This window comes from Spea bombifrons, chromosome 2 (genome assembly GCF_027358695.1).
Source record: "Spea bombifrons isolate aSpeBom1 chromosome 2, aSpeBom1.2.pri, whole genome shotgun sequence".
Taxonomy (NCBI): Eukaryota; Metazoa; Chordata; class Amphibia; order Anura; family Pelobatidae; genus Spea; species Spea bombifrons.
Genome location: NC_071088.1, coordinates 141106782 through 141178712, shown reverse-complemented (window position 1 = coordinate 141178712; position 71931 = coordinate 141106782). Strand labels below are relative to the sequence as shown.

The window sequence follows — 71931 nt, the reverse complement described above, 5'->3', positions numbered from 1 at the left end:
GAAGATGAGACCTTAGGAGGAAGACAACCCCCCCCCAACGCGGTGAAATCGCGTCCTGCCGCGGGGGTCCGCACAGACCCCACGTTCACCCTCTCAGAATATAAAAACACCTTCTCTTCCTTCAACAGATCTGTAAGATTTGGGAAAAGTGGCCGATCTATACCCGAAATACAGAGCCCAAGCAGCCTCTCATTCTCGGGATCTGCGGGATTATTCCTCCCCACCAAGTTCTCTCTCCTCCTGCCACGTTTCCATCCATTATTCTCAAACCAGAGAGCGCGAGCCGGAGGCGCGTTAACCGAGACGGTCGCTCTCACAGCTGTGACCGCTCACCACAGCTCCCCGTTAGAGTCTCACCCACTCTCAGGATCATCTCGTCCTCGATGGGGTTCTCCTTCTTCTTGTTGGTGCTGTACATGCTGGAGGGCCGCCTCACTGCTTTCTGCCGGATGTGCCCCCCGCTGGGAGATTTCACCCTGCGTTTGACGTCTTCGGGGGAGGCCGGGACGTCCCCGGGCTTCACGGCTCGCACTTTGAACGGACTGCCGCGCAAGGGCTGCCCATACAGGCGCAGAGACAGATGATGCTCGCCTTCTTGGCGCGGGGTATACTGCACTTCATAAGTCCCATTCTTATTGTCCGTCACCTCTCCTTCTTGTGCCCCCCCATCAGGGCCGGTCAGGTGGGCTTGAAGGTTGGCATTGCCGCTTCGGACCAACTCCCCGTCCTTATCTTTAGTGGTGATGGTCACAGAAGTCTGGTGTCCCACCAGAGCCTGCCGTAGACCTTCCCCCGTGGCCACGGAGGCATGCGCGACGGCGCTGGTGGTCAGCAGGGCGCCCAGGTTCTGAAGGGAACGCCGCAGCCCCTCGGTCTCCGCTCGAAACTCCAGCTGAGGGTTCTGCTGTGGATACAGAGGGAAGTCCCGGGAGGCCAACTCGTTCAGCCGCTCGCTCATCTGCTTCCTCACCAGCAGGACCTCTGTCTCCGAGCCGTGGCCCAGGGCCTGCTCCGTGAAACGCACGCTGCTCTCCATGTTGTCCAGACCTTGGCGCAAAGAGGAAAGCTGAGCTTGTAGGACCTTTGGAAAGAAGAAGGAACATGGCAGCGTGTTACCAGCGGGAGGTCCCGGGGGGTCTGCGTGGGGCAAATGTATAACCCAAGAATAGCACTGCCGTCGGGTACTGCCGCTGTCTGACGGGGCCCTATACTCACAGGACCTGACACCACCAATAGTGCCGCAGCGTGAGGCCGCTGTCTGACGGGACCCTATACTCACAGGACCTCACACCACCAACAGTGCCGCAGCGTGAGGCCGCTGTCTGACGGGGCCCTATACTCACAGGACCTCACACCACCAACAGTGCCGCAGCGTGAGGCTGCTGTCTGACGGGGCCCTATACTCACAGGACCTCACACCACCAACAGTGCCGCAGCGTGAGGCTGCTGTCTGACGGGGCCCTATACTCACAGGACCTGACACCACCAATAGTGCCGCAGCGTGAGGCCGCTGTCTGACGGGGCCCTATACTCACAGGACTTCACACCACCAATAGTGCCCCAGCGTGAGGCCGCTGTCTGACGGGGCCCTATACTCACAGGACCTCACACCACCAATAGTGCCCCAGCGTGAGGCCGCTGTCTGACGGGGCCCTATACTCACAGGACTTCACACCACCAATAGTGCCGCAGGGTGAGGCCGCTGGCTGACGGGGCTCTATACTCACAGGACTTCACACCACCAATAGTGCCCCAGCGTGAGGCCGCTGTCTGACGGGGCCCTATACTCACAGGACCTCACACCACCAATACTGCCGCAGCGTGAGGCCGCTGTCTGACGGGGCCCTATCCTCACAGGACCTGACACCACCAATAGTGCCGCAGCGTGAGGCTGCTGTCTGACGGGGCTCTATACTCACAGGACTTCACACCACCAATAGTGCCCCAGCGTGAGGCCGCTGTCTGACGGGGCCCTATACTCACAGGACCTCACACCACCAATACTGCCGCAGCGTGAGGCCGCTGTCTGACGGGGCCCTATACTCACAGGACCTCACACCACCAATACTGCCGCAGCGTGAGGCCGCTGTCTGACGGGGCCCTATCCTCACAGGACCTGACACCACCAATAGTGCCCAACCCGAGGCTGCTGTCTGACGGGGCCCTATCCTCACAGGACCTGACACCACCAATAGTGCCCAACCCGAGGCCGCTGTCTGACGGGGCCCTATACTCACAGGACCTCACACCACCAATAGTGCTGCAGCATGAGGCAGCTGTCTGACGGGGCCCTATACTCACAGGACCTGACACCACCAATAGTGCCCAACCTGAGGCCGCTGTCTGACGGGGCTCTATACTCACAGGACCTGACACCACAAATAGTGCCGCAGGGTGAGGCCGCTGTCTGACGGGGCCCTATACTCACAGGACCTGACACCACCAATAGTGCCGCAGCGTGAGGCCGCTGTCTGACGGGGCTCTATACTCACAGGACTTCACACCACCAATAGTGCCGCAGCGTGAGGCCGCTGTCTGACGGGGCCCTATAATCAGAGCCGGCCTTAGGCGTTGTGGCGCCCTGTGCGGACTACTCTTCTGGCGCACCCCCTCACTAACCCCCTCTCTGCCCCTTCAAACTACCCGCCCTCTCTGCCCCTTTAAACTACCCCCCCTCAAACTACCCCCCCCCTCTGCCCCTTCAAACTACCCCCCCCTCTGCCCCTTCAAACTACCCCCCCCTCTGCCCCTTCAAACTACCCCCCCCTCTGCCCCTTCAAACTACCCCCCCCTCTGCCCCTTCAAACTACCCCCCCCTCTGCCCCTTCAAACTACCCCCCCCCCTCTGCCCCTTCAAACTACCCCCCCTCTGCCCCTTCAAACTACCCCCCCCCTCTGCCCCTTCAAACTACCCCCCCCTCTGCCCCTTCAAACTACCCCCCCCCTCTGCCCCTTCAAACTACCCCCCCCTCTGCCCCTTCAAACTACCCCCCCCTCTGCCCCTTCAAACTACCCCCCCCTCTGCCCCTTCAAACTACCCCCCCCTCTGCCCCTTCAAACTACCCCCCCCCCTCTGCCCCTTCAAACTACCCCCCCCCTCTGCCCCTTCAAACTACCCCCCCCCCCTGCCCCTTCAAACTACCCCCCCCCCTCTGCCCCTTCAAACTACCCCCCCCCCTCTGCCCCTTCAAACTACCCCCCCCCCTCTGCCCCTTCAAACTACCCCCCCCCTCTGCCCCTTCAAACTACCCCCCCCCCTCTGCCCCTTCAAACTAACCCCCCCCCCCCACTTACCTTGTTGCCGGAGTCCTGCGGTAAGAGCGGGAGGCATCCGTCTTCTCGCTCTGCCGGCATTTCATGTTGAGCGCCGGTATAGTCCGGCGCTCAACATGAGATGCTGGCACCGCGACGGAGTCACGGAGAGTAAGGGGCGCCGAGCGGTTGCCGAGAACTTCACGAGCAACCGCTCGGCACCCCTGACCGGGACTTAGATTAAAGCATCATTTTTTTTTTTAAACTTTATTTAACATCAATGATGTTAAATAAAGTTTAAAAAAAAAAACAAAAAAAAAAAAACGATGCTTTAATCTAAGTCCCGGTCAGGCGCCCCTGCAACCATGGCGCCCTGTGCGGTCGCACAGGTCGCACACCCCTAAGGCCGGCCCTGCCTATAATGACAGGACACGGAAGTGCCGGCCGCTTTCTTATTCAAACATTATTTGCGGGTCGCCCCGATTTAGTTGCCAGATTACAGGGCAGATCCGATGCCCCGTCACAGAAGTGCTTTGTCACCAGATAGGGGTATAAAGAAATAAATATGGGAATGGAGGAGGTTCCATCTGACTCTGATGGCAGCAAGGCCTGGGGGCAACTATGCGGACGGCAGCGGCGAGAGGACCCGCGGGGGGGCACCTGTGTGGGCGGCAAGGGCTCCCTTTTACCAATTGCCCCCCTGGTACTCGAGGACTACCTCCAGCCTCACCTTCTGCTTGCTGATGCAGATGGCCTCCAGATCCTGCAGTAACCAGCTCTTCCGGTGCTGCAGCGCTTGCTCCAACTCCTCGAAGGTGATGCAAATCTCGTTGACCGCCGCGCTCTTCCTCTCACTCAGCTGGCGGCTGATCTCACTCACAAGGTCAATCGCCGAGGTCAGCTGAGGGATCCTGGAGGGAAAGGAGGACATGTCACACTCCCTGGGGGAGGCAATCTGATGCACACTCACTACATTCGGAGAGGGGTAGATAAGTGGAACAGCCTCCCAGCAGAGGTGGTAGAGGGCAATACAGTGAGACCAACGACGGAATAAGGTCTGAGTCTCTACAGCAGACTACGTGGGGCAGATAAAGTTTCTATGTACATGGTAGATACCCCCTCAGCGCTGGCTCCGGAGAGGTTATCGGGGCTCCAGGACGCATACGCATGGGGGGCCACAGACTCCGCCCACACGCCCTCCCACGCTTACAATAACCCCCGGTTTACCTGCTCTTTATGCTCTCGAGCTGGCTCCGGAGCGACGCTTTGTGCTGCTCTAGAACATCCCCGAGGGGCACGGTGCGGTGCTCGCGGTGCTCCCCCTCCGTGCACTCCGCGCACATGGCCGTCTCGCACGAGCCGCAGTAATACTCCATGGTCTGCAAGAAACGCAAGACGGGAGGGGGTGAGTGCTGCAGGGACGCCAGGCAAGGGAAGCACTACTACTACTACTACTACTACTACTACTACTACTACTACTACTACTACTAGAGGGGCACCTCTCACCTTCCCCTGGTGGTTGGGGCAGGACAGGGGGGTTCCGCACGAGGGGCCATCGCTCTGCAGAACGCTCTGCTCCTGGCGGCCGCTCTCAGGACTCCGCTGCAGAACCTCCATGAGGTTTGTGATGAAGAAGTTGTTCTGCAGGGCAGAGACGCCCCGTTCGGGTAAGATGGAGGTCTGGCGGCACACGGGGCAGGACAGGGTCAGGCTCTGGGGGGGGATGTAGCTCTGGAGGCACCTGAAGGGGGGGCAAACACACCCGATGACACTTTGTGTCCCCTCCCCACCAGACTCTGCACGGCACCACGCCCCCCCAAGACCATTCCGCACCCAGCGCCCCCTGCACACAGCACCCCCCCCCCGCCGCCCAAGACCGTTCCGCACCCAGCGCCCCCCGCCCCACACACAACCCCCCGCCGCCCAAGACCATTCCGCACCCAGCGCCCCCCGCACACAGCACCCCCCAAGACCATTCCGCACCCAGCGCCCCACACACAACCCCCCCGCCGCCCAAGACCATTCCGCACCCAGCGCCCCCGCACACAGCACCCCCCACGCCGCCCAAGACCATTCTGCACCCAGCGCCCCCCGCCCCACACACACACACCCCCCTGCCGCCCAAGACCATTCCGCACCCAGCATCCCACACACAACCCCCCCAAGACCATTCCACACCCAGCGCCCCCCGTTCCACACACACAGTGCCGCCCCCCCGCCGCCCAAGACTATTCCGCACCCAGCGCCCCTGCCCCACACACAACCCCCCACCAAGACCATTCGACACACAAAGCGCCCCCCAAGCCCATTCTGCGCCCCCCCCTCACACGACCATTCTGCACCCCCCACACAGCACCCCCCAAGACCATTCTGCACCCAGTGCCCTCCTCACACACAACACACCCCCGCCCCCCCAAGACCATTCCGCACCCCCCACACACACAGCGCCCCCCCAAGACCATTCCACACCCAGCGCCCCCCCCCGCGCCCTTACCTCTCGCAGAAGGTGTGCAGACACGGCAGGACCTTGGGGACGTGGTATCTCTCCAGACAGATGCTGCACACCAGGAACTGCTTATCGATCTGACGCACCACGGGGCTCGCCATGACGACGGGGCCAAAACTCACCAATCGGCTTCACACTGGGAGACAGAAACACAGACGCCGTTTACGTGTCAGACTGCGAGAGAGCGCGGGGCCACAGAGAGAGAGAGAGCGAGCGAGCGCGGGGCGATAGAGAGAGAGAACGCGGGGCGATAGAGAGAGAGAACGCGGGGCGAAAGAGAGAGAGAGAGAGAGGGGCCACAGAGAGAGAGAGAGAGCGAGAGAGGAGAGAGCGCGGGGCCACAGAGAGAGAGAGCGCGCAGGGCCACAGAGACATAGCAGATCCAGCAGGGGCGGGCACCTCACCGGGCAGATCCGCAAGGGCGGGCACCTCACCGGGGCAGATCCAGCAGGGGCAAGTGGCTCACCGGGGCAGATCCGGCAGGGGCAATTGGCTCAACGGGGCAGATCCGGCAGGGGCAAGTGGCTCACGGGGACAGATCCGGCAGGGGCAAGTGGCTCACCGGGGTAGATCCGGCATGGGCAAGTGGCTCACCGGGGTAGATCCGGCAGGGGCAAGTGGCTCACCGGGGTAGATCCGGCAGGGGCAAGTGGCTCACCGGGGCCGATCCGGAAGGGGCAAGTGGCTCACCGGGGTAAATCAGGCGTTTTTCGCCTCAAAGGCCTCAGGCTGACGTTCTCCGGCTGCCATTGTACCAACAGCTGACAGCAGTGACGTCACATGGGCACCGCCCATTGTCATGCTACGCCCATCACTAGCGTTACCCAGCCGCAGCTCCTGCTATAGCCATTCGGACACCGCCCCTCGCCGTCGCAGCAGGCAGTCGCGAGCTCCGCCTCCGGTTTCCATGGTTAAGGGATCTTAGTAAACGGTGAAAGACACAGTGACAGAGCATGCGCAGTGTACCCCGGTCTGGGCGTGGCTTACACACAAAGCGAAGGTATTAACTAGCTACCGGTACATACACATTAACTGTATCACGTGGTACATAGCGCCCTCTTATCCCACGGTTAGCCTGGCCAGTCCTTCTCCCCAAATCCCTGTGCACCCCTTCACCATCGTGATGTTCCTCTTTCTTCCTCTGATCCCCTCCCCCTTTCCCTGGTGCCCCTCTCTCGTCTTCTTAACCCCCCTTCCTCCCCCAAAACCCACTGTCCTCCTTTGTACCCCAATGACCTCTCTCCTCCTTCGAACCCCCTCTTTCCTCCCCTGATGCCCCTCTTTTCTAGGAGGTCAGAGTGTTTGCTGGGTATGAGGGGATCGCAGGGTTCTACAGCCCTAAAAGCCCCGATAATGTGTATAGAAACAGCAGGAAACGTCTTTTAACGGGGTAAATAAACCCCATTATTCTAATAGCCCCACCCAGTTACTCTACCCCCCAGAAATGCCTTATAACCCAGATATGCCCCTCTGTGCCCCAGATATGCTTTATGCCCCCTAGATATGCCACTTTGACCCCCTTTATGCCCCCTAGAAATGCCCACCTGTCCCCCCAGATATGCTTTATGCCCCCTAGAAGTACCACTCTGCCCTCCCTGATATGCCACTCTTCTTCCTAGAAGTGCCCCCCCCCGACTTACCAATGCACCCCCAGACTCCCTGGTGTCTAGCGGGGCCGGCCGGTGGACGCCTGTGCGATGCACGCAGACAACCTCCGCTGCCGGTACTTCCGCCGGAGCTTCTATGGTGGAGCACCGGAAGGTTAAAGTGGGGGAGAAAGTGCGGCCTATATTCAGGCCAATACGGTGTATGAAATATGATGTGGATGGGTGTGATCAGGGGCAAGTCTGCACACATATACACAATATAACCCCTTATATACACATATACACAATATAACCCCTTATATACACAATATAACACCCTATACATACACATATACACAATATAACCCCTTATATACACATATACACAATATAACCCCTTATATACACATATACACAATATAACCCCTTATATACACAATATAACACCCTATACATACACATATACACAATATAACCCCTTATATACACATATACACAATATAACCCCTTATATACACAATATAACACCCTATACATACACATATACACAATATAACCCCTTATATACACATATACACAATATAACCCCTTATATACACATATACACAATATAACCCCTTATATACACAATATAACACCCTATACATACACATATACACAATATAACCCCTTATATACACATATACACAATATAACCCCTTATATATACAATATAACACCCTATACATACACATATACACAATATAACACCCTATACATACACATATACACAATATAACCCCTTATATACACATATACACAATATAACCCCTTATATACACATATACACAATATAACCCCTTATATACACAATATAACACCCTATACATACACATATACACAATATAACCCCTTATATACACATATACACAATATAACCCCTTATATACACAATATAACCCCTTATATACACATATATACAATATAACCCCTTATATACACATATACACAATATAACCCCTTATATACACAATATAACCCCTTATATACACATATACACAATATAACCCCTTATATACACAATATAACACCCTATACATACACATATACACAATATAACCCCTTATATACACATATAACACCCTATACATACACATATACACAATATAACCCCTTCTATACACGTATACACAATATAACCCCTTATATACACAATATAACCCCTTATATACACATATACACAATATAACCCCTTATATACACAATATAACCCCTTATATACACATATACACAATATAACCCCCTATATACATATATACACATATAACACCCTATACATACACATATACACAATATAACACCCTATATACACAATGTGTATATAGGGTGTTATGTGTATGTATAGGGTGTTATGTTGTGTATATGTGTATATAAGGGGTTATATTGTGTATATGTGTGTATATAAGGGGTTATATTGTGTATATGTGTATATAAGGGGTTATATTGTGTATATAAGGGGTTATATTGTGTATATGTGTGTATATAAGGGGTTATATTGTGTATATGTGTATATAAGGGGTTATATTGTGTATAGAAGGGGTTATATTGTGTATATGTGTATATATAAGCAGTTATATTGTGTATATAATGGGTTATATTGTGTATTTGTGTGTATATAAGGGGTTATATTGTGTATATAAGGGGTTATATTGTGTATATATGTGTATATAAGGGGTTATATTGTGTATATAAGGGGTTATATTGTGTATATGTGTATATAAGGGGTTATATTGTGTATATGTGTGTATATAAGGGGTTATATTGTGTATATGTGTATGTATAGGGTGTTATATTGTGTATATAAGGGGTTATATTGTGTATATGTGTATATAAGGGGTTATATTGTGTATATATGTGTATATAAGGGGTTATATTGTGTATATAAGGGGTTATATTGTGTATATGTGTATATAAGGGGTTATATTGTGTATATGTGTGTATATAAGGGGTTATATTGTGTATATAAGGGGTTATATTGTGTATATAGGGTGTTATATTGTATATATGTGTATGTATAGGGTGTTATATTGTGTATATGTATATATATACAGGGCCGGCCTTTGGGGTGTGCGACCTGTGCGACCGCACAGGCGCCACACTCCAGGGGCTCTGCCACAGTTCCGCTGCCACCCCCTCTGCACGTAAATTAAAACATCGGGGGGGTTTTTTTGTTTGTTTTTTTTTTTAACTTTATTTAACATCCTCCATGTAAAGCCCTTTTGTCTATACGCTCCGCTATTGGTCTCCAGCGCATCCCAGCCAAGACCCGACGGTTGCACCGAGAGAAGAGGTTACACAATTTGGGAACTACGATGCATTACAAGAAGGAAAAGAAGAGGAGACGTGTGTCCCGTTGCCACTAACAGGGCAGCAGGGGCTGGAGCCACTCTGCGTCAACTTGCGCATGTACATCGTGATCCGCACAAGTGTGCACGAGCCAGCGGGTGCACTCGGCTTGTCAGGGGGCCGTGTGGACTGGGCTGATAACCGTTATTTGCGCAGAAGTGAGAAATGCCGCCGGATTCATGCACCTGATTGCTGTAGGTAACCTCAGCCATGAGAAGCAGCTTTTCCAGTTGTCCCGTAGAGGCGAAGTCTCTTAGATATCGTTCCAATGTTTGATTCGCTCTCTCGGTTTGACCGTTTGAGAACGATAAGCGGAGGACAGACGTGATATTCGGAGACTACGACAAAAACGGGATGTGAACTGGGACACCATGGAGGCAGAACACCTCTTGTAGAAAGCGTGTAGCTGTTTGACTGGCTGAGGGTAGGCCTATAGAGGGTACAAAATGCGCCATCTTGGTAAACCTGTCAACCACTACCATGATAGGGTTAAGTTGCTGCGAGGGAGGTAAGCTGTGTAGGTATGTAAAACCCCGCTGGACGCATGCAGGCTATTCACATCGAGCATAAACAGCGCAAATAGGGCCTTAGAGAAGAAAAGAACCGCTGTAAGGCTGATAGGAACGTGACGAGGAACCCAGTATGCAGATGATCTTCCTGAAGCTGCAGGCAGGTTTAGAATATAAGGCAAAACCAGAAACAGTCCGAAGGTCAGGACAGGAGAAGGATTGGAGAAGACAGGAACAACAAAGGACAAGCCAGGGGTCAAAAACCAGGAATCAGAATCAAAATTAGGGAGCGCAAACTAAATAGCTCTGTATAGAACAATAACTGAGCACTGAGTCAATCTCAATGGCAGTTTTTATATCCTCCACTAGATGTCGCCCCACCTCTCTGCGTGATGCCGTTGACGTGAGTTCCCAGGCTACGTCCTGCAGGGAGCTAGAAAAGGCAGGAGGGGGCGCGCACGCGCGCCTAGACACATTTGCCGGAGCTGATTCCGGGAGGACGGAGGTTCTGGTGGAGCTACTACCCGCTATCGGCGGGTACTCAGGTGAGTCGCTACGGCGAGTAGTCTCCCTGCCTCGTTGCAGACCCTGACAACCGCACATCCCGTGTCACCAAAGGCCACCAGAAACGCTGTTGGACTGCATTCAGGGTTTTTCTAATGATTCCATTCCATGTTCAGTTTTTTAAGATGGCGTCTTCTTGCAACTCTGGTTGTGTTTCCTCGCTGTCATGCAAACGGTAAGTGATAAGCAAGTTGAATCTGGCAAAGAACAGGGCCCATCGGGCTCGGCGAGGATGCAGACACTTTGGTGAGCGAAGATACTCCAGGTATATCTGTAACACACAGTCACAGGGTGACGAGATCCCTCCTACAGATGTCTTCTCAGCATAGATTCCCAGGTTGGTGCCGAGAGAGAAATCCAGAAGGCAACCACTCCTGAGTGACCGGCTTTACCACAGTACAAGCACGGGTTTGGGTTGCATATTCGGGCTCGCTCTACGGCAGACAAAGGACCCCGAACCAGTCCAATTCGCATAGGTTGGCCCTGGTCACTGGCAGGGCGTGTGGGAATCAGGGCTGGATGAAAACTCATTCTTAGTCCCTTTTGATTTAAATTTATGGATGAAAAAGACCAGGAGACACGATTGGAGTTCTTTGTTACTCGCTCGCTGATAGATGAGTCCCAGACCTCCATTCACTTCCTGAGTCTTCATCAGCAGCAGCCATTAAGGTTTATCACGGGGTTTGGGGAGAAGGAATGGCTTAGTATCAGTAGGGTAACTTTTTTTAAAGGGTCAGCGTGTCTCGCTCCAGCACTCGCGTGCGTTGCGGTTAATCCCAAATTCCGGAGTCTACAAATATTTAAGAATCAGACGCTGCATGCTGTCTGCCACGCGCCTGCTGGATACACGGATACGGCGTGTCCGGCTCCGGCCTTGATTGCAAACATATGCTCTGAAGCTCCCCGCATAAAGCATGCGATTCCCACATGCTATGACAATGTTCTCTTATGTCTGGGGCGGACTAACTTTCCATATGAAAGCAATCATTCTCTGCGGAGAATAATATGTGAGGGATGCTTCCCCCGAGACGGCGGAGGTGCGGTGGTCAGAGGGGTTCTATGTCCCACGTGTGGTGGACATACCCTCTCATCTGCCGTGCGTGGACAAACATTTTCAAGTTGACCCTGGAGGTGCTGCATAAGTGCCTCTCAGGTGGACCTCGAGTAGCCTTACTCCATTTCTTTCCAGGGCCCCGGAGGAAGGGAGCCAATCATTTCTTTATTGCAGCCAAGTTGGGGATTGCTAGAGGTTGGAAGAAGGAAAGCCGCTGTCCTGGAAATTCTCCCGTCTTCTGAGAGGTTTATTAGGGTTTGGGGCCCATGGATATACTATAACCCCTGGGGTGAGTTAACGCATGCATTAGCGAGGGTGCACTCAGTAGCACTTAAAGATGTTGTTCAGGGTCCTGTTAATAAACGTACGGTTATTAGACATCCCGGCCCCCGGTTATGGTTCTCTCTTATGGTTTGTGCTCTGTCATTTTGTCATGTTTTGGTTTTGTTATCTCGGTTCCTAGGCGGGGAATGAAAAGTATAAAAACGAAGTGTGTAGGAGAGGACACGGCAGGCTCAGTCTTGGTAAGATGATTGCTGGACGCTGATGCCGGCGAGCGCCAGCGGCAACCGGAAGGACGTCCTCAGACATAGAGAACCTGGCAAAGGAAGAAGAAAGGACATAGAGAGCCAGGGGAGGAGGAAGAGTTCTGCGGGGGGGGCGCTATAGTGAGGGAGAGCGGGAATGACCACCTAGGACACCAAGAACCTGGAAGGGGAGGAAGCGCAATGGACCCCTCCCCAAGGGGCCTAGTCATCAACATAAAGAGAGTAAGGTGAAGCCGCGCAACCGAATCACCGAATTCCAACGAACATCCCGGGGGTCTCTCCTCGTTTTGGGAGATTCAGGCGAATGCACAAATGATGTCATTTTAGCAAAAATAAAAATTTGTATGAACCTGAATGCAAAAGTCTAGTTGTGTGAAGTAAAGACCTCCAGGGTGCGGGTGCAGGTGGGAGAAGCCTCGGCGTGATCCTCCTCATCCCACGGCTGCCTTTTTTTATGTGTGTCGTATATAGGTATACCGTATATAGATATATTATACCGTCTCTATATATATTATTTTCTTACTCGTTTATGTTTGGTAAATGACCGATGAAAGAAAACACCAAGGCACCAACTTTTTCTTTTCTGATTTATTTTTTTTTTTACAAACAGATCTGAACTTATTAAAAAGAAATTCCGTATAAAACTTGGCACTTGTGAACTGGATTGACGAAAGAGAGCGGAGTATAAATAGCAGTGCCCCCTTCGTACCCAAAATCCACCCTGTAATATAATACTCACTCCCGCCCTCCACGTACAGACTCCTAAAAATACATACTAAATTACACAAAGCTGCTGGTTTTTCTGGAATAAAAATAAATAAGGGTTTGAAATGTATACATGAAGCAAGCTCCCGAATACTGATATGGGACAGGAACAGGTATCCTAACACTGACAGGTAGAGGCTTCACCGCCAGGTGATATAAGGGGACAGTACAGGTAGAGGCTTCACCACCAGGTGATATAAGGGGACAGTACAGGTATCATATTACTGACAGGTAAAGGCTTTATCTCCAGGTGATATAAGGGGACAGTGACAGGTAAAGCCTTCACCACCAGGTGATAAAAGAGGACAGTGACAGGTAAGGGGTTTATCGCCAGGTGATATAAAGGGACAGTGACAGGTAAAGGCTTTATCGCCAGGTGATATAAGGGGACAGTGACAGGTATCATATTTCTGACAGGTAGGGGCTTCACCACCAGGTGATAAAAGAGGACAGTGACAGGTAAAGCCTTCACCAGGTGACAGTACAGGTATCGCATTACTGACAGGTAAAGGCTTTATCTCCAGGTGATATAAGGGGACAGTACATGTAAAGGCTTTATCTCCAGGTGATATAAGGGGACAGTACAGGTAAAGGCTTTATCTCCAGGTGATATAAGGGGACAGTACATGTAAAGGCTTTATCTCCAGGTGATATAAGGGGACAGTGACAGGTAAAGGCTTTATCGCTAGGTGATATAAGGGGACAGTACAGGTAAAGGCTTTATCTCCAGGTGATATAAGGGGACAGTGACAGGTAAAGGCTTTATCGCCAGGTGATATAAGGGGACAGTACAGGTAAAGGCTTTATCGCCAGGTGATATAAGGGGACAGTGACAGGTAAAGGCTTTATCTCCAGGTGATATAAGGGGACGGTACAGATATCTTAACACTGACAGGTAAAAGCTTAATTGACAAGTGCTATAAAGGGAACGTACATTTATCTTAATACTGATAGGTATAGGTTTCATTGCCAGGTGCTACAAGGGGAAGGTACAATTATCTTAACACTGACAGGTAACGGCTTTATCGCCAGGTGCTATAAGGGGACTGTATAGGTAAATTATCACTGACAGGTAAATGTTTACCCACCAAATGCTATAAGAGGAAGGTACAGGTGAGGTACAGATGTCTTAACACTTACAGGTAGCGGCTTCATTGCCAGGTGCTAGGGGAAGGTACAGGTATCTTAACACTGACAGGTAATACAATATTAGCAGCTGAAATTCTGACAGAAATAAGTGATTTTTGAATATTTTTTGTCCAAATCCCTTATCTGTCATACAAATTGTAGGTCACAGAGCAGACACGTGGCCGGTGGGCGAGTGACCCACGCACCATATAAACCGCGCAAAGAAATAGAAACCAAACATTGTGAGCATGCGTGATACAGAAAGTGTGACGTTTAACGCATCAGCGTCTGCTGGGATCGCCATTGAGGGTAATGACCTGGGGTATTAGGAAGGATAGACGAGTGATGATGGGTAACCCAGCAGGGGAGCTGCAAGGTGCAGAGGGGGTAAGATAAGGGCATGCTGGGGAGGTAACACAGGGTGAAGGGATGATGCCGGCTCATGCATGGGATCCTAACGGACGATCCCACCAATCCATTAGCTGTTGGGTGGGCGACACCGTCGGCTGACCGGGGGTTATATAGGCGACCATGCTGGATGTTGGATGAAAATGATTCAGTAGTAATGTTATGAAGTGCTAACATACAATGGATAACATTAGTGTTTAACGATGCGGGGGGGCACGACACCTGTCCAAAGCTGACATACGTGTATTTAAGCGCCAGGATAGAGCAATGGAGAAATGAAAGCAGAGAGGCGCACACATATATGCGATTCCAAAGACACGGAGGATGGAGACGGAGACTATATATGTCCTATACATTTTGCACACTCATCGGTTAAATTCCTTTCCTAGTATGAATTATACGGCGAATATTGCTCCGTGTTACCGGCGGCCGTCAAGCAGCTTGTTCCGTGCCGCCTGCGGTGAAGGCAGCCCTCTCCGCTCACTCAGAAGCGTGAAGGTCTCATGGCACAACGACCGCAGATTTCCACCGGCCCTGGCTTTTGGTTTATTGCTTATTGCCCCTGGGAATGTAGGGTCCTGACAGCCTTTTACACCGAAGGGCGGAAGGTGCACCAAACGGGGACATTCTGACCTAAACTCCCGGACCTCCGTAAACCTCCTTCGGTCCCACCTGCTCTTCCTTCCTATAGTCTACATACCGTCCAATCTATATCATCGTATACGTTATCACTCTGCTAACACCCTCACAATAACACTAGTGACCAGGGGGGGGTACTGGTGACACGGAGAGAAAGCGGAGGAGCTTTTCCATTATATACATCCTTTATATAAGACACGATATCTCTAATGGTGCCAGTCAGCACCAGCGTTCACCGCAGTTCTCTCGGCGTGCACAGGGGAGCTTCTCCAAATCTTTCCACTTTCTTGGGGTTATTATTCATCTGAAAATTTATTTTCACCGGCCCGCCGGTAAAATATCTGCTAGGCAGGCCTAGTGCCTGATAACACCCAATGACTGCGTTTTACCCTGAATCGTCTTTATATGCCCCGCAGGGCAGTCTCTCCACTCCCCACCCGCCCCACGGCCGCCCTTGGGGTAGTTGGCGCGTTGATGGGGGATTGCTTTGTTGTTGGACGTGTAAATGAGGTATAAATAACTGAATTGGTTACTATATGTTCTGTATAGTGTTAACACAGCTGATGACTGTATACATATTCTTTCCGTCACCTATTTTTATGGACATCCCCATATTTTCACTGGCGCGTTGCACTTCCTGTTCCAGAACACACTTCCTGTTTAGGTCACATGATCTTTGATATGTAGCCCATCGACAGCCCTTTTGTACACGGTAGGGTTGCTGGTGTGCAGGACCTGCCTGAGGTGCGGCCCCTGAGTATTGCTGCCTAGCTGCCGGATTTTGGTCAAGGTTTGTGGTCAGTGGGGTTTGGACAGCAGTGCTGCCGTACTGATCGAGATAGATGGAGGTGCAGAAAAGTTCAGAATCCCATCCATTTCATTGTTCACTGGCACAAGGGGCTTCCGACCCCTGGTGAGCAGAGGGGCAAATAATGGAAGATGCCGAAGGAGACGCTTCGTGAGACGCCCTGTGTTGTTAGCGTGTGGGAAGTCTTTACTTCCCTACCGAAACACTATGTATTCAGATAAACCAGGCGGCGTCTCCACAAACAGAAGGTTTCAGCGTTATTTCTTCTCACTGATTTGGTGAAATCAGCTCTGCCTCTTCAGATCCTCAGCTCCCCATCGCCGGCAGGATCCAGGCTGTTCTCTGCGCTGAGGGTAGATGCTGAAGGGCCCTGAGAAATGCCAAAAGGTGAGACAACAGGTGACCGGGCGGCCAGTGGTGAGAGGGATGGAGAGAAACTGGGTGGTATAGCAGACGATGAAAGGGAGGCTTCGTGAGTAATTGGGGAACGACGGAGAGAGGAAAAATTAGGGAAGGTTCTGGCCACAGCTGGCTTGGGGGGCACAGTTTTAGCCCCTGGATGTGCCACTGAAGTAATAAGAGGGGGAGGATCAATGCGGGGTTGGGGTATTGCTTTGGGCTTGGGCTGGAAGGGTCTTCTAAGTGCGGATTCATCTTTGAGCCGCGCAATCTCCATGAAGACGCTGGCCAACGGCTGAAATTGAGGACACCAGTTTAGCAGGTAATCCCAGTTGTAGCTGCCTCGTAACTCCTCATCACTGGCCACAATGGCTGTCAGAGAACCCTCAACAGATGGCTTGCCATCTTCGGGGAAAGAGTAGTCCTTGGTGTGTGGCATATTAAGTCCACAGCCCACTCCCATGAATGCTCCTCCTCCCCCACCGTCATCTCGATATAACTGAGACTGGCCAGACCCCTTCTTGCTTTTGAACCATTGTCCGCTGTCCATGGATGGGTCACAGGAGATATCAGAAAGCTGGTCAGCGTCCTGCTGGATGCCTGAGTCCGGGCCACGGGCAGAGATATGCTCTTGCATCGATGATGTGATGCTTGACACTCGCGGGTACTCATTGATCATGCGGATTTCATCATCCTCTGCGGCTTCTGCAGACCCCCGGCCACTGGAATGCGATGGGTCCAGAGAGCCTCCTCTGGTGTAAGCACTATCCCCTGCTGAAGACTCCAAAGAGTACCCCGGAAGCGTTTGGTGGTAGATTCGTTCGTTATCGGACAGTGCCGACTTATCGTGTCCCATTCTCTGTAACGTGCTTCCTTGCAAAGTGTCCAGTTGAGCATCGGTCTCCTGGCGTTTTTTATGTGCATCTCGAGACCTGCAGACAACTAGCACAATGGCAACAACTGCCAGGACCACCACCACTGCCAATGAAGATGCCACAGACACCACAAGCAACAGGTTCAGGTCAGGGGCCAGCCCAAATGATGTATGTGTAATGTCCACGGTCATTTGAGCCACAGAAACGCGTGACGAAGGCAGGGGACTGTGTGCATGAACATCCATGGTGATTTCTCTTGTCTCTCTCTTAGACCGGCCAGAGCGATGTCTCTGGCTGTCTACTTTCAGATAGACGTGACCTGTAGTTTCATTGATGCCAAAGTATGGTGATGGCTTAGAAAACGAATATAGAACTACTCCATCGGTGCCTTCGTCTTCGTCAGTTGCCTGCACACGACCAATGCTCTGGCCTTTGATGGCTCCCTCTGGCACCTCAAAACTGAAGTATGGGGCTAGAAACACCGGGTCGTATTCATCCTCTCCGGTCACGAGAACTTGCACTGTGACCGTGGCCGAGAAATTGCCAGCGTCTGTAGCTCTGACCACCAAATTGAAAGCCTTGCTCCGTTCATAATCAAAACTTTGTCTAGAATGTAATTCCCCGGATGTCCTATTCACCAAGAAGGCATCTTTTCCTGTTAGAAACCCGGGTTCTGTTCCTGGAAGATCCAGCACGGCATACTGCAGCTGCCCAAACACTCCCGTGTCCAGGTCTATCGCATGAATGATAGTTAGCAGCGTGTTGGCTGGCTGGTTCTCCCGGATGCTCGTGGTTAGGATTTGAACTGGGAAGTATGGCTTATTGTCATTGATGTCACGGACTTCTACAGTCACTGGGACAAGAGCAAAGTTGGCTGAACCCCCCTGACCATCAAATGCCAGGACCACCAGGGCATGCATAGCTTGCCTCTCCCTGTCAAGCTGACGGGCAAGCTTTATGGCGCCTGTGGCCTCATTGATCTGGAAGAGATGACTCTCGTCTCCAGATGTGATGCTGTAGTGCACCACGCCATTGTTACCCGAGTCAGAGTCCTGTGCCAGCACTCGCAACACCTCCGCGCCGACGGGAGCAGCTTCGCTCAGAAGAACGCTGTACTCTGGCCGTGGAAATACCGGCGGGTTATCATTAACGTCGAGGATGGTAATAAGCACGGGCACAGAGTGGCTCATTTGTGGCACGCCTCGGTCGGTAGCACCCAGTGTCAAGTTATACAAAGAAGTGGCTTCAAAATCCAAAGAATCCGTCAAGATGATGGAGCCAATGCGCTGGAAACGTCCATTCCAAAAACGCATCCCGCTCTGTATCTGAAAGGCGTTGCCAACGTTCCCGCTCAGGATGGTGTAATCGAGCCCTGAGTTCTCCTCGTTCAGGTCTGCGTCACTGGCCTCCACGATGAGGATGGTGCTGCCTACAGGGAGGTCCTCGGGCACCGAGGCGCTATACTCCGACTGTGGAAACGTGGGGGAATGGTCATTAACGTCCATCACCAAGATCTGTACAGTGACTATGGAAGCGAGACTGGGTGAGCCGTGGTCACGCGCCTCCACCAATACATCCACCAGGGGCCACTTTGGATCCAGCTCCATATTCTGCATGGTGAAAAGGGTCCCTGGAGAGAGAGAAAGGAAGAGGAGAGAGAGGAAGAGGAGTGAGAGGCAGGTAAGTAGATTTATTATTTACCCAAACCGAAAATTTCACGACGACTCGTAAAGACTCTCGTTTTAAGTCACGGCCACTGAACCGCTACAAGAAAATAATTCCCAAGCGAAAGGACGTGGCTGAGTTGAGAAGGCGATGCCATTACCGTTGTCGGGGTGGATGTGGATGGCGCGGCTCCCTGAAGAAAGCACTCTGTAGGTGATTCTCCCGTTGTCTCCCGAATCTCGGTCGGTGGCAGTGATGGTGACGAGCGGGGAGCCGGCTGGAGTGTGCTCCATCACTGTTACCTAAAGAAGAGAAGTCCGCGTCACGATAACGTCCGCTCTGCCCCCCCCTGATCGCCGCTGCCGGTTGTATATATATCTATCTCCATAGCGCATTATACATTATACAGATGCGGAGTATTCCGTATATACCTGGTACAGGCTCTGCGAGAACTCAGGGGAGTTGTCGTTGACATCTTGCAGCGTCAGTATGAGGTCGGCGTGAGTGTGGTGCGTGCCGTCGGAGCTCTGCACGCTCAGCGTGTATGAGGAACGTTTCTCGTAATCCAGGGCTTCGCTCAGCCAGATGTTCCCGCCGTATCGCAAGATGGTGAACGCGCCTCTCGAGGAGCCGTCCACGGACAGCGTGTACGAAAGCGCGGGGCCCGAGTCCACATCGTTCCCGGTCACCTGGGCCACTTCTGAACCAATCAGAGCATCTGCAAGAACACAGTAACCGGAGGCGGGACTTTAGAGGAGAAAAGACAGGCCTCTCGCTAACGTTAGTGTCTGTCTGCCTCTCGCTAGCTTTAGCGTCTGTCTGTCTCTCGCTAACGTTAGCGTCTGTCTGTCTCTCGCTTACGTTAGTGTCTGTCTCTCGCTAATGTTAGCGTCTGTATGTGTCTCGATAGTGTTGGTGTCTCGATGGTGTTGGTGATCTCGATGGTGTCGGTGTCTCGATGGTGTCTGTATGTGTCTCGATGGTGTCTGTATGTGTCTCGATGGTGTCTGTCGGTGATCTCGATGGTGTCTGTTGGTGTCTCGATGGTGTCTCGATAGTGTTGGTGTCTCGATAGTGTTGGTGTCTCGATGGTGTCTCTATGTGTCTCGATAGTGTTGGTGTCTCGATGATGTTGGTGTCTCGATGGTGTTGGTGTCTCGATGGTGTTGGTGTCTCGATGGTGTTGGTGTCTGTACGTGTCTTTGGAGAGCTGACGTCCCTGTTAGTGGACTCACCTTCGCGTATGCTGAGCTCTAACTGAAGAGGGATGGTCGGGCTGTTGTCATTCACGTCCATTACCACCACGGTGAGTGTGGCAGAGCCAGTGAGTGGCGGGGAGCCCCGATCTGTGGCTTTAACTATCAGCCTGAAACCAGAATCAATAATACTTCAGGAATCCTCCTCAGGTCAACAGATTGTGGGTAGAAATCCCTCCGTGACTTCCCAGCCCCCTCAGATCCCAGACCCCAAATCCAGCACTTCCCAGCACTCCAAATCCTAGACTTCCCAGCACCCCAAATCCCATCCCTTCCCAGCCCCCCAAATCCCAGCCCCCAAATCCTAGCACTTCCCTGCACCCCAAATCCCAGCCCCCAAATCCAGCCCTTCCCAGCCCCCCAAACCCAGCCCTTCCCAGCCCCCTTAATCTCAGCACCCCAAATCCTAGGACTTCCCAGCACCCCAAATCCCAGCCCCCCAAATCCAGCCCTTCCCAGCACCCCAAATCCATCCCTTCCCAGCCCCCCAAATCCCATCCCTTCCCAAATCCCTGCACCCAAATCCTAGCACTTCCCTGCACCCCAAATCCCAGCATCCCAAATCCAGCCCTTCCCAGCACCCCAAATCCTAGCACTTCCCAGCCCCCCAAATCCCAGCCCCCAAATCCAGCCCTTCCCAGCCCCCCAAATCCCAGCGCTTCCCAGCCCCCTAAATCCTAGCACCTCAAATCCTAGCACCTCCCAGCACCCCCAATCCCAGCGTTTCCCAGCGCGCCACACCGATCACCTTAAGCCCCAGCTGGTCCCAGCACCTTGCTGAGTATTGTACCTACCGTGCCTGGGACCAGATCTCACGGTCTAAGATGGCTGCGGTTGTGATCACTCCTGTCTGAGAATCGATGTGGAATAGATTCTTCATGGGATGCGATTGGTCGAATGCGTAGGTCACCTGACCATTCAGTCCCAGGTCTGGATCCTCGGCGATAACCTGGAGGACGTAATGACTGAATATTACGACGTGGCTGCTTTGAGATCCCTCTCCTTGGCGCTCACTCTACGTTGGATGCCACGGAAAGTAGTGGTGATTACCTGAATGACGTGGCTTCCGTCAGCCTGTGCTTCCCGTATGTGGGCTGTGTAGAGCGGGAGCTGGAAGCGCGGTGCGTTGTCATTGACATCTTGCAAGACGACAGTGAGGGTGGTAAAGCTGTAGTGTTGGGGAGTCTCGGCTTGAATTACCAGCCTATGGCGTGGATTGGTCTCATAGTCCAGTAAAGCGGGCTGCTGTACCGCGATCTGACCTGCAGGGGGAGATATAAGCCAATAAGAAGAGCGGGCCTCCAGTACCACACGGAGACCTCTCGTATTCACATAGGGCCCGGCGGGACTCAGCGCACTCTCAGGCCTCGCTCTCGGAACGAAGCCAGTAAGTTCATCGTATCTCACCGGCATTGCCCGTGGTATCCGGTGTGAGCACCAGGTATATTCATTCTGGGGGGGATTGCTGTGTCAGGGGGTAAGGGGGGTCACGGTGTTTTTGGGTACCTGTATTGGGGTTGATGCTGAATGCTCCGTTTTCGTTGCCGCTCAGAAAGCTGTAACTGATCTTCCCAGAAGAGCCCCCGGTGTGTGAGGCCTTCATACTGCCCACCACGTACCCTGCCACGGGGACAAGAGTCTGACAGTGAGACCGTCTGACGGAGGATTGCGCAATGGAATTCAGAGAAAAGGCATGCTGGGTAAATAAGAAATCAGAACATGGCAAGAAAACTACATGACGTGACTGAACCCGAGTACTGCCAGTCTACTTCATCCTCCTCAGAGTACCGCCAGTCTACTTCATCCTCCTCAGAGTACCTCCAGTCTACTTCATCCTCCCATAGTACCACGTTCTATAAATAAGGACTTACATCCCGTTATCTGTGAGGAACAGATACTTAGAGACAATGATGAGGCAGCCCTGGCACACCCCCTAATGATATAAGTCCTGGTCAGGAACAGACTTCCACCTGCAGGACCATCCCTCACCAACTCCTCACCCTACAACAGGAAGAGACGCGCCACCACCGGCAGCTCCCCACACAGACCGCTCTCCCAGACTCCCAAACAACATGGCACCACGCACAATGTACAACACAATCACTGAGCCATTCCATGTGAAAAAAGGACCTCCAAAAAACATATGGAGTTTGAGGAAACACTCCATTTTCTCCAGGGCTAATATGATATATAATATATTATGTATTTGCTCGATTATAAGACGAGGTTTTTTCCAGAGCAAATGCTCTGAAAAATACCCCTCGTCTTATAATCGGGGTCGTCTTCTAATCAGACCCCAAAAAAACGCTGGCGCCATGCTGCTTACCGGTCGCGAGCAGCGTCTCTTCTGTTAGAAGCAGGGCAGGAAGCTTGCAGCGTCCTCACAGAACTCTATCTCCCCCCTCCCTCCTCTGAGGGCGGGGCCAGAGAAGTTGCTACAGCCGGTCCCCTGCAGAAGTCTGCGAGTGGGAGATCTGCAGTTCAGGTGAGGGGGTGGGGGAGGGTTTTTGAGTATGTGTGAAGTATGTGTGATTAAGGGAATGGATGAGTATTTAAATGTTTGTGAATGAGTGTGTGTGTGATAGCATGGATGTGTAAGGGGGGTGGGGGTTGTAGCATGGCATATGGAGGCTGTAATCCCACTGCTATCATCCCCAGGTTCCAGCATGTACTGGCTGCCTTGGCTTGATAGGAGTGTGATTGCTGTTAGCAGTTTGATATATATATATATATATCAAACTGCTAACAGCAATCACACTCCTATCAAGCCAAGGCAGCCAGTACATGCTGGGTTAAAAGGCATATCATGGGGCTGAGTGGCATATAGGGGGTTAAAATGCATTTCTGGACCTCCAGAAATGCATTTTAACCCCCTATATGCCACTCAGCCCCATGATATGCCTATATACCTCCAGAAATGCTTTATACCCCCCTATATGCCACTCAGCCCCATGATATGCCTTTTAACCCCCTATATGCCAGAGTGGCATACAGGGGTATAAGGCATATCATGGGGCAGAGTGGCAAATAGGGGGGTATAAAGCATTTCTGGGGGCAGAGTGGCATAACTGGGGGGGGCAGGTTGGCAAATAAAAGGAAATTTTAAAAATATATTTTTCTCAATCATAGCTTTTATTAAACATGAAAATAATTTACATTAATATTTACTGGTAAAACTTTTTCCCTATAGGGTAGTCTTATATTCAGGCTTTTTGTTTTTTTCCTAAATTAATATTTTGATTTTGGGGGGTCGTCTTATAATCAGGGTCGTCTTATAATCGAGCAAATACGGTATAATATATATATAATGCCATGAAATGTTTAGGGTTTCATATACTTGGCCAATACCTTGCGGACTGTTCTCCGGCACGCTGATCTCACTGGATTCCCGTGCAAATCGTGGCCCTTGTGATACCTCCTCGCGCAGGTTTATAACCAACACAGCAGTGGAGGAGAGCGGAGGTTCCCCCAGATCAGAAGCCAGTACAAAGATGGTTCGTTCTTTAGGGCTCATCCCCTGCAAGGACTCCAGCAGACGCACCTCCCCAGTGTAGGGGTCCACGGAAAAGCCCCCCTTAGCAGAGGCAGGCGCCAAGCGATATAAGATGGATGCGCTAGCTCCAGCGTCTTTGTCCTCGGCCCTCATGGCCGCTAACGTGCGCTTGGCGGGAGTGTTTCGAGACAGGTTAACGTAAAAGGGGCTTCTGGAAAATGCGGGGACGTTATCATTCACATCCCGTATCGTTACAGTGATCGTGGCCTCCGAGCTACGCGGCCCTAAGGGGTCCGAATCCAGGACCCAGGCTACAAACGCATAGGTGGCTTTCCGCTCACGGTCAAGCTGCGTGGCCGTTGTTATGAGTCCGGTGAGGGGGTCGACGTGGAAAGCCCCCTGCGTGCCATTCGACAGATGGAATGTCGTCTGACCATTGGGGCCATCGTCAGGGTCTAGGGCAGTTAGCTGCAGGACTGGACTTCCCGGAGGGGCATCTTCAGGGACCTCGGCACTGAAAGAGGGGGCAGAGAAGCCTGGAGCGTTGTCATTCAGGTCCAGCACGGTCACCGAGACGGTCGCAGTGGCGCTGAGCGGGGGACTCCCGGCATCGTGGACCAGCACCACTAGGCGGTAGCCAGAGACCGATTCTCTATCCAAAGGGCGAGATGTGGAGAGCGTCCCCAACGAGGGATCCAGGGAGAAGTCGCCTGAAGGATCCCCATCTGGAAGGAAAGTAAAGCTGGTTAAAGGAAATGATCAATGCCCCGTCTACCCCGGGTCCTGGACAGAATTCCTCTTATTGCCCGTACTGTGTCCCGATCTCTGGTGTTACCCCTGGATCCAGCTTCAGTCTCCCCCTCTTTTTCATATAAGTTACAGCCTGCTGGGGTATCTGTTCTGCCCCCGGTGCGTTCTCTGGGGCATATTTGGCTGCTTCTACGAGAAGCCGGCATCCTACAGTCTACAACGAGGTATGACGGAATCATACGCACAAGAGACACGTTACACTCACCGATCACGCTGTACTCCAGCCTCCCATTCTCCCCCCTGTCTGGGTCCCAGGCACTCAGCACACACAGGGTTAAAGGCTCCTGATTTTCAGGGACCTCCAGGGACACCGTCTCGCTCTCAAACGTTGGCGTGTGGTCGTTCTCATCACCCACGTTCACTCTAACCTTCACTTCCGACACCCTGGGTGGAGAGCCCCCGTCTCGGGCATACACTGTGGGGCAGAAGGGGTAGAAACAGTGTGTTACTATGACAACAATATAATCGTTTCATTCTAACCAATTAAAATTAAAAACTGAAAAGCCAAACAAAACAAAGAAGAATCATACAGCGCTAGCAGATAAATCATAGAGCGCTAGCAGATAAATCATAGAGCGCTAACAGACAGATAAATCATAGAGCGCTAACAGATAAATCATAGAGCGCTAGCAGATAAATCATAGAGCGCTAACAGACAGATAAATCATAGAGCGCTAGCAGATAAATCATAGAGCGCTAGCAGATAAATCATAGAGCGCTAGCAGATAAATCATAGAGCGCTAACAGACAGATAAATCATAGAGCGCTAACAGATAAATCATAGAGCGCCAACAGACAGATAAATCATAGAGCGCTAACAGACAGATAAATCATAGAGCGCTGACAGATAAATCATAGAGCGCTAACAGATAAATCATAGAGGGCTAGCAGATAAATCATAGAGCGCCAACAGATAAATCATAGAGCGCTAACAGACAGATAAATCATAGAGCGCTAACAGATAAATCATAGAGCGCTAGCAGATAAATCATAGAGCGCTAACAGATAAATCATAGAGCGCCAACAGACAGATAAATCATAGAGCGCTAACAGACAGATAAATCATAGAGCGCTGACAGATAAATCATAGAGCGCTAACAGATAAATCATAGAGCGCTAGCAGATAAATCATAGAGCACCAACAGATAAATCATAGAGCGCTAACAGACAGATAAATCATAGAGGGCTAGCAGATAAATCATAGAGTGCTAGCAGATAAATCATAGAGCGCTAACAGACAGATAAATCATAGAGCGCTAACAGATAAATCATAGAGCGCCAACAGACAGATAAATCATAGAGCGCCAGCAGATAAATCATAGAGCGCTAACAGACAGATAAATCATAGAGCGCTAACAGACAGATAAATCATAGAGCGCTAGCAGATAAATCATAGAGCACCAACAGATAAATCATAGAGCGCTAACAGACAGATAAATCATAGAGGGCTAGCAGATAAATCATAGAGCGCTAACAGACAGATAAATCATAGAGCGCTAACAGATAAATCATAGAGCGCCAACAGGCAGATCAATCATAGAGCGCTAACAGATAAATCATAGAGCGCTAACAGATAAATCATAGAGCGCTAACAGATCAATCATAGAGCGCTAACAGACAGATAAATCATAGAGCGCTAACAGATAAATCATAGAGCGCTAACAGATAAATCATAGAGTGCCAACAGATAAATCATAGAGCGCCAACAGATAAATCATAGAGCGCCAACAGACAGATAAATCATAGAGCGCTAGCAGATCAATCATAGAGCGCTAACAGATCAATCATAGAGCGCTAACAGATAAATCATAGAGCGCTAACAGATAAATCATAGAGCGCTAACAGATAAATCATAGAGCGCCAACAGATAAATCATAGAGCGCTAACAGATAAATCATAGAGCGCTAGCAGATAAATCGTAGAGCGCCAACAGACAGATAAATCATAGAGCGCTAGCAGATAAATCATAGAGCGCTAACAGATCAATCATAGAGCGCTAACAGATAAATCATAGAGCGCCAACAGATAAATCATAGAGCGCCAACAGATAAATCATAGAGCGCTAACAGATAAATCATAGAGCGCCAACAGATAAATCATAGAGCGCCAACAGATAAATCATAGAGCGCTAACAGATCAATCATAGAGCGCCAACAGATAAATCATAGAGCGCTAACAGATCAATCATAGAGCGCCAACAGATAAATCATAGAGCGCCAACAGATAAATCATAGAGCGCTAACAGATAAATCATAGAGCGCCAACAGATAAATCATAGAGCGCTAGCAGATAAATCATAGAGCGCTAGCAGATAAATCATAGAGCGCTAACAGATAAATCATAGAGCGCCAACAGACAGATAAATCATAGAGCGCCAGCAGATAAATCATAGAGCGCTAACAGATAAATCATAGAGCGCTAGCAGATAAATCATAGAGCGCCAACAGAAAGATAAATCATAGAGCGCCAACAGATAAATCATAGAGCGCCAACAGATAAATCATAGAGCGCTAACAGATAAATCATAGAGCGCTAACAGATAAATCATAGAGCGCTAGCAGATAAATCATAGAGCGCTAACAGATAAATCATAGAGCGCTAGCAGATAAATCATAGAGCGCTAGCAGATAAATCATAGAGCGCTAACAGATAAATCATAGAGCGCCAACAGACAGATAAATCATAGAGCGCCAGCAGATAAATCATAGAGCGCCAACAGCTAAATCATAGAGCGCTAACAGATAAATCATAGAGCGCCAAAAGACAGATAAATCATAGAGCGCCAGCAGATAAATCATAGAGCGCTAACAGATAAATCATAGAGCGCTAGCAGATAAATCAAAGAGCGCTAACAGACAGATAAATCATAGAGCGCTAACAGATAAATCATAGAGCGCCAACAGATAAATCATAGAGCGCCAGCAGATAAATTATAGAGCGCTAACAGACAGATAAATCATAGAGCGCTAACAGATAAATCATAGAGCGCTAACAGTTAAATCATAGAGCGCCAACAGATAAATCATAGAGCGCCAACAGACAGATAAATCATAGAGCGCTAGCAGATAAATCATAGAGCGCTAACAGATAAATCATAGAGCGCTAGCAGATAAATCATAGAGCGCCAACAGATAAATCATAGAGCGCTAGCAGATAAATCATAGAGCGCTAACAGATAAATCGTAGAGCGCCAACAGACAGATAAATCATAGAGCGCCAGCAGATAAATCATAGAGCGCCAACAGATAAATCATAGAGCGCTAACAGATAAATCATAGAGCGCCAACAGATAAATCATAGAGCGCCAACAGACAGATAAATCATAGAGCGCCAGCAGATAAATCATAGAGCGCTAACAGATAAATCATAGAGCGCTAGCAGATAAATCATAGAGCGCGAGCAGATAAATCATAGAGCGCCAACAGATAAATCATAGAGCGCTAACAGATAAATCATAGAGCGCTAACAGACAGATAAATCATAGAGCGCTAGCAGATCAATCATAGAGCGCTAACAGACAGATAAATCATAGAGCGCTAACAGATAAATCATAGAGCGCCAGCAGATAAATCATAGAGCGCTAACAGATAAATCATAGAGCGCTAACAGATAAATCATAGAGCGCTAACAGATAAATCATAGAGCGCTAACAGATAAATCATAGAGCGCTAACAGATAAATCATAGAGCGCCAGCAGATAAATCATAGAGCGCCAGCAGATAAATCATAGAGCGCTAACAGGTGACGTGTTCTGTGTGTGATGAAGTTACCGTGTTCTGTGTGTGATGAAGGTACCGTGTTCTGTACATGTGATGAAGGTACCGTGTTCTGTACATGTGATGAAGGTGCCGTGTTCTGTGTGTGATGAAGGTACCGTGTTCTGTGTGTGATGAAGGTACCGTGTTCTGCACGTGTGATGAAGGTACCGTGTTCTGTACATGTGATGAAGGTACCGTGTTCTGTGTGTGATGAAGGTACCGTGTTCTGCACGCGTGATGAAGGTACTGTGTTCTGCACGCATGATGAAGGTACCGTGTTCTGCACGCGTGATGAAGGTACCATGTTCTGTGCGTGATGAAGGTACCGTGTTCTGCACGTGTGATGAAGGTGCCGTGTTCTGCACGTGTGATGAAGGTACCGCGTTCTGTACATGTGATGAAGGTACCGGGTTCTGTGTGTGATGAAGGTACCATGTTCTGCACGCGTGATGAAGGTACCGTGTTCTGCATGCGTGATGAAGGTACCGTGTTCTGCACGCGTGATGAAGGTGCCGTGTTCTGTGCGTGATGAAGGTGCCGTGTTCTGCACGTGTGATGAAGGTGCCGTGTTCTGCACGTGTGATGAAGGTACCATGTTCTGTGCGTGATGAAGGTACCGTGTTCTGTGTGTGATGAAGGTGCCGTGTTCTGCACGTGTGATGAAGGTACCGTGTTCTGTACATGTGATGAAGGTACCGTGTTCTGCACGCGTGATGAAGGTACCGTGTTCTGCACGCGTGATGAAGGTACCGTGTTCTGCACGCATGATGAAGGTACCGTGTTCTGCACGCGTGATGAGGGTGCCGTGTTCTGTGCGTGATGAAGGTGCCGTGTTCTGCACGTGTGATGAAGGTGCCGTGTTCTGCACGCGTGATGAAGGTGCCGTGTTGTCGCAGTTGACGTTACCTGTCAATATGTACGATTCCTTGAACTCTCTGTCCAGCGGGCGCTTTGTGATGAGGACGCCGGTGTCTGAGTCCAGGGAAAACTCATCGCCGGTGACCCCGCCGTATGTGATCCGTCCGCTGGGGCCTAGAAACAAACCGGCATGAGAGGAAGGAGAGGAGATGGGGGGAAGGAGAGAGAGACAGTGGAGGGGAGGAGAGGATAGAGAGACAGTGGAGGGGAGGAGAGGATAGAGAGACAGTGGAGGGGATGATAGAGAGACAGTGGAGGGAGGAGAGGATAGAGAGACAGTGGGGGGAGGAGAGGATAGAGAGACAGTGGAGGGGAGGAGAGGATAGAGAGACAGTGGAGGGGAGGAGAGGATAGAGAGACAGTGGAGGGAAGGAGAGGATAGAGAGACAGTGGAGGAGAGGATAGAGAGACAGTGGAGGGAAGGAGAGGATAGAGAGAAAGTGGAGGGGGGAGAGGATAGAGAGACAGTGGAGGGGAGAGGATGATAGAGAGACAGTGGAGGGGATGATAGAGAGACAGCGGGGGGAGGAGAGGATAGAGAGACAGTGGAGGGGATGATAGAGAGACAGTGGAGGGGATGATAGAGAGACAGTGGAGGGGAGGGGAGGATAGAGAGACAGTGGAGGGGAGGAGAGGATAGAGAGACAGTGGAGGGAAGGAGAGGATAGAGAGACAGTGGAGGGAGGTAGAGGATAGAGAGACAGTGGAGGGGAGGAGAGGATAGAGAGACAGCGGAGGGGAGGAGATGATAGAGAGACAGTGGAGGGGAGGAGAGGATAGAGAGACAGTGGAGGGAAGGAGAGGATAGAGAGACAGTGGAGGGGAGGGGAGGAGAGGATAGAGAGACAGTGGAGGGGAGGAGAGGATAGAGAGACAGTGGAGGGGAGGAGAGGATAGAGAGACAGTGGAGGGGAGGAGAGGATAGAGAGAGACGGTGGAGGGGAGGAGAGGATAGAGAGACAGTGGAGGGGAGGATAGAGAGACAGTGGAGGGGAGGAGAGGATAGAGAGAGACAGTGGAGGGGAGGAGAGGATAGAGAGACAGTGGAGGGGATGATAGAGAGACAGTGGAGGGGAGGAGAGGATAGAGAGACAGTGGAGGGGAGGATAGAGGGACAGTGGAGGGGAGGAGAGGATAGAGAGACAGTGGAGTGGAGGAGAGGATAGAGAGACAGTGGAGGGGATGATAGAGAGACAGTGGAGGGGAGGAGAGGATAGAGAGACAGTGGAGGGAGGTAGAGGATAGAGAGACAGTGGAGGGGAGGAGAGGATAGAGAGACAGGGGAGGGGAGGAGAGGATAGAGAGACAGTGGAGGGGAGGAGAGGATAGAGAGACAGTGGAGGGAAGGAAAGGTTGAGAATAAAGGGATGGCAGAGAGTGGAGGAGAGAAAGGTCCTCTGCTGCCCTCCATTCCCCAGGTGCAAACCTCACACCCTCTTCACCTTTGCCCCTGACTGCTACCCCGTCCCTCATGTCTCACCGAGATCCCGGTCCGTCGCCTGCACTCTCAGGACGCTCACTCCGGGCGGCTGGTTCTCCTGAACGTTCCAGTCGTATTCTGCCCTCTCAAACGTGGGGGTTTCATCGTTGACGTCCAGGAGAGAGACGGAGAGCGTCTGGGTGCTGGAGAGACGCGGGGAGCCATGATCCAGGGCCACAACTGTCAAATTATACCCGGGGGTCTCCTCGCGGTCCAGCGCTCGGGCCACGGAAAGTGCACCTGAGGGGCAAACAAGAAGAGACATCAGGTCACTAAAACTAAAACGATGAACGGCTTCTCTGCTCTATTATTAGTCTTTTCCACCGGCAGATCGGCCCCATCCGGCCCCCGTCTAGTCGCCCGTTTCTCCTGCTGTAAAGACTGGTTAAACCTCATCTGACCTCCATGTTAACATTTTATTTACGGTGAACTTTTGCGCTCTCTCTGGTGCTCGTTGGCCTCTGTCTGACACCGGCACTGGGTTCTCTGCACCTGAAGGCATCTCGGGGTATTTTGGGGGAATATTTACGAGCCCCCATGGCCACGTTATCGCCCAGTAAGTGTTATTATTGCCCGGACCTGCTGGACCCCACGCAGTGCGAGAAGGCACTGTTAATCACTTGATCCTCTCACTTGACCCTTGACCTTACCTGTGCTCGGGTGCACCTGAAACCTTCCCTCCTCGTTGCCTCCAATCAGCTGGTAGCCAACCCTGCCGTTCTCCCCAAGATCCGGGTCTTGGGCCACCAAATAGAGAACCGTGGATCCCACCGGCACATCTTCAGGCACCCATAGCGTTGGGGATGAGATGAACCGTGGAGTGTGGTCATTGCGGTCACTGAGGAAGACTCGGGCTGTGACAGACGTGGAGCGGCGCTGAGTGACGTTTAGAGCGCAGTCTGACGCCTCCACCACTAAAAGATAAGAGGACACTTCTTCGCGGTCCAGTGGACGCGCTACACTCAATATGCCTGTCTCTTTCTCCAAATGAAAAGCGCTCTCTCTGCCCGCTGGATCCTGGCGTAGTAGTGAATACCGGACCTGACTGTTGGGTCCTGGGCCGTCATGGTCAACGGCTTGGAAAGAGAAGACAGAAGAGCCAACTTGGGCATCTTCTGGAACCACTAATGTAATGGGATCTTCTGGGAATTTGGGCGTGTGGTCATTCCTGTCCTGGACTTCAACCTCCACCTGAACCACTCGAGGAGGCACGTATCCTCCAGACACGTCTCGTGACTCTTCCACGCTTATACGAAGAGAATATCGAGACTGCGACTCAAAATCCAGCTCCTTCACCAGGAAGATGTTACCCGTTCGTCCGTCTACCATAAACACTCCGTGGGGGTCATCCAGTAGGGTGTACATTGCGGAGCTGTAAGGGTGTTTGGGGGCAACAGTACCCAAAAGAGATCCTGGCGGCAACCCTTCCACGGGAGTCAGGACCAGCACGCTTGGGTTAGGCTTCAGAGAGTAACGTGTGGCAGGAACCACCTAGAAAACAGCGGACATATTCTCAGCGCTAAATGGTACGACACGCGGTATTACTTGTACACGCTAAGCTCTGCGTGTGCGCCGGATACCTGTACACGGATGGTGGTCTCCGAGCTCCTCGGAGGGGTTCCTAGGTCAGAGGCTTGGACGGTCATGGTGTAGAGCGCCCGCTCTGCGTGTTGAAGTGCTGCCGCGGTGCGCAGCTCTCCCGTGTTTGGGTGCAGAATGAACCTTTCTGCCCAGGGACCTGCGGAGGAGCAGGGAGGGTTATATTGTGGAGGGGCGGGGGAGGAGGGGCACTCAGGGGAGGAGCGGCATGCACAGGACCTCCCTGGGACCGGAGCAATCGGGAAGCGGAGTCTGCTGACGCCGGAGGGAACCCCGGGGGGGGGGAAGTGTCTCTCCTGGAGTCTGGTAATAAGGAGCTGTCAGATATCCTGAGTGGTCTCTTTTTTCGAGGATGTCTCCAGATGTCTCCTGGTGAGTATTGAGTTTATTGGCAATTTTCTTGTTCTTTTAGATACGGGTTAGAGGGCAGTCTCTGTTTAGGTTCTGCTACACTCTGTTTTAGTGAACGGTCTCTCTGTTTAGGTTCTGCTACACTCTGTTTTAGTGAACGGTCTCTCTGTTTAGGTTCTGCTACACTCTGTTTTAGTGAACGGTCTCTCTGTTTAGGTTCTGCTACACTCTGTTTTAGTGAACGGTCTCTCTGTTTAGGTTCTGCTGCACTCTGTTTTAGTGAACGGTCTCTGGGGCACTGTTAAGTAGATGTCTCTCTGAAGGTACTTTAAGATACTATTTAGCGGGCAGTCTCTCACTGGGTTCTGTTTGGCGGGCAGTCTCTCACTGGGTTCTGTTTAGCGGGCAGTCTCTCATTGGGTTCTGTTTGGCGGGCAGTCTCTCATTGGGTTCTGTTTGGCGGGCAGTCTCTCATTGGGTTCTGTTTAGCAGGCAGTCTCTCATTGGGTTCTGTTTGGCAGGCATTCTCTCATTGGGTTCTGTTTAACGGGCAGTCTCTCATTGGGTTCTGTTTAGCGGGCAGTCTCTCATTGGGTTCTGTTTAGCGGGCAGTCTCTCATTGGGTTCTGTTTAGCGGGCAGTCTCTCATTGGGTTCTGTTTGGCGGGCAGTCTCTCATTGGGTTCTGTTTGGCGGGCAGTCTCTCATTGGGTTCTGTTTAGCGGGCAGTCTCTCATTGGGTTCTGTTTAACGGGCAGTCTCTCATTGGGTTCTGTTTAGCGGGCAGTCTCTCATTGGGTTCTGTTTAGCGGGCAGTCTCTCATTGGGTTCTGTTTGGCGGGCAGTCTCTCATTGGGTTCTGTTTGGCGGGCAGTCTCTCATTGGGTTCTGTTTAGCGGGCAGTCTCTCATTGGGTTCTGTTTGGCGGGCAGTCTCTCATTGGGTTCTGTTTGGCGGGCAGTCTCTCATTGGGTTCTGTTTGGCGGGCAGTCTCTCATTGGGTTCTGTTTGGCGGGCAGTCTCTCATTGGGTTCTGTTTGGCGGGCAGTCTCTCATTGGGTTCTGTTAGACACTGTTTTAGTGCGCAGTCTGTTAGATACTGTTTAGTCTCTCTGGGAGGTCTCTGTGGAGATTGTGTTTTAGTTGACAGTCTCTCTGATTGTACTGTCTCATATGAATCCGGGAGCAGTCTCTCTACCTTATAAGCAGAGGTCAGATTGCATAACATTGCATTTATAAAGGTGTAAATGTATTAGGGAGGGGAGGAGGGTATATATGGGAGGAGTCTGGCGTTAGGGTGGGAGGAGTCAGGGAGTGGAGAACAGTAATTAGTGAGGTTAGTAATTAACCAAGATGGTGTACCCCCGACCCCAGTATCTACCCCAAATAATCTTCCGCAGCCTTCCGTTCATAACCACGTTCCACCCCCTGCTCTCCCGGAGCGCTGCTCCTGCCCCTCTGCTCTCTCGGAGCGCTGCTCCTGCCCCTCTGCTGTCTCGGAGCGCTGCTCCTGCCCCTCTGCTCTCTCGGAGCGCTGCTCCTGCCCCTCTGCTCTCTCGGAGCGCTGCTCCTGCCCCTCTGCTCTCTCGGAGCGCTGCTCCTGCCCCTCTGCTCTCTCGGAGCGCTGCTCCTGCCCCTCTGCTCTCACGGAGCGCTGCTCCTGCCCCTCTGCTCTCTCATCTCCCCCTCCCAGCTCAGGCACCTGCGAGGCTGTATGTCACCGTCCCGTTCTCTCCTTCATCGGGGTCCTTAGCGTGTAGCGAGGCCACAAACACGCCAGACGATTTTGCTTCCATTACCTATTAAGAGAGGAACGATGAGGCTTTAACCCACAAATGAGGGCTCATTAAGCTCTCTTAGATGCTCCACCTCGCGGCCCCCAGGCCCTGTCTCAGGAATAATTATATCTATTACAGAATATAAATGATTATAGAATAAAAAGTCATGTGACTAGAGGCGAGAGAGCGCGGCGTTGCTATTGCCCCTGGTGGCGAGGTAAATACCTGCAGGGATATTTCCCGGGCAGAGTTGGGCACAAACACGGGCGCATTATCATTTTCATCCAGCACCGTAACATGAACGGTCCCCGTCACGCTGCGCGGGGGGGCTCCTCCGTCCTGCGCGATCACCAGGAGCTGGTAGGTGGCCTGAAGCTCCCGGTCCAGAATCCTCCTCGCAGACAGCTCTCCTGTAAGACAAATACAAGGGGTAATATGGGGGTTCGGGAGGCAGAAAGAGGGGCAGTTACAGGCTGTATGGGGCTCGGCACTCTCACCGGTGTGGGGTAAGGGGGCAGTTACGGGCTGTATGGGGCTCGGCACTCTCACCGGTGTGGGGTAAGGGGGCAGTTACGGGCTGTATGGGGCTCCGCACTCTCACCGGTGTGGGGTAAGGGGGCAGTTACGGGTTGTATGGGGCTCGGCACTCTCACCGGTGTGGGGTAAGGGGGCAGTTACAGGTTGTATGGGGCTCGGCACTCTCACCGGTGTGGGGTAAGGGGGCTGGGGCTCGGCACTCTCACCGGTGTGGGGTAAAGGGGGCAGTTACGGGCTGTATGGGGCTCGGCACTCTCACCGGTGTGGGGTAAGGGGGCAGTTACGGGCTGTATGGGGCTCGGCACTCTCACCGGTGTGGGGTAAGGGGGCAGTTACGGGCTGTATGGGGCTCGGCACTCTCACTGGTGTGGGGTAAGGGGGCAGTTACAGGCTGTATGGGGCTCGGCACTCTCACCAGTGTGGGGTAAGGGGGCAGTTACAGGCTGTATGGGGCTCGGGACTCTCACCGGTGTGGGGTAAGGGGGCAGTTACGGGCTGTATGGGGCTCGGCATTCTCACCGGTGTGGGGTAAAGGGGCAGTTACAGGCTGTATGGGGCTCGGCACTCTCACCGGTGTGGGGTAAGGGGGCAGTTACAGGCTGTATGGGGCTCGGCACTCTCACCGGTGTGGGGTAAGGGGGCAGTTACAGGCTGTATGGGGCTTGGCACTCTCACCGGTGTGGGGTAAAGGGGCAGTTACAGGCTGTATGGGGCTCGGCACTCTCACCGGTGTGGGGTAAGGGGGCAGTTACAGGCTGTATGGGGCTCGGCACGCTCACCGGTGTGGGGTATGGGGGCAGTTACAGGCTGTATGGGGCTCGGCACTCTCACCGGTGTGGGGTAAGGGGGCAGTTACAGGCTGTATGGGGCTCGGCACTCTCACCGGTGTGGGGTAAGGGGGCAGTTACGGGCTGTATGGGGCTTGGCACTCTCACCGGTGTGGGGTAAGGGGGCAGTTACAGGCTGTATGGGACTCGGCACTCTCACCGGTGTGGGGTAAGGGGGCAGTAACGGGCTGTATGGGGCTCGGCACTCTCACCGGTGTGGGGTAAGGGGGCAGTTACAGGCTGTATGGGGCTCGGCACTCTCACCGGTGTGGGGTAAGGGGGAAGTTACAGGCTGTATGGGGCTCGGCATTCTCACCGGTGTGGGGTAAAGGGGCAGTTACAGGCTGTATGGGGCTCGGCACTCTCACCGGTGTGGGGTAAGGGGGCAGTTACAGGCTGTATGGGGCTCGGCACTCTCACCGGTGTGGGGTAAGGGGGCAGTTACAGGCTGTATGGGGCTCGGCACTCTCACCGGTGTGGGGTAAAGGGGGCAGTTACAGGCTGTATGGGGCTCAGCACTCTCACTGGTGTGGGGTAAGGGGGCAGTTACAGGCTGTATGGGGCTCGGCACTCTCACCGGTGTGGGGTAAGGGGGCAGTTACAGGCTGTATGGGGCTCGGCACTCTCACCGGTGTGGGGTAAGGGGGCAGTTACAGGCTGTATGGGGCTCGGCACTCTCACCGGTGTGGGGTAAAGGGGGCAGTTACAGGCTGTATGGGGCTCGGCACGCTCACCGGTGTGGTGGTGGATCTGGAAGTCGGTCTCATGCGTCGGGAGCCGGTAGGTGACGCGGCCGTTCTGCCCGGCATCTCTGTCTGAAGCGCTGATCTTCCCGACAAACTCTCCACCCGGCCGGTTCTCTCGCACGCTGAAGAAGTACCTCTCCTCACTGAGCCTGGGGGGGTTGTCGTTTTCGTCGGTCACTCGGACCCTCACGGTGCAGGTGGCAGTTCGGGTACCGGACCCTGCAGACGCCAGAACGGCCAGCACATAAACCTCCCGCCTCTCCCGGTCCAGGGCTCCACGTACGTACAGCCAACCTGTCTCCGGCTCAACACCAAACCCGACAGAGTCGGCATCCGGACGCAGCCGGTAACTCACCGGACTTTCCCCTCTGCCGGTGGGTAATGCCTGGACCTGGAGGAGACGACTGAGCGGGGGGCTGCCTTCCCGCACCTCTACGCGGTAGTCTGAGGCCCCGCATGCCGGCTCCGACTCCTGCTCCGTCACCAGGACGGTGATTTCCATTACAGAGGAGAGTTGGGGGGTCCCACCATCTAGTGCCGACACTCGAAGCTCATACCGGTCCTGGCTCAAGCTCCCGGTGAGGAGAATTTGTCCGGAGCCGTCAATGCCGAAGGGGCCACTGGAATCCAGCTGATAGCGGACTTCTCCATTGGCTCCGTGGTCCGGGTCCATCGCCTGAGCCGTGAATATGACGGAGCCGGGGGTGGGGGGCTCCTGGAGTCGCAGAGTGTGGGACGGGAAGGGGAAGGTAGGAGGGTTGTCATTGACGTCGGCTACCCGCACCGTAACTGTGGTTCTGGTGTAGGCTGGGGGCGAGCCGGTACGAGCCTGAACCTCTAGGACTAGCTCAGGATCTTGCTCCCGGTCCAGTGGCTTGCGAATGGAAAGGACCCCTGAGCGTGAGTCAACAGAGAGGAGACCTCGAGGATCTCCGGAGGAGAGGGAGTAAAGAATCTGACTAGGGACCCCTAGAAAAGAAAAAAATCTCTCATTTATTGGACAGATGGAGGGCCGGATTTACATGATGGAGCCGACGCCCCAGGCCCGTGTCTCTTGAATAGGCCAATCAGAAGGTAGCACAGAGGGGCGCATTGCACCCGGGTGCCACTAGGTGGCAGAGGACAGAAGTCTCCTTCCCACCAGTCCAAGCGGGTGATCCTTGCGGGTGATCCTCCGTATGGAGGTCCGTGCTGCCAGATGCATAAGACCCCCTTCCTTTTAATAAAACGTCTTCCACCGTGTGTATGTCTGGGTGTATGTGTGTGTCTGGCTGTATGTGTGTGTCTGGGTGTGTGTCTGGGTGTGTGGGTGTATGTCTGTGTGTGGGTGTATGTGTGTGTCTGGGTGCGTGTGTGTGTCTGTGTGTGTGTGTGTGTGTCTGGGTGTATGTGTGTCTGGGTGTATGTGTGTGTCTGGGTGTATGTGTGTGTGTGTCTGAGTGTATGTGTGTGTCTGGGGGTGTCTGGATGTGTGTGTGTCTGGGGGTGTGTCTGGGGTGTGTGTCTGAGTGTGTGTTAGAGTGCCCGTGCCACGTTCAGGCTCTGGATCTGCCCCTGTATGGACCCCACTGCAAATTCCAGGGGCTCCCGGGAATTCCCAACAATAAAATACTTTATGAAAAACCTCATTATACCTAAAATTACATAAAACATTCCGGGCCCCGGACCCCTTCCCCCCCCGCGCTGAGCACAGGATTCAGACGTTACGGGGTTAAGGGACATATATAATGGACCGCGGCCGATAACATATAGCGGGAATACCGCCCATGGACTCTGCCGGGTTATACCATGTGGCACCTACAGGGGCAGACAGATAGATGAATCTATCAAGGATTAGTATGGGGTTACCTGGTGGACTAGTAGCCAATACGCTTCCCACGCTGGCCCCAGGGGGTGTGTCCTCTGGTACCGTGATGTCATAATGAAGCTGCAGAAAGGTGGGTACGGGCGCAGAACCGGCCAAAATGCTGACATTGACCCGGGCGTTAACTTCTGCCATGACTCCTCCCCCATCCTGAGATCCCACCTCCAGATACAGCACAGAGCCCGCCCACGAAGAGAGAGAGCGCGCCACCAACAGGGTCCCTAAAAGAGACAAAGAGAGTGCGTTAGGGGAGTGACAGCCGACGGAAAGAGAGAGTTCACCCCATTTATACGCCGTGTAGCTTCAGCTTCAATTGCTCAGGCGGCCTGAAGAAGGGACCGCCGTGTCTTGTAACCCGCATTAAATACGATCCTCTCGGCCGTTAAAAGCCGTTACTCTGATTGGTGATTTCTTTTGTATTTAGAAATAATGACGTTTATGATATAAATGGTCACTGACCCCCAATCCCGACCCCCATAGTAAATGCCCCAATCCTGACCTGTAGTAAATGCCCCTCCCCCATCCCGGCCTGTAGTAAATGCCCCAATCCTGACCTGTAGCAAATGCCCCTCCCCCATCCCGACCTGTAGTAAATGCCCCAATCCTGACCTGTAGTAAATGCCCCTCCCCCATCCCGACCTGTAGTAAATGCCCCAATCCTGACCTGTAGTAAATGCCCCTTCCCCATCCCGACCTGTAGTAAATGCCCCAATCCTGACCTGTAGTAAATGCCCCTCCCCCATCCCGACCTGTAGTAAATGCCCCAATCCTGACCTGTAGTAAATGCCCCTTCCCCATCCCGACCTGTAGTAAATGCCCCAATCCTGACCTGTAGTAAATGCCCCTCCCCCATCCCAACCTGTAGTAAATGCCCCAATCCTGACCTGTAGTAAATGCCCCTCCCCATCCCGACCTGTAGTAAATCCCCAATGCTGACCTGTAGTAAATGCCCCTCCCCCATCTTGACCTGTAGTAAATGCCCCCATCCTGACCTGTGTCTGCTTTGATGCGGACGAGTGGGGGGTTGTTTCCGGACACAATGTGGTAGGTGAGTGTGCCATGGATCCCCTCGTCTTTGTCGTGGGCGCTCACACTCACTATGGGTGTTCCCGGGGGGCTTGATGCACTCACGCTCGCCCCGTACTCCACAGGGTAGAAGACCGGCCGGTTGTCATTAACGTCCTCCAGCGAAACGCGAACGAGGCAGCTGCTACTCAGACCACCCTGAGGGAGGAAAGAGAGAGTGATGTCAGAACTCCACTCAGTACTCTCCTCTACTCTGCCTCACTCCACTCAGTACTCTCCTCTACTCTTCATCTCTCCACTGTGTGCTTTCCTCTGCTCTTCATCACTCGACTCATTACTCACCTCTACTCTGCCTCACTCCACTCAGTACTCTCCTCTACTCTGCATCACTCCACTCAGTACTCTCCTCTACTCTGCCTCACTCCACTCAGTACTCTCCTCTGCTCTTCATCACTCCACTGTGTGCTCTCTACTCTGCCTCACTCCACTCAGTACTCTCCTCTACTCTTCATCACTCCACTGTGTGCTTTCCTCTACTCTGCCTCACTCCACTCAGTACTCTCTTCTACTCTGCCTCACTCCACTCAGTACTCTCTTCTACTCTTCATCACTCCACTGTGTACTTTCCTCTACTCTTCATCACTCCACTGTGTGCTCTCCTCTACTCTGCCTCACTGCACTGTGTGCTCTCCTCTACTCTGCCTCACTCCACTGTGTCCTCTCCTCTACTCTGCCTCACTCCACTCAGTACTCTCCTCTACTCTTCATCACTCCACTGTGTGCTTTCCTCTACTCTGCCTCACTCCCCTGAGTACTCTCAACTACTCTTTGTCACTCCACTGTGTGCTCTCCTCTACTCTGCCTCACTTCACCAAGTACTCTCTCCTACTCCCTGAGTAATTTCCCCTACTCTGCCTCACATCACTGAGTACTCCCTCCTACTCTGTCTCATATTCCCCCCGAGTACTCTCACCTACTCTGCCTCACTCCCCTAAGTACTCTCCCTTACACTAACTACACTCTCACCTCACTAAATACTTTCACCTACTCAACCCCATTATGAATCTCCTCCGATCTCCTCTGCCTCCACTCAGCCCTCTCAGGACAGCGAGGTGACAGCGGCAGCGTGAGTGGAGTATGGAAAGGAGCATCTGCCGGCAGATCTCTCTGAGCACGCACCCCGTCACTGGCGGTCACGTGAAGAAGGAAGAAGCGGTCTCCGTCGTCCCTGTCGAGGGTCTCCGAGATGCAGAGGTCTCCGGTCTCCGGGTGAATGCGAAACTGCGCCGGGGTCCGAGGGCTGAGAGAATACGAGACCGCCCCGAGACTGCCGCTGTCCGCGTCCGACGCCGACACCTGGGAGACAGAGACATGTGACTGCACGCCAGCCCACCAGCACGCCAGCCCACCAGCCAGCCAGCCCTCCCCGCACAGACCCCACGCCTGCCAGGTTGCCCCGTTTCTCCAGAGTGCTGCCCCCTACAGTATGTAAAGCAAATGACACCCATCATGCGCAGCCAGCAACCTGTATAATAAGACAGTCCAGGAAAAATGGCTGATATGGCAACCCCATCTTCAACATAGTTAACCCTTCCCAGCTTTCCTGCATTTCTATGCATAGGGGGCCATGGGGTAACTTCCCCTCCCCCCGCTGCCCTTTAACCCTTTACAGGAAACCCCGTCAGGCGACACATGCATCCCCTGAATGCTGATTGGATGGGGCTGGTTGGTGTACACGTTGATTATTTATTGATTTATGTATCGCCGTCATACTCCGCAGCGCTGTACAATGCGTATTATTATTTATATATTGCCAACATATTCCGCAGCGCTGTACAATGTGTGTTATTATTATTTATATATCGCCGTCATACTCCGCAGCGCTGTACAATGTGTTATTATTATTTATATATCGCCGTCATACTCCGCAGCGCTGTACAATGTGTTATTATTATTATTTATATATCACCGTCATACTCCGCAGCGCTGTACAATGTGTGTTATTATTATTTATATATATCACCGTCATACTCCGCAGCGCTGTACAATGTGTGTTATTATTATTTATATATCGCCGTCATACTCCGCAGCGCTGTACAATGTGTTATTATTATTTATATATCGCCATCATACTCCGCAGCGCTGTACAATGTGTGTTATTATTATTATTTATATATCGCCGACATACTCCGCAACGCTGTACAATGTGTTATTATTATTTATATATCGCCGTCATACTCCGCAGCGCTGTACAATGTGTGTTATTATTATTTATATATCGCCGTCATACTCCGCAGCGCTGTACAATGTGTTATTATTATTTATATATCGCCGTCATACTCCGCAGCGCTGTACAATGTGTGTTATTATTATTTATATATCGCCGTCATACACCGCAGCGCTGTACAATGTGTTATTATTATTATTTATATATCGCCGTCATACTCCGCAGCGCTGTACAATGTGTTATTATTATTTATATATCGCTGTCATACTCCGCAGCGCTGTACAATGTGTGTTATTATTATTTATATATCGCCGTCATACTCCGCAGCGCTGTACAATGTGTGTTATTATTATTTATATATCGCCGTCATACTCCGCAGCGCTGTACAATGTGTGTTATTATTATTATTTATATATCGCCGTCATACTCCGCAGCGCTGTACAATGTGTTATTATTATTTATATATCGCCGTCATACTCCGCAGCGCTGTACAATGTGTGTTATTATTATTATTTATATATCGCCGTCATACTCCGCAGCGCTGTACAATGTGTGTTATTATTATTTATATATCACCGTCATACTCCGCAGCGCTGTACAATGTGTGTTATTATTATTTATATATCGCCGTCATACTCCGCAGCGCTGTACAATGTGTGTTATTATTATTATTTATATATCGCCGTCATACTCCGCAGCGCTGTACAATGTGTGTTATTATTATTATTTATATATCGCCGTCATACTCCGCAGCGCTGTACAATGTGTTATTATTATTATTATTTATATATCGCCGTCATACTCCGCAGCGCTGTACAATGTGTTATTATTATTATTTATATATCGCCGTCATACTCCGCAGCGCTGTACAATGTGTGTTATTATTTATATATCGCCGTCATACTCCGCAGCGCTGTACAATGTGTTATTATTATTATTTATATATCGCCGTCATACTCCGCAGCGCTGTACAATGTGTGTTATTATTATTTATATATCGCCGTCATACTCCGCAGCGCTGTACAATGTGTTATTATTATTTATATATCGCCGTCATACTCCGCAGCGCTGTACAATGTGTTATTATTATTATTTATATATCGCCGTCATACTCCGCAGCGCTGTACAATGTGTGTTATTATTATTTATATATCGCCGTCATATTCCGCAGCGCTGTACAATGTGTTATTATTATTTATATATCGCCGTCATACTCCGCAGCGCTGTACAATGTGTGTTATTATTATTATTTATATATCGCCGTCATACTCCGCAGTGCTGTACAATGTGTTATTATTATTATTTATATATCGCCGTCATACTCCGCAGCGCTGTACAATGTGTGTTATTATTATTATTTATATATCGCCGTCATACTCCGCAGCGCTGTACAATGTGTGTTATTATTATTTATATATCACCGTCATACTCCGCAGCGCTGTACAATGTGTGTTATTATTATTTATATATCGCCGTCATACTCCGCAGCGCTGTACAATGTGTGTTATTATTATTTATATATCGCCGTCATACTCCGCAGCGCTGTACAATGTGTTATTATTATTTATATATCGCCGTCATACTCCGCAGCGCTGTACAATGTGTTATTATTATTATTTATATATCGCCGTCATACTCCGCAGCGCTGTACAATGTGTTATTATTATTATTTATATATCGCCGTCATACTCCGCAGCGCTGTACAATGTGTTATTATTATTATTATTTATATATCGCCGTCATACTCCGTAGCGCTGTACAATGTGTGTTATTATTTATATATCGCCGTCATACTCCGCAGCGCTGTACAATGTGTGTTATTATTATTATTTATATATCGCCGTCATACTCCGCAACGCTGTACAATGTGTTATTATTATTTATATATCGCCGTCATACTCCGCAGCGCTGTACAATGTGTTATTATTATTATTTATATATCGCCGTCATACTCCGCAGCGCTGTACAATGTGTGTTATTATTATTTATATATCACCGTCATACTCCGCAGCGCTGTACAATGTGTGTTATTATTATTTATATATCGCCGTCATACTCCGCAGCGCTGTACAATGTGTGTTATTATTATTATTTATATATCGCCGTCATACTCCGCAGCGCTGTACAATACGTGTTATTATTATTATTTATATATCGCCGTCATACTCCGCAGCGCTGTACAATGTGTTATTATTATTTATATATCGCCGTCATACTCCGCAGCGCTGTACAATGTGTTATTATTATTATTTATATATCGCCGTCATACTCCGCAGCGCTGTACAATGTGTGTTATTATTATTATTTATATATCGCCGTCATACTCCGCAGCGCTGTACAATGTGTTATTATTATTATTATTTATATATCGCCGTCATACTCCGCAGCGCTGTACAATACGTGTTATTATTATTATTTATATATCGCCGTCATACTCCGCAGCGCTGTACAACGTGTGTTATTATTATTATTTATATATCGCCGTCATACTCCGCAGCGCTGTACAATGTGTGTTATTATTATTTATATATCGCCGTCATACTCCGCAGCGCTGTACAATGTGTGTTATTATTATTTATATATCGCCGTCATACTCCGCAGCGCTGTACAATGTGTGTTATTATTATTATTTATATATCGCCGTCATACTCCGCAGCGCTGTACAATGTGTTATTATTATTTATATATCGCCGTCATACTCCGCAGCGCTGTACAATGTGTTATTATTATTTATATATCGCAGTCATACTCCGCAGCGCTGTACAATGTGTGTTATTATTATTTATATATCGCCGTCATACTCCGCAGCGCTGTACAGTGTGTTATTATTATTATTTATATATCGCCGTCATACTCCGCAGCGCTGTACAATGTGTGTTATTATTATTATTTATATATCGCCGTCATACTCCGCAGCGCTGTACAATGTGTGTTATTATTATTTATATATCGCCGTCATACTCCGCAGCGCTGTACAATGTGTGTTATTATTATTATTTATATATCGCCGTCATACTCCGCAGCGCTGTACAATGTGTGTTATTATTATTATTTATATATCGCCGTCATACTCCGCAGTGCTGTACAATGTGTTATTATTATTATTTATATATCGCTGTCATACTCCGCAGCGCTGTACAATGTGTTATTATTATTTATATATCGCCGTCATACTCCGCAGCGCTGTACAATGTGTGTTATTATTATTTATATATCGCCGTCATACTCCGCAGCGCTGTACAATGTGTTATTATTATTTATATATCACCGTCATACTCCGCAGCGCTGTACAATGTGTGTTATTATTATTTATATATCGCCGTCATACTCCGCAGCGCTGTACAGTGTGTGATATTATTATTTATATATCGCCGTCATACTCCGCAGTGCTGTACAATGTGTTATTATTATTATTTATATATCACTGTCATACTCCACAGCGCTGTACAATGTGTGTTATTATTTATATATCGCCGTCATACTCCGCAGCGCTGTACAATGTGTGTTATTATTATTTATATATCGCCGTCATACTCCGCGGCGCTGTACAATGTGTTATTATTATTTATATATCGCCGTCATACTCCGCAGCGCTGTACAATGTGTTATTATTATTTATATATCGCCGTCATACTCCGCAGCGCTGTACAATGTGTTATTATTATTTATATATCGCCATCATACTCCGCAGCGCTGTACAATGTGTTATTATTATTTATATATCGCCGTCATACTCCGCAGCGCTGTACAATGTGTGTTATTATTATTTATATACCGCCGTCATACTCCGCAGCGCTGTACAATGTGTTATTATTATTTATGTATCACCGTCATACTCCGCAGTGCTATACAATGTGTTATTATTATTATTTATATATCGCCGTCATACTCCGCAGCGCTGTACAATGTGTGTTATTATTATTATTTATATATATCGCCGTCATACTCCGCAGCGCTGTACAATGTGTGTTATTATTATTTATATATCGCCGTCATACTCCGCAACGCTGTACAATGTGTTATTATTATTTATATATCGCCGTCATACTCCGCAGCGCTGTACAATGTGTGTTATTATTATTTATATATCGCCGTCATACTCCGCAGCGCTGTACAATGTGTTATTATTATTTATATATCGCTGTCATACTCCGCAGCGCTGTACAATGTGTGTTATTATTATTATTTATATATCGCCGTCATACTCCGCAGCGCTGTACAATGTGTGTTATTATTATTTATATATCGCCGTCATACTCCGCAGCGCTGTACAATGTGCGTTATTATTATTTATATATCACCGTCATACTCCGCAGCGCTGTACAATGTGTGTTATTATTATTATTTATATATCGCCGTCATACTCCGCAGCGCTGTACAATGTGTGTTATTATTATTTATATATCGCCGTCATACTCCGCAGCGCTGTACAATGTGTGTTATTATTTATATATCGCCGTCATACTCCACAGCGCTGTACAATGTGTGTTATTATTATTTATATATCGCCGTCATACTCCGCAGCGCTGTACAATGTGTGTTATTATTTATATATCGCCGTCATACTCCGCAGCGCTGTACAATGTGTGTTATTATTATTATTTATATATTGCCGTCATACTCCGCAGCGCTGTACAATGTGTGTTATTATTATTTATATATCGCCCTCATACTCCGCAGTGCTGTACAATGTGTGTTATTATTATTTATATATCGCCGTCATACTCCGCAGCGCTGTACAATGTGTTATTATTATTTATATATCGCCGTCATACTCCGCAGCGCTGTACAATGTGTGTTATTATTATTTATATATCGCCGTCATACTCCGCAGCGCTGTACAATGTGTGTTATTATTATTTATATATCGCCATCATACTCCGCAGCGCTGTACAATGTGTGTTATTATTATTATTTATATATCGCCGTTATACTCCGCAGCGCTGTACAATGTGTTATTATTATTATTTATATATCGCCGTCATACTCCGCAGCGCTGTACAATGTGTTATTATTATTATTTATATATCGCCGTCATACTCCGCAGCGCTGTACAATGTGTTATTATTATTTATATATTGCCGTCATACTCCGCAGCGCTGTACAATGTGTGTTATTATTATTTATATATCGCCGTCATACTCCGCAGCGCTGTACAATGTGTGTTATTATTATTTATATATCGCCGTCATACTCCGCAGCGCTGTACAATGTGTGTTATTATTATTTATATATTGCCGTCATACTCCGCAGCGCTGTACAATGTGTGTTATTATTATTTATATATCGCCCTCATACTCCGCAGTGCTATACAATGTGTTATTATTATTATTTATATATCGCCGTCATACTCCGCAGCGCTGTACAATGTGTTATTATTATTATTTATATATCGCCGGCTATTAGAGGGTTAATATTGAGGTAGTCCTGGGGTCAGGGAGGTCAGCACATTACCCCCTCCCCCCCACCAGCTTTGATTAACCCTTCCCTGCAATGACAAAAGTAGCAAAATGGGATTATTCTATATCACAGAAAGAGATAAAACACCATCGATTAACCCCTGCACAGCCATAAATTAACCCCTGCACAGCCATAAACTAACCGCTGCACAACCATTAGAAAGGTTATAAACACCAAACAGTATGAAGCGGCTCAGCGCCGGAGCCGCCATCACCTGATCGCCTAATCCTCCTAATACCATGAAAATAATCCGTCACACGGGGGCCACATCCCACCCCCTGAGCGCAGGAATGCCTCAACTGTGCGCCTGTCACCCTGCAGTGGGAGGGGCCGACTACGTATCCCATAACTCCTTTCTGTCTGTCACCCTAAAGTGGGAGGGGCCGACTCTGTGTCCCATAGCCAGTGGGCTGGCAAAAAACACACTTACACACACACACTCATGCTAACACACACACTCTAACAGACACACACTCTAACAGACACACACACACTCATGCTAACACACACACACTCTAACAGACACACACACACACTAACACACACACTCATGCTAACACACACTCCCTCCAACACACACATTCACACTCATGCTACACACACCCTCTAACACACTCACACACACCCTCTAACACACTCACACACACACACTCACTCATGCACACTGACTCACTCCCTCTCTCCCTGATCGTTTTTATCTTTCCCTCCTCGCCGCGTTACCCTCCCGCATCGTTCTTAGCAGCTGCTCCACGTTACGCGACCCTGCTGTGTTCTTTTTAAAGAATTTTAGAGCGGCTCGGGGGCAATTGCCAGCCAGTCCCTTCCAATAGCCCCCCAGTCCCTTCCAATAGCCCCCTTCTATCTGTCACCCTGCTGTGGGAGGGGCATGTAACAAGAAAATGCCATAAAAGTCATTTGTTACCCCCCAAGGGGCAGTCAGGACCCCCTGAGCTACAGGGCCATGCACCACGCAGCTGCAGCGGGTCAGGCTGAGGACACACGGACTGGGGTCCTTGCCAAAAACGGACCCCCCCACACACCCCACCGCACTCCTTCACTGCCAGAGTCTACACTGGGGTGTTTACACTGAAATCTACCCCTTCCCTGTCAGAGTCTGAGAGGTGGCTAAATCCCCCGAACTGCCACGTGTCCCTGTTTAGTCCAGTCAGTCCCTCTACACAAATGCATGATGCCTCTTTCCTCCCCCTGATGCCCCGCTCTCCTCCCCCTGATGCCCCTCTTTTCTAGGAGGTCAGAATGTGTGCTGGGTATGAGAGGATCGCAGGGTTCTACAGCCCTAAAAGCCCCGATAATGTGCATAGAACGGCTTTATATATTAAACTGGGTAAATAATATACAATACTCTTCCACACTTCCTAAAACCACCCCCAAACACAAAAGTGCCCCTCTGTAGGGCCGGGTATTTTCAGGACTACAACGGTCAGAAAGTCATACGGACCGGAAAATATTCCCACGGCTCTGCAGCCAATAGAAAGCCAGGCAGTTGCCTATAGAAAGGAACATATGGGGCCGGGTAACACATATATGCATATGGGACCGCATGGTCGGGGGCCATCAGCAGCCCTCCCCGGGGTGACGTACCTGCAGGAAGCAGCTCCCCCGGGCCGTGCCTTCACTCAGCGTGGCGTTATAGACAGGACTGGCGAAGACGGGCTCATTGTCATTAACATCCAGCAAGTGGATTCTAACCACGGCGGTGGAGGTCAGCGGAGGCGTCCCGCGGTCCGAGGCCACCACCGTCATCTCAGGCTGGGCGTTCCTTTCATAATCCAAAGGGGCCGCTGTGGTGATGACACCGGTGTCAGGGTGGACGTGGAACCAGGGAGTGGGCAGCAGGCTGTATCTTACTTCCCCGTTCACTCCCTGATCTTTATCCCGGGCCGTGACTTGCAGGAGGAAGCTCCCAGGGTGTAGACCTTCGGGGACCGTGTGGCTGTATTCCTGGCGGTCAAACACCGGGGGGTTATCATTGACGTCAGTAACTTCCAACACAAAGGAAGACTCTGCACGGAGCGGTGGCGTACCCGAGTCTGTGGCCAGGACTCTCAAGCGGTAGGCGTCCTTCTCTTCGCGATCGAGCAGCTTGTCCACGCAGATGAGGTAGATGATGCTATCTTTGGTGGTCAAAGCAAACTTTCCATCTCCTCCCTCCAGCGTCACATCCACATCTGGATGCTCCCCGTAGTCCGGGTCAGACACCGAGATACGGGCCACATACTGCCCCGGCGTGGCCCCCTCAGATACCCGCGGAGCCCCATCCTCACTCAAGAAGATGATGGTCATGCTGGGCTGGTTGTCATTGGAATCCCGCACCTGGATAGATACAAATGCGGTTCCCACCTCTGGTTGTCCTGCTCCATCTCGAGCCTGGACAACCAGTTCATGAGCCTTCCGGGTTTCATAATCCAGGGGCTTGGTGAGCTGGATAAGTCCAGATCGCGGGTGGATGGTGAAGAAACCCTCGGGGTCACTCTGTCTGCGGTTTATCTCATAAGTGACCTCCCCATTTTGACCCTCGTCTGCATCGGTGGCATAGACCTGGAGGACACTAGATCCTGGGGGTAGGCTCTCAGAAATAAGTGCCTGGTAGCGACTCTGGTTGAACACCGGAGCGTGGTCATTTATGTCCAGAACCGACACATCCAGCCTCATCTGGGAGCTGCGGCTTGGAGATCCTCCGTCATACGCCTCCAGGGTCAGCGAATACGATGAGCGGTTCTCTCGGTCCAGGTCAGAGTTCACCACTAGTTCCAGAGAGAGGATCCCACTGGACGATCTGCGTGTTTCCAGCCGGAACACCTGCATCGGATCCCCACCACGGATCAGGTACCCCTGCGTGCTGAGAACCCCGCTGTCAGAGTCCACGGCTGGTTCTAGCGGGTAACGAGAGCCCAACGCCGCGTGCTCGGGGATCGCAAGCTCGTTGTGCTCTTTAGCAAAGATGGGCGAATGGTCATTGATGTCATCTACGTGGATGTCCACTTCCACGGTGAGCCCCTCTGGGGTGACGGCAATGAAGCTGTAAAGGCTGCGCTGCTCGCGGTCCAGGACCCGCGCGCTCTTAATGATTCCCGTGTGCTCATCTATGTCGAGATCGCTGCCGACACCGCTCCCCTCCTGGGCAGAGATGAAGAACATGTGTCCGCTGGATCCCGGGGGTAGTCCGGCGCTGATGTCACCGATGATGGTCCCGGCAGGCTGTTCCTCATCGATGTGTAACTCCAGGGTGCCCAGGGACGAGGAAGGCGGCAAGGATATCAGAAGAAGGAGCAGGTACAGGCCGGTGGGCGGCATTGCTGCGAGATGTTCTGCGTGATTGAAGAGGACACCATCCTGCAGAGAAGAAACAACGTTATACATCTTATCAGTCACACAACGTAACCCTATAGCTGCTCATTGTCACCTCCACGAGATTACCCCAGCCTCACCTCCACGAGATTACCCCAGCCTCACCTCCACGAAATTACCCCAGCCTCACCTCCACGAGATTACCCCAGCCTCACCTCCACGAGATTACCCCAGCCTCACCTCCACGAGATTACCCCAGCCTCACCTCCACGAGATTACCCCAGCCTCACCTCCACGGGATTACCCCAGCCTCACCTCCACGGGATTACCCCAGCCTCACCTCCACGAAATTACACCAGCCTCACCTCCACGAAATTACACCAGCCTCACCTCCACGAGATTACCCCAGCCTCACCTCCACGAGATTACCCCAGCCTCACCTCCACGAGATTACCCCAGCCTCACCTCCACGGGTTTACCCCAGCCTCACCTCCACGGGATTACCCCAGCCTCACCTCCACGAAATTACACCAGCCTCACCTCCACGAAATTACACCAGCCTCACCTCCACGAGATTACCCCAGCCTCACCTCCACGAGATTACCCCAGCCTCACCTCCACGAAATTACCCCAGCCTCACCTCCACGAGGTTACCCCAGCCTCACCTCCACGAGATTACCCCAGCCTCACCTCCACGAGGTTACCCCAGCCTCACCTCCACGAGATTACCACAGCCTCACCTCCACGAGATTACCCCAGCCTCACCTCCACGAGGTTACCCCAGCCTCACCTCAACGAGGTTACCCCAGCCTCACCTCCACAAGATTACCCCAGCCTCACCTCAACGAGGTTACCCCAGCCTCACCTCAACGAGGTTACCCCAGACTCACCTCAACGAGGTTACCCCAGCCTCACCTCCACGAGGTTACCCCAGCCTCACCTCCACGAGGTTACCCCAGCCTCACCTCAACGAGGTTACCCCAGCCTCACCTCCACGAGATTACCACAGCCTCACCTCCACGAGATTACCACAGCCTCACCTCCACGAGGTTACCCCAGCCTCACCTCAACGAGGTTACCCCAGCCTCACCTCAACGAGATTACCCCAGCCTCACCTCCACGAGATTACCCCAGCCTCACCTCCACGAGATTACCACAGCCTCACCTCAACGACGTTACCCCAGCCTCACCTCAACGAGATTACCCCAGCCTCACCTCCACGAGATTACCCCAGCCTCACCTCAACGAGATTACCCCAGCCTCACCTCAACGAGATTACCCCAGCCTCACCTCAACGAGATTACCCCAGCCTCACCTCAACGAGGTTACCCCAGACTCACCTCAACGAGGTTACCCTAGCCTCACCTCAACGACGTTACCCCAGCCTCACCTCCACGAGATTACCCCAGCCTCACCTCCACGAGGTTACCCCAGCCTCACCTCAACGAGGTTACCCCAGCCTCACCTCAACGAGATTACCCCAGCCTCACCTCAACGAGGTTACCCCAGCCTCACCTCCACGAGATTACCACAGCCTCACCTCCACGAGATTACCACAGCCTCACCTCAACGACGTTACCCCAGCCTCACCTCCACGAGATTTCCCCAGCCTCACCTCCACAAGATTACCCCAGCCTCACCTCAACGAGATTACCCCAGCCTCACCTCAACGAGGTTACCCTAGCCTCACCTCAACGACGTTACCCCAGCCTCACCTCCACGAGATTACCACAGCCTCACCTCCACGAGATTACCACAGCCTCACCTCAACGACGTTACCCCAGCCTCACCTCCACGAGATTTCCCCAGCCTCACCTCCACAAGATTACCCCAGCCTCACCTCAACGAGATTACCCCAGCCTCACCTCAACGAGGTTACCCTAGCCTCACCTCAACGACGTTACCCCAGCCTCACCTCCACGAGATTACCCCAGCCTCACCTCCACGAGGTTACCCCAGCCTCACCTCAACGAGGTTACCCCAGACTCACCTCAACGACGTTACCCCAGCCTCACCTCAACGAGGTTACCCCAGACTCACCTCAACGACGTTACCCCAGCCTCACCTCAACGAGGTTACCCCAGCCTCACCTCAACGAGATTACCCCAGCCTCACCTCAACGAGGTTACCCCAGCCTCACCTCAACGAGATTACCGCAGCCTCACCTCAACGAGGTTACCCCAGCCTCACCTCAACGAGATTACCCCAGCCTCACCTCCACGAGATTACCACAGCCTCACCTCAACGACGTTACCCCAGCCTCACCTCAACGAGATTACCCCAGCCTCACCTCCACGAGATTACCCCAGCCTCACCTCCACGAGATTACCCCAGCCTCACCTCAACGAGATTACCCCAGCCTCACCTCAACGAGGTTACCCCAGACTCACCTCAACGAGATTACCGCAGCCTCACCTCAACGAGGTTACCCCAGCCTCACCTCAACGAGGTTACCCCAGCCTCACCTCAACGAGATTACCCCAGCCTCACCTCCACGAGATTACCACAGCCTCACCTCAACGACGTTACCCCAGCCTCACCTCAACGAGATTACCCCAGCCTCACCTCCACGAGATTACCCCAGCCTCACCTCAACGAGATTACCCCAGCCTCACCTCAACGAGATTACCCCAGCCTCACCTCAACGAGGTTACCCCAGACTCACCTCAACGAGGTTACCCTAGCCTCACCTCAACGACGTTACCCCAGCCTCACCTCCACGAGATTACCCCAGCCTCACCTCCACGAGGTTACCCCAGCCTCACCTCAACGAGGTTACCCCAGCCTCACCTCAACGAGATTACCCCAGCCTCACCTCAACGAGGTTACCCCAGCCTCACCTCCACGAGATTACCACAGCCTCACCTCCACGAGATTACCACAGCCTCACCTCAACGACGTTACCCCAGCCTCACCTCCACGAGATTTCCCCAGCCTCACCTCCACGAGATTACCCCAGCCTCACCTCAACGAGATTACCCCAGCCTCACCTCAACGAGGTTACCCTAGCCTCACCTCAACGACGTTACCCCAGCCTCACCTCCACGAGATTACCACAGCCTCACCTCCACGAGATTACCACAGCCTCACCTCAACGACGTTACCCCAGCCTCACCTCCACGAGATTTCCCCAGCCTCACCTCCACAAGATTACCCCAGCCTCACCTCAACGAGATTACCCCAGCCTCACCTCAACGAGGTTACCCTAGCCTCACCTCAACGACGTTACCCCAGCCTCACCTCCACGAGATTACCCCAGCCTCACCTCCACGAGGTTACCCCAGCCTCACCTCAACGAGGTTACCCCAGACTCACCTCAACGACGTTACCCCAGCCTCACCTCAACGAGGTTACCCCAGACTCACCTCAACGACGTTACCCCAGCCTCACCTCAACGAGATTACCCCAGCCTCACCTCAACGAGGTTACCCTAGCCTCACCTCAACGACGTTACCCCAGCCTCACCTCCACGAGATTACCACAGCCTCACCTCCACGAGATTACCACAGCCTCACCTCAACGACGTTACCCCAGCCTCACCTCCACGAGATTTCCCCAGCCTCACCTCCACAAGATTACCCCAGCCTCACCTCAACGAGATTACCCCAGCCTCACCTCAACGAGGTTACCCTAGCCTCACCTCAACGACGTTACCCCAGCCTCACCTCCACGAGATTACCCCAGCCTCACCTCCACGAGGTTACCCCAGCCTCACCTCAACGAGGTTACCCCAGACTCACCTCAACGACGTTACCCCAGCCTCACCTCAACGAGGTTACCCCAGACTCACCTCAACGACGTTACCCCAGCCTCACCTCAACGAGGTTACCCCAGCCTCACCTCAACGAGATTACCCCAGCCTCACCTCAACGAGGTTACCCCAGCCTCACCTCAACGAGGTTACCCCAGCCTCACCTCAACGAGATTACCGCAGCCTCACCTCAACGAGGTTACCCCAGCCTCACCTCAACGAGGTTACCCCAGCCTCACCTCAACGAGATTACCCCAGCCTCACTTCAACGAGATTACCCCAGCCTCACTTCAACGAGGTTACCCCAGCCTCACCTCAATGAGTATGGAGTGTGAGCCGGTAGAGATGTCACCACGAATGGTTTACATTAAGCATTCCACGGATACCGCCCCACACGGGATAGCCCTCACTTTAACCCTGTAGTGTTCCGGTGCCCGTCGTGTTAACCCCGTGGCTCCTGTGCATATCAGCTGAGTGATTAACGTTAAGCAGACCAGCCCTTTCTGCATGCCGTTTGTGTTCATTATTGGCTAATCCGCTCCTTCTTGTGCCGGGTTTGTTGTCGCGTCCCGCAGGGCCGGATTATCACAAGAATGTGCCTCCCTGCGAGCAGAGAATTGGCCCCACGTGGGCTGCACGCAGAGCCTTTCCACGCAGAGCGTCTCCACGCTGAGCCTTTCCACGCAGAGCCTTTCCACGCAGAGCGTCTCCACGCTGAGCCTTTCCACGCTGAGCCTTTCCACGCAGAGCGTCTCCACGTTGAGCCTTTCCACGCCGAGCGTCTCCACGCTGAGCCTTTCCACGCCGAGCGTCTCCACGCTGAGCCTTTCAACGCAGAGCGTCTCCACGCTGAGCCTTTCCAAGCAGAGCGTCTCCACGCAGAGCCTTTCCAAGCAGAGCGTCTCCACGTTGAGCCTTTCCACGCAGAGCGTTTCCACAGAGAACCTCTCCACGCAGAGCGTCTCCACGTTGAGCCTTTCCACGCAGAGCGTCTCCACGCTGAGCCTTTCCACGCAGAGCGTCTCCACGCTGAGCCTTTCCAAGCAGAGCGTCTCCACGCTGAGCCTTTCCACGCAGAGCGTCTCCACGCTGAGCCTTTCCACGCAGAGCGTCTCCACGTTGAGCCTTTCCACGCAGGGCGTCTCCACGCTGAGCCTTTCCACGCAGAGCGTCTCCACGCTGAGCCTTTCCACGCAGAGCGTCTCCACGTTGAGCCTTTCCACGCAGGGCGTCTCCACGCTGAGCCTTTCCACGCAGAGCGTCTCCACGCTGAGCCTTTCCACGCAGAGCGTCTCCACGCTGAGCCTTTCCAAGCAGAGCGTCTCCACGCAGAGCGTTTCCACAGAGAACCTCTCCACGCACAGCGTCTCCACGCACTCACTAAATCCCGAGAGCCAGGAATAGCCGGCGACCCGGCAGCAGCTGCTTGGCGTTTGCGGCAGGAATTTGGGTTGGAATATTATACACTTCCAAAACTGGCAGAAAATGAAAACAATAAATAGTGATGTGGGCTGCGGGCAGAGCGCTCAGAGCCGGGCGAGCGGGGAATTCACTGTCCGTGGCGCGCATGCACACTTTGCACCAAAAATGCTTGTTATACAGAAGCATTACCCCAGTGGGGCAGGTCCGGGGGTAAAGCTGTCACTGGTAACAATACAATTACCCTTCATACTCCAACCATATTTCAGGCAACAGAAACACAGAACCCGCCAGCAGATCGGCCCCCGGTGGCCCCCGTCTATCCTGCGGTAACGACTCGAACCTTAATCAGCCATCGGTCTCGTCTTAGATTCAGGAGCTGTATGTCTATCCCATGCATGTTTAATACCCTCACTGTATTACCCTCTACCACTTCTGCTGGGAGGCTGTTCCATTTATCTACCACCCTCTCAGTACAGAACCTAGATGAACGTTTTACCATATAGAACATGCTGCAATCTATAGGTATTCTTTATATGTGCTCTTTTTGGGTACTCTTTAGTTATAGATATTCTTTATACGAGGGATCTTCAAAAAGGTTCTGCACTTTTTTAATTAAAAATATATATAATGGGCAGACACTTTTCAAACGTCCCTCGTAGATACTCTATACAGGTACTCCTTAGCTAAAGTACTCTTTAGTTATAGATATACCTGGCTATAGGTGCTCTTTGGCTATAGGTACTCTGGCTATAGGTACTCTTTGGCTATAGGTACTCTGGCTATTAGGTACTCTTTGACTATAGGTACTCTGGCTATTAGGTACTCTTTGGCTATAAGGTACTCTTTGGCTATAAGGTACTCCTTGGCTATAGGTGCTCTTTGGCTATAGGTGCTCTTTGGCTATAGGTACCCTTTGGCTATAGGTGCTCTTTGGCTATAGGTGCTGTGGCTATAGGTGCTCTTTGGCTATAGGTACCCTTTGGCTATAGGTGCTCTTTGGCTATAGGTACCCTTTGGCTATAGGTGCTCTTTGGCTATAGGTACCCTTTGGCTATAGGTGCTCTTTGGCTATAGGTACTCTGGCTATTAGGTAATCAGGCTATAGGTGCTCTTTGGCTATAGGTACTCTGGCTATTAGGTAATCAGGCTATAGGTACTCTTTGGCTATAGGTGCTCTTTGGCTATAGGTGCTGTGGCTATAGGTGCTCTTTGGCTATAGGTACTCTTGCATTTTCTCGGCTCCTGAATGTATTTTCTCCTCAAACTGCGAGGAATTCAAACCGGACAAAACTGTTTCACACGGCAAACAATCCCGCGAGAAACAAAGCGGCCATTGAGGGGATCCGCGGCCCGGGGTGAAATAATAAATTATAATAATAAGTTATTAGAAGCCGCGCTCCACGCGGGAACTTTGTACCCCAATGCGGATATCGTCCCCAATAACTAAACGGCGCGTCTGACGCGATGATCCTTACAACGGGAAAAAGACAATACAAGTGATATTAAAAGTCTCCACTCAATGAGATGTCTCCTTCTCCACATCTCCACTCAATAAGATGTCTCTTTCTCCGCGTCTCCACTCAATAAGAGATCTCCTTCTCCACTCAATAAGATGTCTCTTTCTCCGCATCTCCACTCAATAAGATGTCTCTTTCTCCGCGTCTCCACTCAATGAGAGGTCTCCTTCTCCACGTCTCCACTCAATAAGATGTCTTCTTCTCCATGTCTCCACTCAATGAGAGGTCTCCTTCTCCACTCAATAAGATGTCTCCTTCTCCATGTCTACACGCAATAAGATGTCTCTTTCTCCACTCAATAAGAGGTCTCTTTCTCCACGTCTCCACTCAATAAGAGGTCTCTTTCTCCACGTCTCCACTCAATAAGATGTCTCCTTCTCCATGTCTCCACTCATTAAGATGTCTCTTTCTCCACTCAATAAGGTCTCTTTCTCCGCGTCTCTACTCAGAGGTCTCTTTCTCTGCATCTCCACTCAATAAGACGTCTCCTTCTCCATGTCTCCACTCAATAAGATGTCTCTTTCTCAGGGCTGGACCGACAATGGAGCCGAGTGGGGCAACCGTTCCAGGCGGCACTTTTGAAGGGGCGACACTTCGCCGCCCCAAGCCCTTTTTTTAAATTTTTTTAAAGCGAAAGAGAGAGAAAGGGGCGCCAAGTGGTCAGTACCCGCTCGGCGCCCCTCTCTCTCTCCTCTGCGGCGAGTCTCCCAGTTCGGTCTCGGTGCTGGAAGATTTCCAGCGCTCAGCATTACAAGCCGGCACCGAGACCGAACAGGGAGTCTCGCGCAGGACTGCTGAAAGGTAAGTACAAGGTGGGGGGGGGGCATTTTTGAAATTCGCCCCATTTTGCCTTGGGCTGGCCCTGCTCTTTCTCCACATCTCCACTCATTAAGATGTCTCTTTCTCTGCGTCTCCACTCAATAAGATGTCTCTTTCTCCACGTCTCCACTCCATTTAGCAATTTAACACAAGTGACCGTCAAGGTAAAAGTCAGGGTCCCAGTAACTCCTGTCGCTCCCAATATGTCTCTGTCATTCCCAGTAAGTCTCTGTCACTCCCAGTATGTCTCTGTCGCTCCCAGTAAGTCTCTGTCGCTCCCAGTATGCCTCTGTCGCTCCCAGTATGCCTCTGTCGCTCCCAGTATGTCTCTGTCGCTCCCAGTATGTCTCTGTCGCTCCCAGTATGTCTCTGTCATTCCCAGTAAGTCTCTGTCACTCCCAGTATGTCTCTGTCGCTCCCTGTATGTCTCTGTCACTCCCAGTAAGTCTCTGTCGCTCCCAGTATGCCTCTGTCGCTCCCAGTATGCCTCTGTCATTCCCAGTATGTCTCTGTCGCTCCCAGTATGTCTCTGTCGCTCCCAGTATGTCTCTGTCATTCCCAGTAAGTCTCTGTCACTCCCAGTATGTCTCTGTCGCTCCCTGTATGTCTCTGTCACTCCCAGTATGTCTCTGTCGCTCCCAGTATGTCTCTGTCGCTCCCAGTATGTCTCTGTCGCTCCCAGTATGTCTCTGTCATTCCCAGTAAGTCTCTGTCGCTCCCAGTATGCCTCTGTCGCTCCCAGTATGCCTCTGTCGCTCCCAGTATGCCTCTGTCGCTCCCAGTATGCCTCTGTCATTCCCAGTAAGTCTCTGTCACTCCCAGTATGTCTCTGTCGCTCCCAGTATGTCTCTCTCGGTCACAGTATGTCTGTCGCTCCCAGTATGTCTCTGTCGCTCCCAGTATGTCTCTGTCATCCCCAGTAAGTCCTGTCCCTCTCACGCTGCCCACTGACACCCACTTGATGCAGTCAGACTCAGTGAGGACGCGGCTGCCTCAGGCGACGGAGGGTTAAAGGTCGTCCGGTTACAACAACATTGACACGTTGGGTGAAAACGGCGCGATTTTACCGGATACAAAATAACTCTGCGGGGGGAGGCCGAGGGGAGAGACATTCTCTCTTATAATGCGGGAGGCCGAGGGAGAGACATTCTCTTTTATAATGCGGGAGGCCGAGGGGAGAGACATTCTCTTTTATAATGCGGGAGGCCGAGGGAAGGCGAGGAGAGGCTGAGGAGAGGCGAGTGGAAGCAGAGGGGAGGCAAAAAGCTGCCGAGGGGAGAGACATTCTCTCTTATAATGTGGCAGATAGTTCCCGGTAAGTGGGTCTGCTGGGGTCTGTCTGCCACCTAACCCGGGACTAGCAGCAGATTTAGTGAATTGCCCTCAGCCAAGGTGGGTATCGTGGGGGGGCGGCCGGGGTGACGCGAGGACCCCTCAGGTCCCACTGACCCCTCTCCATGATCCAGTCTCTCTCTCCTCTCCATGACCCAGTCTCTCTCCTCTCCATGACCCAGTCTCTCTCCTCTCCATCACCCAGTCTCTCCCCTCTCACTGACCCAGTCTCTCCCCTCTCACTGACCCAGTCTCCCTCCAGCCCAGGTTTAGGGGGCAGTTTGTGGGTATGAATGGGTTAATGGGTTTGGGGATGTATAGTGTGGGGTATAAATAAAAGGGAGAGCAGATGTAGCATCCTGGGCCTGGAAGGTGTATTAGGGACGCAGCATTGGGGGCAAAACATGAGTATTAATAGAGGGAGGGGTGCAGCTATTGGGATAGGGTGAGGGTATTAATGCAGAGGGGTGCCGGGGGTAGGGTGAGGGTATTAATGCAGAGGGATGCCACGGTAGGGGCAGGGTGAGGGTATTAATGGAGAGGGGTGCTGGGGTAGGATATTGATGGAGAGGGGGTGCCGGGGTAGGGGCAGGGTGAGGGTATTAATGGAGAGGGGGTGCCGGGGTAGGGGCAGGGTGAGGGTATTAATGGAGAGGGGTGCCGGGGTAGGGGCAGGGTGAGGGTATTAATGGAGAGGGGTGCCACGGTTGGGGCAGGGTGAGGGTATTAATGGAGAGGGGTGCCGGGGTAGGGGCAGGGTGAGGGTATTAATGGAGAGGGGTGCTGGGGTAGGGTATTAATGGAGAGGGGGTGCCGGGGTAGGGGCAGGGTGAGGGTATTAATGGAGAGGGGTGCCGGGGTAGGGGCAGGGTGAGGTTATTAATGGAGAGGGGTGCTGGGGTAGGGTATTAATGGAGAGGGGTGCCAGGGTAGGGGCAGGGTATTTATGGAGAGGGGGGCAGGGTGAGGGTATTAATGGAGAGGGAGACATATGATGTAGGGGACTCAGAATTAGATTGTAAGCTCTGCGATACTAAGCTCTGTTATGGAGGTCACTGACCCAGCCCAGTGTTAGATTGTCAGCTCTGCGGTACAGCACACGGGGCCCACGTCATTTCATTACATCACTGTGGGGTATTCTCCCCACCTTCCTTTGAATATGAAATCTATAAAGCCCACCCATCGCAGCCTGGCGGCCCCGCAGTAACACATTGATTACATCACTATTAGAGTGTCAGCTCTGCAGCACAAGCTATGCATTATACTGCATCATACCGATTAATCTCACTATTAGAGTGTCAACTCTGTGTCATACTAATTAATCTCACTATTAGAGTGTCAGCTCTGTGTCATACCGATTAATAACGCTATTAGAGTGTAAACTTTGTGGGAGAGACAATGTTGCGGATTAATCTCACCGTTAGAGTGTCAGCTCTGCTGACCGATCTCCTGTGGCCGTTTCCATGACGCTCACTTATTTTTTAGCCCAGTTTCCATTTCAGTCTGAGTGGTCCCCGCGGCCAGGCTTTCTCTTCTTTGTGTATTTCGCTGTCTCGCAGGCCTCTGTATGTCACTTGGGAATGTCTCTTTTCTGCAGGGCAGTCTCCAGGTCCTGCGGGTGTATCTCAGAGCTTTGTTCTTATCCTTGGGCTGTCTCTTCTCGGTTTGCCTTTGTGCACATCTCCAGGGCGGTCCCAGTGCTCCCCCTCTCTGCAGAGGGCTGTCTCTTACGCTCACTTCTGGCTGTCTCTCTGCAGATGTGTCTGGGGCTGATCCCTTGATGTCTCCAGTGGTATCAAAGGGGCACCTCCTCTCTCCTCAATCTCTCTCTCTCCAGCTGCGTCCCTTTCTCCCTTCCTTCTCTCCCCCTCACAATTGCTGTCTCTCTCTCCCGCTCTGTCTCTCTGCAGTCTTTCTCCCTCCCGCTCTCTCTCTCTCTGTAAGCCTGTCTATCTTTCTCTCTGTCTCCCAGGCTGTCTCTCTCTCTCTCTCTCGCTCTCGCTCTCTCTCCCTTTCCCTGGCTGTCTCTCTCTCTCCCTTTCCCTGGCTGTCTCTCTGGCTGGGACAATGGATTCAGACAGCTGTGGATGTGAGAGAGAGCTCAGCCAGCCCTGGGCTCAGAGGGACTGAGAGCCTGGTTTGAAACATGACTCTCCCCCATCCTCCTCCTCCTCCAACTCCCCTACACCTCACCATCCATTACTCCCCCAGCATCCCTTCCTCCCCCTCCTCTCCCCTGCATCCCTTCCTCCCCCTCCCTCTCATCCCTCCCCATCCCTCTCCCTGCACTCCCCCCTCTCTCTCTCTGTCTCATCTGTGTAATTTATACAGTTTTGGGGGTGGGGGGGAATTCCAGGACCAGACCCAGAATACAGAATGGAAACCAGCAAGAAGAGGCTGGGGAAGGGGGAGGCTGGAGAGAGAGAAACAGGACAAGGTTTTCAGGAGGGAAATGAAGCACAGAGGAAGGAGAGAGATGGAGGCAGGAGAGAGAGAGATGGAGGCAGGAGAGAGAGAGAGAGGTGGAGGCTGGAGAGAGAGATGGAGGCAGGAGAGTGATGGAGGCAGGAGAGAGAGGTGGAGGCAGGAGACATAGTTGGAAGCAGGAGAGAGTTGGAGGCAGGAGAGAGAGATGGAGGCAGGAGAGAGAGATTGAGGCAGGGAGAGAGATGCAGGCAGGAGAGAGATGGATGTTTGAGAGAGAGATGGAGGCTGAAGAGCGATGGAGGCAGGAGAGAGAGATGCAGCTAGGAGAGAGATGGAGGCTGCAGAGAGAGAGAGAGAGAGATGGAGACAGGAGAGAGAGAGATGGAGGCAGTAGAGAGAGATATGGAGGCAGTAGAGAGAGAGATGGAGGCAGTAGAGAGATATAGAGGCAGTAGAGAGAGATGGAGGCTGCCCCCCACTGCACCAAAGTGGGGTGAGTCTGGTGTGTTTATGCCCCAGGTTATTGGGACGCATTCGCTGAGCATGCGCTGAACTCTCAATACAATAAATCAGCCATCTGTGATGTAAGCGGGGTCCGTGTGTCATACGTGTCCGCGCAGTGATATAAGCGGGGTCAGCAGTGATGTAAGCGGGGGCCGCGGTGATGTCAGCATGTGTCATACGTGTCCGTGCAGTGATGTAAGCGGGGTCAGCAGTGATGTAAGCAGGGGCCGCGGTGATGTCAGCCTGTGTCATACGTGTCTGCGCGGTTATGTAAGCGGGGTCAGCAGTGATGTAAGCGGGGGCCGCGGTGATGTAAGCGGGTGTCATACGTGTCCGCGCGGTGATGTAAGCGGGGTCAGCAGTGATGTAAGCGGGGGCCGCGGTGATGTCAGTGTGTGTCATACGTGTCCGCGCGGTGATGTAAGTGGGGTCAGCAGTGATGTAAGCGGGGGCCGCGGTGATGTCAGTGTGTGTCATACGTGTCCGCGCGGTGATGTAAGCGGGGTCAGCAGTGATGTAAGCGGGGGCCGCGGTGATGTCAGTGTGTGTCATACGTGTCCGCGCGGTGATGTAAGCGGGGGCCGCGGTGATGTCAGTGTGTGTCATACGTGTCCGCGCAGTGATGTAAGCGGGGGCCGCGGTGATGTCAGCAGGGTCTCCTGTGCGTGGCGGAGGCTGGGCGGCTCTCCATTATTCAGCTTCTTCCTCCGGATCGGCTGCCGGAATCAGACAGGAAATTCACAGAAATCGTTCTTCCTGCACTCGATAGCGTGCGGCCCCCAAAAGCCGGGCCATACGTGTCCGCGCGGTGATGTAAGCGGGGTCAGCAGTGATGTAAGCGGGGGCCGCGGTGATGTCAGTGTGTGTCATACGTGTCCGCGCGGTGATGTAAGTGGGGTCAGCAGTGATGTAAGCGGGGGCCGCGGTGATGTCAGTGTGTGTCATACGTGTCCGCGCGGTGATGTAAGCGGGGTCAGCAGTGATGTAAGCGGGGGCCGCGGTGATGTCAGTGTGTGTCATACGTGTCCGCGCGGTGATGTAAGCGGGGGCCGCGGTGATGTCAGTGTGTGTCATACGTGTCCGCGCAGTGATGTAAGCGGGGGCCGCGGTGATGTCAGCAGGGTCTCCTGTGCGTGGCGGAGGCTGGGCGGCTCTCCATTATTCAGCTTCTTCCTCCGGATCGGCTGCCGGAATCAGACAGGAAATTCACAGAAATCGTTCTTCCTGCACTCGATAGCGTGCGGCCCCCAAAAGCCGGGCCCTCAATGTCCGGGGCCCGAATAACCCAAATAATGATAGAAATGCACAGAGAAGGCGGAATAATCTTCCTAATAAACTAACGATGATCAGGAGAGCCTCGGCGTGCTGGGTGTGAGAGTCTCCCCAGGTCCTACAGCTCTGCCAAGTACCCTGGTTTAGTTTAGCCAGTCCCTGTTTGTGCCCCTAATCTTTGATGCCCCACATCATGTCGGTAAATCCCTATGGGCACCTCGGACCCCCCCCCGCCTCATCACCGGCACAATGTCAGGATATCTTTACCGCCTGACCAGTAATGGTTTCCATAACGACTGCTGTTAGAGCCGCCATTAGCGAGTCCCTGCAGTAGGGTCTGTGTGAGGGGCCCTTAAAGGGTTAATATTTAGGGGTCTTGGGGGCAGAGAATGTAGGATGTATAATGGGGGGCAGTTACCGGGCTCTCCTACCCCTATCATCCTCAGCTTGCCAGTATTTGCCCCTTGGAGACCGGTTTTACACGCAGCTCTTCGTATGATTTGTGACGCGATCACTTGTCAAAGCCAACACGGACGGGTCACAGATCAGCCAATGAAAGCCATGTGTGTTAGCGTGCAGCCTAACGACCAACACATGTATCGCCGTGTAAAGCGTCCCCGGGGGCCACATGCCAGCATCTGCCAGGGCGGATTCAGTGAGGGTCACACACTGCATGGCACATGGAAGGAACCCAGGATCTGGGGTGCGCAGAATATTGGGGTGCACAGAGTATTGAGCTTGTTGGGTGCGCAGAGTATCGGGGTGCATAGAGTATTGAGCTTGTTTGGGTTAGTAGAGTATTGGGGTGTGCAGGGTATCAGGGTGTGCAGAGTATTGTATGTCAGAGCAGAGGATCAAGCGCTTTGGGGTGCTCAGAGTATCGGGGTGTGTAGAATATTGTATGTCAGAGCAGAGGATCGAGCGCCTTGGGGTGTGCAGAGTATCGAGGTGCCTCGTACCACCACATTAGAGATTAGGGTTGACGCGGCTCCGGGGTGATGGGATTAGGGTTGGCGCGGCTCCGGCATGGTGGGATTAGGGTTGACGCGGCTCCGGCGTGGTGGGATTAGGGTTGACGCGGCTCCGGAGTGGTGGGATTAGGGCTGACGCGGCTCCGGTGTGGTGGGATTAGGGTTGACGCGGCTCCGGAGTGGTGGGATTAGGGTTGAAGCGGCTCCGGAGAGGTGGGATTAGCGCGGTTCCGGCGTGGTGGGATTAGGGTTGACGCGGCTCCGGCGTGTTGGGATTAGGGCTGACGCGGCTCCGGAGTGGTGGGATTAGGGCTGACGCGGCTCTGGAGTGGTGGGATTAGGGTTGAAGCGGCTCCGGATTGGTGGGATTGGCGCAGCTCCGGCGTGGTGAGATTAGGGTTGACGCGGCTCCGACGTGGGATTAGGGTTGACGCGGCTCCGGCGTGGTGGGATTAGGGTTGACGCGGCTCCGGAGTGGTGGGATTAGGGCTGACGCGGTTCCGGCCTGGTGGGATTAGGGTTGACGCGGCTCCGGCGTGGTGGGATTAGGGTTGACGCGGCTCCGGCATGGTGGGATTAGGGTTGACGCGGCTCCGGAGTGGTGGGATTAGGGTTGAAGCGGCGTGGTGGGACTAGGGTTGACGCGGCTCCGGCGTGGTGGGGTTAGCGCTGACACGGCTCCGGAGTGGTGGGATCAGCGCGGCTCCGGCGTGGTGGGATTAGGGTTGACGCGGCTCCGGCGTGGTGGGATTAGGGTTGATGCAGCTCCGGCGTGGTGGGATTAGCGCTGACGCGGCTTCGGCGTGGTGGGATTAGGGTTGACGCGGCTCCGGCGTGGTGGGATTAGGGTTGATGCGGCTCCGGCGTGGTGGGATTAGGGTTGACGCGGCTCCGGAGTGGTGGGATTAGCGCGGGGTGACCGTGGCAAGCTCCAGGACACGTGCTCAGCGTTGGCCTCTGGCAGCCTCGGGTGATTCGCTGACCTCCCGCCCGCCATTTCCTTACATCACACCCTTGGCTGGGAACCCAGACGGACGGCGTCATCTTTCCCAGAATCCTCGCTGTTTCCATTACACGGAGCGCAGCCGCCGCAGCCACATCTGAATATAATCAGCTTCCCGGAGCAGGAGGTCACCGGGGCGCGAGGCCCAGCTGTGAGGCCCCTGCGCTGGACTCCGCATCGTGTTTGTTTATCCCAATTCGGATTAACAGCCGGGACACAACAAAGCAGGGCCCGGGGGCCAGTAACAAGGTTTAAAAAAAAGTCACGTTACCACGGTAACTCGTCATGACATCACCCCATCACGTGCGTGAAGAATGATGTGGGACGGAGCGTCGGACGCAGGACGTGGAGGTCCGTGTCTTGGGCCCTCGCGCAGAGCCCCCGCGGTGCAGATAGGGGGGTGAAGATGAAAGCTCTGCAGCACCCAGAGAGTTAAATGAGAGAAATGGGGGACTTTGATAGCAACGAACAGCAGAGCGCTGACTCCACCTCCTTATGCTGACCGGAAACACAAGCTGGACCCCCCATAGCCACTATTACCCCGCATAGTCCCCTATAACCCCTTAAAGCCCATCATAGCCACTATTACCCCTCATAGTCCCCTTAAAGCCCATCATAGCCAACATTAGCCCCCTGTAGCCCCGGTAACCGTGAGATCAGCAGCATCGTTTACTCTGACTTTACACTGAGTAGTTGGTGGTTATTGATAGCATAACAGTGTATATACGGTATATATATATATACTATACATACATATTATATATATATTCATACAGTAAATGTTATTCAATAATTACAGGAAGATTCATAAAATACAGACCCCCCCCCGGTGTAAGGACGGCTGCGGGGACCTCCCATGGGGCAGTTTAGTCACTTGTCTCGGGATCCACACAGTTTTACCCCCATTGTGGGCAGATTCGATTTTCTGCCCCGTTTGTGTCTTGGGGGTGGGGCACCTGCGCTGCCGGCCGTCACATCACGCTCACACAGTCTTCGTGTGTTCACGTGACGGGACCGGATGGGGGTCACCGGTTCACAGCTGGCCGGGTAATTGCTCCCAGGTATGTTTTATGGGGTCACAGCTGCTGGTTATGGGGTCACCGCGCCTTAGCAATGCGGTCAGTTACTGGCAGACAGGGCCGAGAGGAACCTAAACGGTGATCTGACGGCAGGACTGAGCCGACACCGGCCTCACGTTACACGTCTGCCGTCAGATACTGTAAGCTCTGCGGGCAAAATGCAGTACGGTGTCCCCGACGTGTTCTAAATATGTTTATTGCCCCGTTTAATATGAAGGAACCTCAGTGCCCTCCACTTCATTCACTAATATACACGCACTTACACATGACTACTACTCTTACACGCACTTACACACAACTACACACACACGCTTACACATGACTATACATTTCCACGCACTTACACACGACTACACACACACGCACTTACACATGACTACACGCTTACATGCACTTACACACGACTACACACACTTACACGACTACGCGCTTACACACGCCTACACACCCTTACACACGACTACGCACTTACACGCGCTTACACATGACTACACACTTACACGCACTTACACATGACTACACACTTACACGCAACTACACACGCACACGACTACACGCACTTACACACGACTACACACTTACACATCCTTACACATGACTACACACACTTACACACACGCTTACGCACGACTACACACCCTTAGACGCACTTACACACGCTTATACACGACTACGCGCTTACACACGACTACACTTACACGCTTATTCACGACTACACACCCTTACACACGCTTTTACACGACTACGCACTTACACACGACTACACACCCTTACACGCGCTTATACATGACTACATACACACGCTTACACACAACTACACACTTATACACGACGACACACTTACACGTGACTACACACGCTTTTACACGACTATGCATTTACACATTTTTACACACTCATACATGTGTTACAAGCATATTTACACGCTTTCACACACACATGTTTCACGCACATTTACATGCTCTTACACACGTTACATGCACATTTACATTCTTTTACACACTTACACGTGTTACACGCATATTTACACACATTACACGTACTTTTACATGCTTTTACACACTCTTACACGCGTCACACACACATTTACACGCACTTAGACGCGTTACACGCACAGTTACACACTCTTACACGCTTTTATACGTAAGCAAACATAAAAAGCGAAAGACGGAACAGTTTGTGGAATCAGAAAATTGAAGGCGACGAACAGAAACATTCCAGATCTGTGCCGTTCCCACACGCAGCCCATGTGTCACGCTAATCCCGGCCACGGCTGTCACGCTAATCCCGGCCACGGCTGTCACGCACATGTCTCGCTGTCACCACAAATGGCTAATAATGGGCTGTTTGGAGTCTAATAAAAGGCTCAGCTATTCCCGGTGGCCCCCAGCTGCTTGTCCCCGGCAGCCCGACCCCCACTACAGCGAGCCACACGCCACGGCGTGACAGCACATGATTAACCCCCGCCTGCCCAGCACAAACCGGCCGTGGAGCCCCCAGGTGCCAATTTTTACTTTTTACATTTTAGATGATGATAAATTTCACTTAAAACCCCAAAATCTATTATTTTATCACTTCCTGGTGGTGCAAATAACAGAAAACGAAGTAAACTGTAAGCTCTTGGGTCAGGGACCCCCTTCCCTGATCTATTTATATCTATTGGAGGAGAAACGTTTCAACAAGAGGCCATCATTTCAAATGCTAATGGCGGCATACTTTACTCCGAGTGCGGTAGAGAAGTGGAACAGCCTCCCAGCACAGGTGGTAGAGGCTGATACAGTCAGGAGATTTAAACATGCAGTGTTTAAAACATCCGGTCTTCATAGAAAACCCGACTTGTCATTATCCAAAAGATGCACTTAATTGAAACACCTGTGTTCAAGCAGGGATATCACCCATAACCTACCCCAGCGGGCCTCTCCTTGGCCCCGGCACACCTACTGGGGGTGCAGTTTGTGTACCTCCTGATGCGGGGCCCTGAGATAGGACATCATAACCAGCTGCGCAAACCCCCGGTCCCTGCTGTGGCCCCCAACGTAAACTTTGCCTCCACAGGTTGGGGGGCTGCTTTCAGGGGCAAACGTCTCGATCAGGGGGCCATCTCGTTCTGGAGTCATTCTAGTGCGTGGCATTTGGTGGCACTGGCCTTAGGTATGGGGGTTCAGACAGACCTTAGCAGGGAGCCCCTTAATACCCCAAATGGGGGTAAGACTGAGCAGTTAAAGCCCAATCCCCGCTTTATCGAAGGATGATTGACAGCACCAGGCCTCACGCAGGAACAGACCCTGAATCATGGGGGTATCCAGGACTGTGACCTCATACCGGGGGCTCTCTCTGCCCCTGAGATGCCCTCAGTTTGTGTCCCCGCTGGGAGCCCGGGGGCCACGCTCTCATGTTTCCCTGCTACAGACAAGCAGCAGCTTTCCCTTTTTCCAATTTCGCTATGATGTCACAGGATGACGAAGTATTATTACTAATCAGCGGCCATCTTGTTGGGAACGACGACGTTTTGGGGGCTGGAGGCCTCAGAGGTCTCTTTTTCCTCGCAGGGTTATAACTAAGAAAATGTTCGGTGCTTCCCCTGAGCGTTTGGCTCACGGAGAGACTCGTGAGATCTTCCGGATCGTTTATTAAGAAGAGACACACGTGGTTTCTATTTGGCCGCCGGAAAGACTCCACGTATCGGAACGCGATCCCTCGACGCTCTGATTCCTTCCTGATGTCTGCGTCTGTCTGAGGGGAGCCGCCATTTTCAGAGCAAGCTGCCAGGCCGGCCAGCGGGGTAACGACAGGGCCATGGGGGGGGTGATGACTGAGGCGATGAACCCCACAGACCCCCCCCCCTCATGGGGCAATTCCTGGAGTCAAAGGGCAGGGACGGCTTCCTTTTCCTGTCTTTTGATGAGAGCGTTTCTGTCCGGCTCCCGTATTCACCTCCCCCGGGTTAGCCCCCCCATATTAAATTTTTTTACAAAAGATCATGGCATTTGTTAGATCTTTGTTAGATCAGGTTTGATCAACTGTGTTTTTCGTTAGATCTACTCTAAAATAGGCAATATTAACAATCTTTTTCAGGGGGGGCTAACCCGTAGCCAGCCCCCCCTCAACAAAAATTTCAACAAAATGTTACTGATTATGATAGCTCTACGTTAGATCAGGTTTGATCAGACAAAATTTTTGTTAGATCTAGTCTAATTACTGAGATATTGCATATTTAATGAGGGGGGGCTGGCCCCCCCTCAACTGAAATTTGGATTTTTTTTAATGGATCTTGGTAGATATTTGTTAGATCAGGTTAGATCAACTGTTTTTTTCGTTAGATCAACCACGCAGGAGGCGGTATTCACAATCCTATTTTGTGTGCGGGGGATGGGTACACATACGGTCTGGCCCCCCCTCAACTGAAATTTGGATTTTTTTTAATGGATCTTGGTAGATATTCGTTAGATCAGGTTAGATCAACTGTTTTTTTCGTTAGATCAACCACGCAGGAGGCGGTATTCACAATCCTATTTTGTGTGCGGGGGATGGGTACACATACGGTCTGGCCCCCCCTCAACTGAAATTTGGATTTTTTTTAATGGATCTTGGTAGATATTCGTTAGATCAGGTTAGATCAACAGTTTTTTTCGTTAGATCTACCACGCAGGAGGCGGTATTCACAATCCTATTTTGTGTGCGGGGGATGGGTACACATACGGTCTGGCCCCCCCTCAACTGAAATTTGGATATTTTTAATGGATCTTGGTAGATATTCGTTAGATCAGGTTAGATCAACAGTTTTTCTCGTTAGATCTACCACGCAGGAGGCGGTATTCACAATCCTATTTTGTGTGTGGGTAATGGGTATACATAGGGTCTGGCCCCCCCTCAACTGAAATTTGGATTTTTTTTTATGGATCTTGGTAGATATTCGTTAGATCAGGTTAGATCAACTGTTTTTTTCGTTAGATCTACCACGCAGGAGGCGGTATTCACAATCCTATTTTGTGTGCGGGTAATGGGTATACATAGGGTCTGGCCCCCCCTCAACTGAAATTTGGATTTTTTTAATGGATCTTGGTAGATATTCGTTAGATCAGGTTAGATCAACAGTTTTTTTCGTTAGATCTACCACGCAGGAGGCGGTATTCACAATCCTATTTTGTGTGCGGGGGATGGGTACACATACGGTCTGGCCCCCCCTCAACTGAAATTTGGATTTTTTTTTAATGGATTTTGGTAGATATTCGTTAGATCAACAGTTTTTTTCGTTAGATCTATCTACTCACAATCTTCCTTTGATTCTTTTGATCAAGCCACAGGTGCATACCTCTCAACTGTCTCGATTAATGCAGTACAGTCACGATTTGGAGGCTCTGTCCCGCTGAGCTCTACCTCTGTTCCATGGAATTCGGGATTCAGAATCCTGCGGGTCCTGATCGTGTTCTCTGGTGCCTGGGTCACCAGAAAACGACTACTGGACATGCTCAGCATTGTACGCATGCGCAGTAACACTGCCAGCTTCAGTGACAGCACTAGCGCGCAGTTGGGAGGTATGAGGCGATGTCATAAATAACAGACTCCACAGACACATTTAAAACACATTTTTCTCCGAATTTAGGCATTTTCTTGCAGTTTGCCTAACACAATGTATAGATAACTTTCAATATTGTTTTATTCTCTGCATTCACAGTATAAGCAATGTTTAGGTGATACAGTTGCTTTAATATTGGTGAACTAACCTGGCTGAGGTCAGCATATGTCCAGCCTGAAGATATTAGTTACATTTGAATAATGCTGTGTATGACATCTTCTTTGATTGGATAATAATTTCCCTCCAGTCATAACAGTTGTTAAAGAAACACATCCTGTGTGACCACTAACTCAATGTTAAGGTGGGTATTGGTTTACTGTATATGGGATACAGGGCCGGCCCGACAATGGAGCCAAGTGGGGCAACCGCTCCAGGCGGCACTTTTGAAGGGGCGGCACTTCACCGCCCCAAGCCCTTTTTTTTTTTTTTTTTTTTTTTTTAAAGCGAAAGAGAGGGGCGCCGAGTGGTTTTCGCTCGGCGCCCCTCTCTCTCTCCTCTGCGGCGAGTCTCCCTGTTTGTTCTCGGTGCCGGCTTATAATGCTGAGTGCCGGAAGATTTCCGGCGCTCAGCATTACAATGCCGAGTGCCGGAAGATTTCCGGCGCTCAGCATTACAATGCCGGCACCGAGACCGAACAGGGAGACTCGCCGCAGGACTGCTGAAAGGTAAGTACAACACTTAAACACACTTTATAAAGTTAATCTAAGGTCATTCATAGACCATTTTCAT

General features: G+C 51.5%; 2 protein-coding genes and 1 long non-coding RNA gene across 3 annotated transcripts in view; 1 reads left to right on the top strand and 2 right to left on the bottom strand.

The window, feature by feature from the left end:
* Nucleotides 1-6529, bottom strand: part of TRIM3 (tripartite motif containing 3) — a 10638-nt gene extending 4109 nt beyond the window's left edge. The window contains exons 1-6 of the mRNA XM_053457935.1: nt 6449-6529; nt 5747-5894; nt 4759-4993; nt 4480-4631; nt 3983-4163; nt 358-1081 (exon numbers count right to left, since the gene is read on the bottom strand). Coding sequence (XP_053313910.1) covers nt 358-1081; nt 3983-4163; nt 4480-4631; nt 4759-4993; nt 5747-5859 — 1405 coding nt within the window. The 5' untranslated portion in view covers nt 5860-5894; nt 6449-6529. The remainder of the gene's footprint in view (nt 1-357; nt 1082-3982; nt 4164-4479; nt 4632-4758; nt 4994-5746; nt 5895-6448) is intronic.
* A 6855-nt stretch (nt 6530-13384) lies between these two features.
* On the top strand, nt 13385-14023 carry LOC128475435 (uncharacterized). The gene is made up of 3 exons (XR_008346501.1): nt 13385-13568; nt 13757-13858; nt 13900-14023. It is a non-coding gene; the product is annotated as an uncharacterized LOC128475435 (long non-coding RNA).
* A 2386-nt stretch (nt 14024-16409) lies between these two features.
* DCHS1 (dachsous cadherin-related 1) lies at nt 16410-61737 on the bottom strand. Its single transcript, XM_053456758.1, has 21 exons — nt 60789-61737; nt 48823-50574; nt 40713-40889; nt 39500-39731; nt 38492-38728; nt 36632-37612; nt 34759-34943; nt 34458-34554; nt 32387-32544; nt 31457-32297; nt 30807-31046; nt 29315-29440; nt 24856-25065; nt 23696-24565; nt 21854-21967; nt 21398-21609; nt 21142-21296; nt 20327-20457; nt 19523-19809; nt 19252-19393; nt 16410-19056 (listed from the first exon to the last, which is right to left on the bottom strand). The coding sequence occupies exons 2-21, from the start codon at nt 50533-50535 to the stop codon at nt 16451-16453; spliced, it is 9714 nt and encodes a 3237-aa protein (XP_053312733.1). The 5' UTR covers nt 50536-50574; nt 60789-61737; the 3' UTR covers nt 16410-16450.
* Between the last annotated feature and the right edge of the window lie 10194 nt (nt 61738-71931).

Coding starts and splice junctions, on each gene's coding strand:
- DCHS1 (XM_053456758.1), bottom strand. CDS start 50,535: ATGCCGCCCACCGGCCTGTACCTGCTCCTTCTTCTGATATCCTTGCCG. Junction 32,298..32,386: donor AGACCACCATCCGTGTACAG/GTATCCGGCGCA, acceptor GCTGTTTTCTAG/GTGGTTCCTGCCACACGTTA. Junction 19,810..20,326: donor AGAGCTCAGCATACGCGAAG/GTGAGTCCACTA, acceptor GTGTTCTTGCAG/ATGCTCTGATTGGTTCAGAA.